Below are 72,089 nucleotides of genomic sequence, written 5' to 3'. Positions count from 1 at the left end.
CCATGGGGTTATATAACTCACTGGAGTCATTTTCAGGTTCTGCATGTAAATTGTATAAAACTCCCAACAATATAATCCTCAGGATATGGGGATGATTGGCAGGCTGCAAAGCTTTTTCTTTAGACTCAAACAGTTCTTTGATACAAACAATATTTTTCATTTCAAAGGTAATTGTTGGTAGCCAATAGGCACTGATAGTCCCATGTGGGTAGCACAATAAGAACATTGCCTTTCAAAAAAAAAAAAAAACAGCATTGCTTTTCATGTGATAGAGACCATTTGTGCAATTGAAAACCCATTCAGAAAGCCTACTGATAGACAGGCCCTTTAAAATTCCAAGATGTAAATGTATTGAAGTGCACTATCAGACAGGCTTCTGCACAAAAGCTCCTTAGAAAATAATTTAATATATGTATATATATACATATATATATTTGGCTAACATTGTATTTACTTTTCAGCAATAATTCCTTTCCTGTTATTTTCCAATACAGTTATAAGAAAACCTCAGCTGTGTCTGGACCAAAACAAAGACAAGCCATAGCCCCAAATCTCAGTTCTTATCATTGTCTCAATTACTGTTCCCACTGTCCCATTTTTGTTTCTTTCCAGAAATTTGTAAATAATCTACCAGACACTGAGATGATAAATGAATGCATAGCCTATCTCTGGGGCAAAAAAAATCCAGGAAAAGTAGATTTTTTTAAAAGTAAATATTGCAAATCATCTCTTTTTATCTTCCAGAGTAAATTTATTTTACATCAAACAGCATTTTTTTCCCTTTTCACTGTTTCTTCTAATGCTTCTCTGGGAGACAGCAGGCCAGGAAGAGAAATCTTTAGACTGTGAAGTGTTTGTATATATCGACAGAGCCAAGAAAACATGTAATAATAGAGTATAACAAAACGAACTTAAAAATATAAAGCCAAGAATAAATACATTCTGCATTACTGTTCATCAATAGATTAACTATAATCCTATTAAGAAATCAAAAGTACAGTTCTAAAAGAATTCCCCACTCAAAGCTGAGTGACCAGTTGTCTGAAAGAAAATCAATTCCTGCATTGCATCAAGAACAATCTTTTATGAGTCTCTACAGAACTATTGGCAGCTATACAATTAAAATCATAAAAGCTCCATGATAATCTCAAGTCATTATTTAATCAATTCATACAAAATGGAAATGAAAAGCTTATTTAACTGGTCTTTGTACTTAGGAAGAATTAGGTCATTATGAAAAGCTGGCGTGGATTCGAGAGACTCAATTCACTCTCTGGGTGTGAGTCACCATGTTACACTCTAGTAATACTTTAATGTCTGTTTCCTTTTTAATTTCAGAAAAAAATTAGAGTACTAAATCAACAGTTATCCCAGAAAGAAAGAAAGATACATTTTCCTAAAAGAATCTCCAGCTATTGTAAAACATATATCCATGCATTAAAATTACAAATCTTTATTTCATATTAGTGCTTTATATATCTATATACCTATGTGTTAGAGAACTCCGAACTTCTCTTTTACTTTCTTTACATACATTTATTTTTTAATCAATTTCACTCCCTGCTTCTTTTTCTTTCTTTCTTTTTTAAAATCTGTCTTGGGGCTTGAACTCTGCTCCTGGGCACTGTCCCTCACCTCTTCAGCTCAAGGCAAGCACTCTACCACTTGAACCATAGCACCATTTTCAGTTTTCTGGTGGTTAAATGAAAATAAGAGTCTCACTTCCTTTCCTGCCTGGGCTGGCTTTGAACTGTGATCCTCAGATCTCAGCCTCCTGAGTAGTTAGGATTACAGGCGTGAGCCACCAGTGCCCTGAATACTCCCTGCTTCTTAATACACAGATTTATCAAAAAAAATTTTTTTTGTTTAACATCTGACTGTCTCAAGGCACTTTCAGTTTTTCTGGATGGATTTTAGCTAACCTAAGGTCCTAGCTCTATGTATTGTGTCGAAAATATGATCATCAAATAGTCTTCCAGAAACTAGCTGAACTCCAGCATGTTTTTAATGACAACACTGCCTTACATAAGTATTCTACTTTGCACCCACCTCACACAATGTGATTTATATAATGCTCTGTTGATTAGTAAGAAATGCTGTTTTGAGGGTGGTGGTAGATCTGCTCTGACCTTAGTCCTTCTGAGCTGGAGAATGAGTAGAGTCTGAAACCCAGAGATGGAAAATGAGCGAGATTTTGGCCATCTAAGCTAAACAACATGACTCGGCAGTGGAATCCTCTTCTGTGGATAGAAAGCTATCTCCTGTAGCAGGGATATGGATTCTAAGCCCCTGGTGATTAGGAATCTAAAATGTGTGAGGCAAAAATAGATGTTAGTGGACAGTGGGAACTGTGTGAAGCCCTCCTTGTACTGATTCTTTCCAATTGGAGAACATAATGCTAACAGAGGCCATTTTTCTCTTAAGAAAAAATGGAATTGGTACATGTTCATGTAAAATGTCCTACATATTTTTGTCAAATTGTGATTTTTTGTTGCTGAAACATGTAGGGGATCAGCACAAGGGGACAAAATCATAAAATCCGGACCATTCACCATTTATCTGTTTAAAGTATCTTCTCAGCAGTTTTATTATATAACACCAGATTAGGCTGAAAATCAGAATATTTAGACCAAGAATGCTATATCAAGACAAAACTAGTCATTTTCAAGATGGCCATACAAATGAAGAAAAGAGCTGGGTGAATTGTTACAGAAAAGAAACCTAAATAAACCTGATGCTCACCTCATGGTCAAGAGACGAACAACAACAATAAAAAAGACTCAGAAACACATCATTCCTTTCAATGACAAAATGACTTACAGCCTACTTCTAGACTCCATTCCTTAAAGTTTGCACCAAAGCAGGCCTACAAGGTTGAATATTCTGGATAGGGACAGGCACTCATAAATTTCAGAAACTCCTGTGAATTTTATATAGATACATCAAACTTTCTGAAGCTCCCCCTTTACCTAGTCCCTCCTAGGCCATTCTGCTACTTTTGAGTGTTACTGGATGTACTGAGATGGTTAGACACCAACCTTGTTATTCTAACTCTCCTTCTTGTTCTATGAAATTTCTAATAGGTGATGTATTTTCCTGTCTCATTATATTACCCTCCCCAACATACACAAATACACCCACCCATACAACCTTGTCTGTGTGTCTCCATTCTTCCTACAAGATAAGTTGTTTCAGATCTGTGGATGCAGGGCCATTTTCCTTTGATCTATTATCCTTACCTCTCCTCTTTTTATTCCTGTCACAACTGGAGGTATTTCTGTGTCCTGCCTGTCAGGGAATTCATTATATTGTATCTCATTGTTGCATGGGTTATATTCATTCTTGTTTCTTCATTAAAAAAAGACTATGTTTTCAGAGCAATTTCAAGTTCACAGCAAAATGGAGAGAAAGATACAGATATCCATATATTTCCATACCCAAACATGCATAGCCCTCAACACACTCATTACAAAGGATGGAACTATATTGACAAAAGTATTATTACCTGAAGCCATAGTTTACATTAGGATTACTCTTGCTTGAACAAATGTATAATGACATATATCTACCATTATGGCAATTTACAGAATATATTACTACCCCCAAATTACTCTGTACTTGTCTATCATTCCTTCTTCTCCTAATCTAAGATAATCACTGATTTTTATTAGTTCCATAGATAGTTCCTAGGAATAGTATAAAACATAGTCTTTTCAAATTGGCTCTTTTCACTTAGCAATAAACCCTTAAGTTTTTACTATGATTTTAGATGCTTCATTAAATTTTCAGTACTAAATAATAGTCTATTTTCAGATGTGCTATGCTCTATTATCCACTTGTGAACTTATGGATAACTCACTTGCTTCCAAGTTTAGCCAATCATAAAATAATGCTACTATAAACACACTATCAGATTATTTTGGTGTAGATATATAGCTACAACCTCTCTGAGTAAATACAAACAAGTATGATTTCTTAGATTGTTTCTTACAACTGTTTAGATTTTGTTTCCCTCTCTTTGTTATGTATGAATTGTATAAAGTAATACATTTTATTTTGATAACCACAAATGTATGTTGTGCTTTGATCATAATCACCTCCGTTATTGCTATATCATATCTCCCTTTTTTTCTTCTTTATTGCCAGTTTTTACTCTCATGTCTTTCTGATTTTTTCAGAAAGAGAAAATGTGAGAGAAAATATGTAGTCTCTCTATTGCCTAAGAGGGCAATTTTGGTCCCATCCAATGTCCTACAAATCACGATTTCATTGTCCTTTATGGCAGAATAAAGGCCTATGTGTGTTATGTATACTATAATAATTTTTTATCCATGTATCCATTAATCTTTAGGTTGGTTCCATTACTTGACTATTATTAATAAAGCCATTATAAACACCATTATGCAGGTGTCTATGGTAAGCTGACTTTGATTCTTTTGGCTATATGTCCATGAGTAGTATATCTGGGTCACGTGGTAATTCTACTTTTAAGTTTTTTTTGTTTTTTTTTTGTTTTTTTTAAAATTTAATTTAATTTAATTTGTGAACATACTGTACAGAGGGGTTACAATTACATGGGCAGGATAATGCATACATTTCTTACCAAGCATTGCAGCCTCCTCCTTTGGTTTACCCTTCACATCCCTTCCCAGCCTCCCCCCTCCCCCCAATCCCAATCCTTCTCCTTCCCCCTCCTTCTCCCCCCCCCCCTGCACCGAAGTTGTAAAGCTCGTTTTGGACATGACAACTTGTACTTCTCATTGTTGCAACAGGTCCACCTGTATACTTAAACAACTGGTTCTACTTTTAAGTTTTATAGGAAGCTCCATACTGATTTCCATAGTGCCAATTTATTTTCCCCTCAAGAATGTTTAAGAATTCCTTTATCCTTCATCCTCATCAGCATTTGCTTGTTTTCCTGATAACTATTCTGATTTGAGTGAGTTAGATCCTCAGTGAACATTTGATTTGCACTCTTTTGGCTAAAGATGCATGTTTGTTTCATGTATTTATTCCCAAATTTTACTTCTTTATTTGAATTATTCAATTTATTTGCCCACTTATTGATTAAATTATTTGCTTTTTTTAAACTAATTTTTTGTTTTTTTCATGTTTGGAAATTAACCCCTTGTTCCATGAACAGCTAGCAAAGATCTTTTCTGTGGGCTGTCTCTTTACTCTGGTAATTTTTTTAATTTTTAATTTTACAGAAATTTTCCAATTTGGTGCAATCCCAATAAGTTAATTCTTACCATTTACTGAGCAGTTGTATACTGTTGAGAAAATCATTGTCTATGATGTTTACAGACTTACATATTTATAGCCTGAAACTCAAGATCTCCCTGCCTCTGCCTCCTCAGTATCTGGGATTGCAATTATGTGAAACCATGGCTGGCATAAAAAGCCTAGCAATACAAAATTCTGTAAGTATTGTGGAGGAGAATAGAATCAATGACTTTGGGTTATTGATCTCAGTCCTAGCTCTATCAATAACAAGCTATGTAAACTCAAGAGTGTCATTTAATTCCTCAGATTCTCAGTTCTCTCCTCTAATAATGGGATTTGTTTGCTGTAGTTTTTTTTTAAATATTATCAGTGCTTGTTTACTAAATTCAGTACTGTTTTAGACATATAAGGAGAAAATTTAGTATTATTTTCTCTGTTATTACAATTCATCCATCATTCTAGGTAATTTATTTAGTTTCATACAATTAAGATTAAGATACAGTTGTTTGATACAATTGAGTAAATGTATTTTCTTTAACTTTTTTTCTCATCTGGTTTGAAGGATTATCACTTTCTTCATTCTCTCAACTTTATTTCTCCTTTAATTTCTTCTTGCTTTTCTCTTCTTCACAGCAGGTGTGAGAATGGAAAATAAACTCAAGCAATCTTGGTTGTTTAGCAGAGTGACTTTTCTATGATGACTTTCTCCCAGTAGTGTAGATTTTCCTTTAGGAACCACATTATCATTTTTTTTAATTTCCAAGTTGAATTTGTATTTACACCTTCTTAAAAATTTTGTGTGTTAAATGGCTTTTTGTCAAGCTGCTACTAGATTTTTTCTCTGTGTGTGAAACTGACTTATTCCATAGTTTCCATAAAGGGTGAATGCATTTTTAATTTTTAATCCTTTTTTTAAAAAAATCTAAACTTTATAAACAAAGTAATAAAACTAAGACTTACAACTTAGTTCATAGAGAAGTAATTCATAATAGTTAATGATGGAAGTAGAAATCCTTTTTTATTACATCAAATAACTCTGTTCTGTACTCTTTGTGAAATCTTAGCTATTAAAGGAATCAAATATCCAAGAGAAACAAATTCAGAAGGCCTTAAAGTAGAAGTTCAACACACCATCCAATTCTCTAGTTTCTAATATAGTGACACAGATAAAATTAGGATTTGACAGAACTCAAATAAAACATTCCTGTTACAAAATCAGGCAATTATGAAAAATTGACTTATGGGGATAGAAACTTTGATAAACTGTTAAGTTATTGTGTCCGTTGAAGAAACTAAGTGTACATTTAAATTATGCTTACAATTTCAGTCTTTTTCCACAGAATTGGAATTCACAAATGAAAGATCTGGGAAAGAAGTTGAAGAGGATTTTTTTGAGTGATGAAGTGGTCAGTTTCTTATAGTAGCTCCATAACTCTTAGTTCTTTTTAAGTTTTCCTACTGGAAAGCATTATTTTCCACTGTAAAAATGTCCTGAGTTCTTGCCAATAAAAACATCTATATTTTATAGACTATTGAATCAAGACTGATAGATGGTAAAAAGTAACTTTCAGAAGGATGCATTGAGGCTAGTCCCTAAGAGACATATTGTCATCTCGTGCAAAATAGCACAAAAGTTAAAATGAACTCTTAAAAATGCTAGTCTTTCATTAGCCAGTTTCTGTCACCCTAAACTTTAGTCAATTCCTAAATTAGATGGGCTTGGAGTTGGGATGTTGCTATTGAGCTACATTTCTCAGCATAGGGAGTTAATTCTTTGTATTTCATATATTAAGAAGACAGATTGTAACATTTAAATGTTTTCCTTGGGATTTTTCCCCCATCCAGGAATTAAAAATATAACTTGTGTTAAAATAATACTACCACTAGAGGGAATTCTGACCATCCCCTGACTCTTATTCATGAAATATTAAGAATTTTGGTGTTTTTCTAAAACACAGTGATGGATGAATTTTGGCAAAGTGAAATTTGAATATAAAATATTATAAATAATAAACAGATATATTTCATTCACTCATCTCAATATTTCACATCAAGTATGACTGTTGTATATCTTTCAAGTGACTGAGTTTATTTTTAGCTGAGAAAAAAAATAAAAATGATCATTTTAGAAAGGCTTTCTGGAAAAGTTTGCAATCATTTCTTTCTTGTTTTTACATCCATATGTAACCCTCTCTTCAAGAGCCACAAAAACATTTTACACATTTCATGAACTCCACCAAATGGAAAAGAATTTAAAGAGATGTCTGTTAATGCATTTGTAAGCTCTCTCTTCTATGAATTTCCTGCTCATTTTATTTCTAGTTTTTTTAAATTTATTTTATTGTAAAGATGTTGTACAAAGGGGTTACAGTTACATGAATAAGGTAAAGAGTACCTTCCTTTGTTTTTGTCCTCCTATTCCTTCCCTTCCCCACCTCCCCTACTCCCCCCTCACCCCGAAGTTATAAGTTCATTTCTAACATAATGTCTGGTAGGTCTCATTGTTGTAATGGGTCATCCTGTGTCCTTGTTTCAGCATTTTGTTATTCCTGCTTCCCTCCCCAAGTTAGATAAATGTATATACAAGATGCAGGGTACCAAAATCAAATAGTGGCAACAAGGGGTATATCATAGGGGAAGAACATACAAAAGAAACAAAACAACAAAGCAAAACTTTTTGTGTCTTATGACCATATGCCATAACCTCATCATTTTCATGTCTCTCTGTTCTTGCCTATTTTGATTTCAAAATTATTACTTACCTCATGAGTTAGCAGTTTTCCTTTTTCTACTAGGATTCATATTTTATACTTGTTGGTGTTTTGAAGATTGGATAAAATAAACCTTAGGAACAGCCAGTGCTCTAAGTTGTGTTTTGTGGGCAGTAAGGAAAAACAGCATGGAAACAGTAAGGAAGGCCAATAATTTTGGTTACAAATTAAATTTCTTTAAGTGTTACTAGTTTATCAGAATTTATTGTTTTTAATTTGGTAAATTTATATTTTTCAAAGAATTTCTGCATTTTATCTTGGCATTCATTTTTAAAACTTTTCTTTACAGTGTTTTATAACATTAAAGATTGCTGCAAAACTAATTATGCCATATTAATTCCTATATTTTTCATTTTTCTTAGTCATTCTTGTTGAAGATGTGACTATTAACTCATTAAAGAGCTAAGTTTAGTTCGAAGATGTTTATTGTTTGCAGCATATGTATTCATTTTGTCTTAGTTTTGAGTATTTTCTTCCTAACAACAATTAAGTTTGTTTCTGATTGTTCTCTAGCTTGATTTGAAAGGTCAATTTATTTGCTATCAAATACTCCTGTTTTTAAATTTATTCTAGATAAATCTTTCATAAAATATTCCACATTTTAGGGGCTGGGAAGGTGGCTCAGTGGTAGAGCGCTTGCCTTGCATGCCTGAGGCCCTGGGTTCCATTCCTCTGCACCACATAAGCAAAATGAAAAAAAGCCAGAGGTGGCGCTATAGCTCAAGTGGTAAAGTGCTAGTCTTGAGCTGAAGAGCTGAGGGACAACGCCCAGGCCCAGAGTTCAGACTCCACGACTGGACCCCCCCAAAAAAATATTCCACATTTTAATTACTTATTGTAGTCAAAATTGTTCAATTCTAAATCTTTTATATCTCTAGAAGTAATTTATTTGCAGCTTTCCAAACTCCAAACTTTCTAATACAATTTATAATTCATCAACTTATCATTGAATTATTTAATTTTAGAGTGCCAGACAGTGTAGAATGTATCAATTCAAGGAAATGTTTTCTATGCTCTTCAAATTGAAAGCATTCTCTTTGTTTTTCTCTTCTTTATTCAAAACTTTTATATCCTAATTATTTTTATTTTATATCATTTATTTTTTGAGGTTGCTGACAGTTGAATTAAAATATGACCCTTCGTGGTTTTTCGTATGCAGTACATAGTAAGTAAACAGCAATTGTTTTATTTGCCCAGTTTTATTACTCTAGGTTTGAGCACTAATTTCTTATAGAACTCTGGCTTTGATCTGGACTTGTGGATTCAGTGTTGCACACCATTTTAATTTTTATTCATTTATTTGTCTATATAAGAACTTGTGAATTTCCTTATGACATTTGGAATATCTTCCTGCTGTGATTTTGGAATTGTGTATGAAGAAATAGTGTTAGATCTGCTATATTTTGGTGGTATATGGTATTTTTTGGTTAATACTTTGAAAATTATAATTCCAAGAGATAAAGTAATATGTAACATACTTAAGCAATTAACTAAGAAATCTCTATTAATCATGAGACACTTTGAAAGGAAATAAGAAAAATCTCACTGTCATTTCAAGCTCTACACCTGGAGTAAGCCAACCTTGGAATACTATCACTTAAATCACTTGTCAAATAATATTTGTAGAAGATATGTAAAATGAATACAGTTTTTTGAATGCTGCAGTTTCTAAATACTAATTTAATATCTTTTATTTATTTATTTCAAAATAGTGGAGGTCTACACAGAATATTAATACATTTTATAAGGGATAAAATACCTTGTAGAAAAGTTTGAAAACCCTGGTTAAATGAAGAAAAATAGACCTATTACAGCTAGAAGATTCATCTTCCAGAGAGGCTGTTCATCCAAAATTTTAGCATTGACTCTTTAATATAAAGTCAGAAGGACTGAACTTACACATCTTCTTTGGTTTCCAAGCATTTTTTCAGTAAAAATAATATATCTTTAGTGACTGAAATCATATATGAAATGTCATATGTAAAACATTTTAAAATGTCTATATGTTTAATGTTTTCAAGCCTTTAGATTGGAGAATGGAGAAATCAAGCTAAATAACATATACATTAGTTTATATGCTTATAATTTTGTTATGATAAGAACAGTTAAACAGCTACTATTTTAGCAATTTTTAAAATGACAATATATGATTAACTATATTATATACTATATAATATATATACTATATACTATATAATATAATATATATTATATTTTATAACTATACTATATTATATAATAGATCTCTTGACTTCTTTTTTTCTAAAAGAAATGTTATATCCTTTCATCAATTTCTCCACCCCTGTAAGAACCCTTTTTGAGCAAGGGCTTACCTCCTAAGAGCTATTAAGAAATGATAAGAAATGAGATGGTACAGTGTTGAGACAGAAAAAATATAGAACAATATAAAAGAACGTAATAGAGTAGAAGAGGAGAAAATAACAAAGAAATTGTTGACACTGCTGCCTATTCACTCTTCAGAATTATAAACTCACACAAAAATAGTAATGGTTACTCAAGAATTATGGAGGTAGCACATAAAAATACAGTGTTTGTAACTATTCAATTATAGTTTGAAATTATTTAATAAAAATTAGAATTAGATTTATCTTTGTCAGAAAGAAAATAAAGGACATAACTTAGTAAAAGTATTTTTATTAGTAGTATTTAATTTTTAAAAAAATCCAAAGACAGGGAAAGTGCCATATAGTTTGGATCATAAGAAATAATAATTATTAATAAAAGATTATGATGACTATAGGAAAAAATAAAATAATCTTTAAACAAAACAAAACTCATCAAGTTAAAGACAGGTTTACAAATAATACATGTTTATTTCATTTTAAGGAAACATGAAATGTGATGAGGCTAAGTTAAATTGCCATGTTATTACAATTTCTATAGTCTCAGATGATGTGTATACCACATTTTCTTTTTGTCTTTCAGTTTTACTTCATTTTTAATACACAAAGTACTAGAAATCCATAACGTTCAATATGTATTATATTTATTTTGTCACTGTCACATTAGTGTGTAAAATGACAAAACTTCCCTTTGTGTGTGCTTTCATTCTGGTCAGGAAGTAAAGGAATTATAATATACAATAAGTAAATAACTATAATGAGTAAATAAATTTAATATTATGTTAAAAGGCAATATGTGATGCAAAAACAGAATGAGTTATGGGGAACAAGAATAGTACATTGCTATTTTAAATAACATAATTTGGGATCAACTAATAGTTTTTTTAAGAATCATAATATTGTATGAAACAGATGTTTAAAATTGAATGTTTTTTTTAAAGTTACACAGTGCTTTCTAAAAGAGAATGTATAGATATACCTACAAGTGGTTGTCGTCCAGTTTAATGTTGGTGGAACAAGTATGGTGGTGTGAAAATCCAAAGAACAATATCTGTCTGTCTGTCTATCTATTCTATCTATCTATATCTATCTAAACAACAACAGAATAAAATCCTGCCCAGGATTTCAGCTCACTACTTAACTTATTACCAACCTTTTTAAACCACTAATAGGAATAAAAGGAAAAGGAAGCTTGGATAGAAGCTTCCACATATTATGGGTTATGGAAAGAGAGAAATCAGCACAGCTTCATAGGCTGATGTTAATGGGCCCTGAAGTGTTAGCTTCTGCTTTTATGGATGGCTACTCTAGCCAGTTAATTGGGCTAGATGAAGCCAGGAACTCTGTTTCTGAAAAGGGAGCATATGTCATTTGCCTATTTTTATCCAAAATGATGATTAACATGGACTACAAAAGCATTTTCAAATAGCACTGGTCAGCAGTCTCAACAATTACAGGACTTGAGGAATAATTTTTTAAATGAAAATGTTCCATAACCAAAAATATGTGTATGAGTGGTTCTATTTTTAATCATAGAATCAGCCACATATTATAAAGACCTCTAATGGAGTTTGGTTTCTCTGTTGTATCTATGACTAATCCTGTATCTTATTAGTAAGCTCTGTTTGTTGTACTATTTGAAATAATGTTTTTATACTTTGGCATCTTATAAATTTTTTGTTGATATAATTTTCTGTATTCCTAATAATGTATTCTCTTGAAGTTTAAAATCAGTTTTAAGAAATCTTTGATGAATATCTTCTTTGTTTGCTATAGAGTTAGATACAGGAAATGAATGATTTTGTAACTTGGGCTGAGACTGAAGTCTTAATTATTTTTATTTTGGAGATACTTTACCTCTGGTAATCCTCAAACACAAGAACCAAAGCAAGGTCATATTTAAAATGTTGCATTGCTATAAGAGACCCAAATGGTAATTACTTGATTTTTATGTTTTCTGTTATAATCTCTAAAAATTATTTAAACAATGTATACAGCATGTATCATTATATCTGATGACTTTAAAATACAAAAAATACTCCAATTAATTTCCATAATATTTACTTCTTGCTTTTTTGCAGTATTTCTTCTAAGGCATCTGGATAATATTTAAAGCAATCTCTGTTGTTGCATAAAACTATTCATTTAATTCTTAGTTATTTAACATCCTTTCTCCTCCTAACCCCTTTCCCTTGCCTACACACAATGTGGCTATAATTTGTCTTCTCTAAATGCAATTCTCAAGACTTCCTGTTTTGAGATTTGTATTCCAACAGTGCATTATCTCTTGCAACTAAATAATTGTTCTTTCTTATTGCTCTAACAGGAGTTACCATTCATTCTATTCATGGCCCTCTTGTCTTCTGGTCTGGTAAGCATTTTCTGCTTTCCAAGACTTGCCAACAAAGTCTTTGCCTACCCTTTGGGGTTGATAAATATGTTTTTCATAATATATATTCTCATATGTTCTCATAATATATGTTCATAAATATGTTCTCATAATATTCCATGAAAAGATACCCTTTTGAGATTTTCGTATTGTGTTATGTTTAGGTGGTTTCTCCTTCTTCCTTGAAGAGAAAGATTACATCTTTCTTCAATGTTACCAGCACGTAACATAGTACTAGTGGGAAATACATTGTTTACTGGGTTCATGAGTACCATCTGTTATAATTATACATTCAAATATTTTGGGGTTGGGTATGAAAACTCCACTGATATAAGGATTAAAGTTATTATAATACAAGAAAGAATGTTTAAAGGACTGGAGAGAGACACATTTGAGACTTTGGTACAAGAAAATCGCTTTGTTTTCTGAATCTATGAGGCAATGGGACGTTCCATTTAAATGCATTTGTCAATATTACCAGGTGCCTCAAGACATGTTCAATAGGATTAAAGAGTCAGCTATTTTTTGATATTCTTTATGCCAAGAAACCTGGTCTTCATGGTTCCCAGCTATATTCCAACATTTAAGATGTGCTTGATAGAAATTTCTTTTATGCATTTTCATGGTATGATTTGCTACACAATCTGTCTGGCTTATGAATTAGCTGTGAAAATGGAGGATGGGCCATAGATAAGTTAAATTTTGACAATGGTAGTAAAAAATACCAAACACAGATACTGAAATTTTAGTATTTGTAGTGCGTTGACCTTGGGGATATATAAGATTTCAAACTCTCAGAAAGTTCTTGAAGGCAGAGAATTGATTTTTTAATTACTTTTTTTATTGTGAAAATACCATACAGAGGGGTTACAATTACATGAGCAAGGTAATGAGTACATTTCTTATCAAGCATTGTTGCCTCCTCCTTTCTTTCCCCTTACCATCACTGCCCTCCCAATCCACCCCCGCCAAAGTTGTAAAGTTCGTTTTTCAACATAGCATCTTGTACATCTCATTGTTGCAATGGGTCCACCTGTATCCCTATTTAAACAATTTGTTTTGCCCTTCCCCTCCACAAATTATACCAACATCAAATACAGTGAAAACTGGGGCTGGGGGGGGGACAGAGGAGGCGAGGGGGGCGGTGGGGGGGACAGGAGGGGCAGATGGGAAGGGATGGTTAGGGGAAACAAAGGAGGAGGCTACAATGCTTGATAAGAAATGTACTCATTACCTTGCTCATGTAATGGTAACCCCTCTACGGTATTTTCACAATTAAAAAAAAAAGAAAGAAAGAAAGAAAAAGAAAACAGGGGTTATACTGTGGGGGAGGGACATACAAAGCAACAAAAAAAAATCACCTTATAAATATGTTAGAAACAGTAGCAAGAAAGAAAAACCACTTGAGTCCTTATCTTGGGGGTCATTTTTTATTAAGTATTTTATTGTGAAAATACCGTACAAAGGGGTTACAGTTACATGAGCAAGGTAATGAGTACATTTCTTATCTAGCATTGTTGCCTGCTTGCCTCCTCCTTTGTTTTTCCCCTATCATCCCTTCCCTCCCACCTTCTCAGCTACAACACCCCACCCCTCTCCCCCGCCTAAATTGTAAAGTTCGTTTTTCGACATAGCATCTTGTACATCTCATTGTTGCAATGGGTCCACCTATATCCCTATTTAAACAATTTGGTTTTTTTCCCTTTCCCTTCCCAAATTATATCAACATCAAATACAGTGAAAGCAGGGGGTATACCGTGGGGGTGGGACATACAAAGCAACAAAGAAATCACATGGTACCTTATAAACACCTTACAAACAACAGCAAGGAAGAAGAAAACCACTTGTATCCCTATCTTGGGGTTCATTTCACATAACATCATCTTACCTGAGCTTTTTTGCTTGTCCCAGACATATATTAGTTATTGCAAATAAGGGAAACCATGGGACCGATGTTTCTTTGGGTCTGGCTTACTTAACTTTTTCTTTAATTGTGCTACATTTATTTTTCACTTCAGTTAGGAGGGACTGGATTTGTTTTTTAACATTACAGGTGTTTTTAATTAACATTAACCTTTATCATTGCTTCAAAATGTTCTATTTGATATACTTATCCAAAATTTTGTGCCTCAGAAAATAACTTATTAATTACTATCTTAGTGTGCTCTATATTTACTTTGTGACTCAAAAAGTCCCAGCTTTTCTAGTTAATTTATTTATAGACATGGGATGTTTTTCTGCTGATTGTGTTTTGTTCACATATAAAAATAGGTTGACCCAAACTAGATACAGAAAGCCAAGAGAGTCAATTTAAAAAAAAATTAAATTCCCTTGATTTTCTTCTAAACCTTTGATTGAAAGTAATCTTGTTAATTCAGAATCCCAATGACTGGAACATAAATCCAACTTTTATCAACACTAAATAGATACTTCTCTGTGGGGGAAAGGGGACTAGTGCATAGCAGAGGCAGGAATGGAAAACAGACCCCCAAATCATGGATCCAATTCTTGTTCGATTTTTCTATGTCTCTCCTTAATAGTGTCTGAAATTTGCCTCATCAAATGGATGAGGTGAATAAGTGCTACACTTTGCATTTTTCTCATCTCATCAATGACAGGACCATCTTTTTACTAGGTCAACCCCTATAATCTTTTTTGACTCCTGTCTTCTCTCAAACTCAACACCAAATCAATCCAATCTTATAACTTTGCCTTTGAATTAGGTGATAATCTAGGCCACCATTCCCATTCACTTCAGAACCATCTCTCACCTTGTCCTTACAGTAGCTTGCTAATTTAATTGGTTTCACCGCTTCACCCTTTTCCTCTCCTATCTGTTCTTCACACAGAAACTCAATAATATTTTTAAATGAAAGTCAAACCATGTCAAATGTCTATGCAGAAGCATCCAATAGCTTCCCATTTTATCCAGTGTAAAATAAAAGGCTCTACCACAGCAAACCAGCCACGACATGATTGATCTATGATTGTATCACTTTGGTCTTTCTATTCTTAAACATAAAATGTCCAATCTTTCTGGACATTTACACAGTCCTATTCTCTAATTTCACCAACTAAAATAACAATCCATTCTCTATCACCCCTTACCTCTATAAATCTTTTGTTTCTTTCTTTTACTGACATGCAAAATATTGACTTGTTAAATAAAAATTTTATCTTCTTTTCCAAGAGCACAAATTCTATGTATCAATGATTTTATTTTACTCAGTGCTCCATTTTCATGTCTAGGTCAGTGTCTGGCACATGCACATGTCTACCCCATAAACATTTGTTGATCAAATGAATGATCTTGTGATGACTAACAACAATGTAATGTATTATAATGCAAATGTAATTAAAATATCCTAATACAAAAGAGAAAAGAACTTTACCCAAAGCCACACAGCTAAGTAAGGGAGGAAATCTCACCTAACTGAATCATTGGCTTCTTAAACTTCTTTACAAACTCCTTGGTAAGTTACCCAACCCATGAATCTTCTCTCTCCTATTTATGACCAGAAGCAAGATAGATTAGGTAAAATGTGGATGGATGAGAGTGAGAGAGAGAGAGAGAGAGAGAGAGAGAGAGAGAGAGAGAGAGAGAGAGAGAGGGCGGGGGGGGGGGGGATAAAAGTGTTATGCGGGATCCAGCCCAGCTCCTATGCTGCTGGAAAGATGGCTGCCACAGACATACAGTATTCAGAACCTAGTCTTTAGAGAGGCTCAGGCTCAGAGAAATACATTCTATTTTTGTGGTTCCCGAATGTGTGCCCAGTTCAGCAGGGAGGGCATTGGACTGGAATAATTCCATGCTGGGAAGCACAAGCCTGCTCTGTAAAATATTTATTTTATCAAATTCATTTCAACTCCAATTCTTTCCAGAAAAAAAGAGAGGCATCTCAGTGCTGTTATTGGCTTATAAGAAAAAAACGTAAAGTACTTTTCTTTCTGCTCACAGTTAATTTAGCACCATTGTGTCCTTGCCCTAAGTTCATGGAAATGTGGCTTCACTAGGGAAGAATCCATGTAAAGATTGTACATTCTACTTTAATGTCGGAAAGGCGGATGAGTTGACATCATATAATGGGGAGTGTGTCGCCCTTTTACTAAGAGATGTAATAGCAGAAACAGTCTTGACTGTGGAAACTGCCACAATAACCGCTCTGCTCATTTTTTATTGATGATGGATAAAAATTCTCATAATACTGTAGCCCAGTTACTTGCTGGAATATAGCTGCAGGCAACCCTTAGGGCAGGCTTTATTTATGCATTCCTACTTCCACTATTTGTAATGATAATGATTAATAATAATTAAGTAATAATAATAATAGTAATAAATCTCAATACCTTATGAATTACATCAGGAACAAGAAATTGTTACTGGCCATACTCTGTTGAATCTTCTTTTAAAACTGTTATTCATTATTACCCTCACCATTGTGCTGGTTGCTAATAGACCTGTGCTAGCAATTTGGAACAGAAACTGAAATCTGCCCAGTGTGGGTTTTTGCTGGTTTTGCAACTATTATTGTAGGCTTTTTAAAAATTATTAATTTATAAAATGCCCTGAGCCTTACAGAGTAAAGGCAACTGAGCAAGCTAGGGAAATGAAGTTACAAAAATCGCTATTAGTCACATGAAGCACAGTGAGCCAGAACGGCTCAGTACACTCATTTCAGGAGTCTAGGTGCCATTGGGATATATTTTTTTTAAAAACTTAGAAAGTACTGTCAAAATTAGTAAGTTTGTCAAAAGATTTACAGCATCCAAGGTGGATTCAAAAGAATTGTTTTAAAAGCATAATGTTTAAAATCATTCCTTTGACATCTGGATGAATTCAGATGTATTCATGAGAAAAGCAAATTGCAGTCAGAATCCAAAGGACAACTCTAAGTTAGTAACTATGGTTTCCTTGGGTTACATCATCACCTCCCCCAAGTCTTAGAAACCTGCCACTGGATTTGTTCCAGGAAGACTGGTAAGGTATGCAGCACACTTTTAATGGCGTGACTCTATCAGACGCAATATGAGAAAATCCTATCTAATCTCAGTATCAAGATTTGTGGCACTGTTGCTAAACTAAGGATCCTGGAGACTGCTACTGACCGTTACCTAATTCAGACTGGCTGTGATAGAACAGAATTCAAAATTAACTCTAATTCTCATAGCAGGGTGTAGGTTTTTATCATGTCTTTTGCTTATCATGTCTAAATCAACTTCATGTTTGTAATTTATTATGTTTGGTAGCTGCATTTCTTAAGTCTATACTGGGGAGAATGTAGAGGGTAGGGAAAAGAAATCAAAATGTATAAACTCAGATGCAAATATAATCTCTTATAGCAAAATTAGATTATAAAATCTAATTTTATTTTTATAAATTGTGCTTAAAGGATTTGTAGGCCTAAGGCAAAAGAGCTTCGATGAACAGACACCAGTTTTCATTGGTATGGTGTTCACAGATAGTTCCATATTAATTCACATTGAATGTTATCTCCTAGTTCAATACTATGAGATCTTTGTCAGGCTTTTCATCTGTTTACATTTATTTATTTATAAAAGGGTGATAATGGTACATACTTTAAAGAACTGCTGTGAGAACCACAAAGAATCTCTATAAAGAACAATCTTCAATCTCTTTTATTTCTGAGTACTGATTTGTAAAATGGGTATAAAACAGCATGTAGGACACAAGTACATGTAGATAGCAAGGACTGAAAAATTAGGCCTATGTTACATATGTAGGAAAAATTTCAGACTAAATTCAGTTATTTTTATTTAACGAAGTCTTTAATTGCAGCAAATTAATTTACTTGGTGTGAAGCTTAGAAATATGAGTTCCTTTAAGCCAAGAACTATATTAGCCTTTATAAATGGGCTTAAAATGGCAATTTAAAGAATGTACTGGTCTTCCTTTGCTTGCATGAGATTCTCTGTTCATATTGGTTATAAACACAGTAAGATTAGCTACTATGCTACTATAGTACAGTAGTTCTCACCCAGGGGTGATTTTTATACCCCTGTGGGGTATTTAGCATTTCCTGGAGTCACGTTGGCTTATACAACTAAGGAGGCAGGTGCTACTGGACTCCAGTGGATGAGAGTGGAGGCTGCTATGTGTCTTGCAATGAACAGAACAGACCACACATGAAGAATGATCTGACCCCAAATGAAAAACTAATACCAAGGTTCTGAAATCCTGAAGTTATTGCTGTTTTCAGACCCCCATCCCCTGGTACTGAGGATGAAACTCAGGGTTTCACACTTTTGCTCTTGAGCTGGTGTTCTACCACTTGAGCCATGCCTTCAACATTCATGTTTTCAGATTTTCTTTTCAGAATTTGGTTTCTAGTTTGGTCAGAGATTTGACAAAACAGGAAAGGAAATAAGAGAATGTGACAGACTGAAGTTTACAGAGTCCTTTGAAACTATCATTACCCATTTATCTCTAAATTTAAAATAATTCCATTGTTAAAAACGCACTTAGGAGCCAGGTGCTGGTGGCGTATCCTTGCAATCCTAGCTACTTGGGAGGCTGGGCAGGTAAGTCCATGAGACTTGTCTCCAATTAACTAGCAAAAAGGTGGGAGTGGAGCTGTACCCCAAGTGGTAGAGCAGTAACCTTGAGCAGAAAAGGTCAGGGATAGTGCCCAGGCCATGAGTTCAAGCCCAGAAGATTGGTACAAAAAACAAACAAAGAAACATATGAAGGAGAAGATAGAGAGAGTTTGATTAATAAAATATCATAGCCAGATAGAAGGAATGAGCTCTAGTATTTTGTTACTAAGCTGGGTAGATATAGTATAATACATATATATATGTGCATAAATGTATATAATATTATGTTATATACTACAATTAATGTATTAAATAACACATAATATGTGTATATAATATATAGTATATATACTATGTTGTATAGACAGTATATATAGTATAAATATATAGATAGATAGGTAGCTATGTCATATGTGTATATAGTATAAATGGTTTACATATACATATATATTTGTAATATATGATATATGTTCAACACAATTTATGTATATATTATATCTAGATTTAAATATGATATGTCACATTTAATATTATAATTTAATATTATAAAATAAAAATTAAATTATAAAATTTAATATCATATATGATATTCTATATTTAAATATATATAATATAATATAGTTGTGTAAATCAAAATCTCCAAGGAAGAGGATTTAAAAAAATTTCATCACAAATACAAACATATGATAAATGTTTAAGACAAAGGATCATCTAGCTATTTTGAGTTAATCATTACATAACGTATTCATATGTATGTATAACTTTTGTCCTCTAACAGTTCAGCTGAAGGTATGCAGATAAACATGGCTCTCAGATGCCATCTATTCTGTCCCATAAACCGAGAGAGAGAATAGCATGGCCCTATTGAACAAAGTCCAAATGCAGAAACCAAAACCATAGCATAGCATTACAAATACGTTAATGTATTAATCTTTGCTAGAGGACTCAAAAATTTGTTTTCATAGAGCTTCAAATTTGAAATCTTTCCACAAATTCCAAGATGTATTTCCATTTTATTTCTGCTATCGTTCCATTCTCCAGATTACGAGATGCTAATTCACACAATAGACAAAATACCCTTGGCCTAGATGCAAAGACCAAAAGAATGAGTTTGAATCTGAACCAGGCCCTGGGGACCAAGAAAACAATGATTTCCCTGGAAATGTCAGCTTAGAGGTGATGGATCCTTGACCAAGATGAGGCTACCTCTTTCTTGCCCATCACCACACTCTTCTTCAGCTAAAGAGGCCACCGAGTTAAAGAGGTGGAATAAATAGAACTTGCTAGGCAACTGCTTTCTGAACAAGACTAACTTTCAGAGAGAATGGGAGAGGGAATACTAATTATTAGATGAGCAATTAGAATGATCTGCTTCCAATGCTATATAGGACTGAAAGATAGGTAAGAAAGATTTAAAATTGTGGACTGGGAGAATATGTACCAACTTTATGAGTGTGTGTCCCTAGGGGGAAAGAGAGAAGAATACAAATGAGAAAAAAATACAAAGATTTTCCATTAATATCTATTATATTTATATATTCTTAGGAAAAGAAAAGAAGTCAATATGACTAAAAAAGTTTTAAGCCAGAACATTAGGTATATGAATCTTACATGTTATAAAAATACATTCCCATATTTTTTTTTAAATTAAAGGAAGAATCTTTGAAGGTATTTTGTTAACTTTCAAATACTGGAGTCAGTGGTAAGTATTCTTTTAGCAGGAGGGAAAGAAGAGACATGAAAGTATCTGCCTAAATAATGAGAGAAGGGAGGACTGAGATGAAGCCCTGGGGAGCTACATTCCCACTGGCCACTAAGCTGGACAGTTCTTGGAAGTTCCCACTCCCATATCCAAACTGCATACAGTGTTTCCCAGGTGCATAGTCTAAAACAATTAAACTAGGATTTAAGCAGAACCATGGGGAAAATAATTTTAAGTATTCATGATTCATCTCGTTCTCACTGAAAGTCAGCATAAAAGCTTCCACGTATAATGTTTTCAAATAGCTGACTGTCCTAACATTTTCTTTCAGAAGGGATAGGTCATACAGGATACTCATACAAGAGGTGCTTTTATGTAATACATTTCATCCCTCTCTCCACTCCTCTACCCGCCCCTCCAAAAGAGAAGAATAATGAATTATTTTTGGATGTAATTCAGACATTCCAAGGTTACCATTAAGGTTTTACAGAAAGAGTGATACTAGTGTGAGAAAAGATATCCAGGGAAATTTGAGGGACAGAAATTAAGGAAAGAGAAGATAGTCTCAGAGTTCACCACCATGACCAGCCATTTGTTGAACACTGAAGAACATTATGCCAATGCAAAGTCAGACCAAATTCTGCATAGAATCGGTTCTAATATATGCAAGTAAGAAGGCCGTGGAATAAGAGAAAGGAAAATTTGCTGTTTTATTTTCACTTGTGATAGCTGTACTTGGGACCTCTTAGTGTTCATCTGTAGAGAAGCTGAACTAGACAGGGAAAGGAAAGCAGAAATCTGGTTGTGGAAAATCTGAAAATCTGTAGTAGAAGTTCACATAATATCCTGTCTCCGTTTCTTTGCTTCATACTCATGTTTGTCTTAGAAGATGTGATCAAAGTTTTGATATAGAAAGAAGAAAAAATGAGGTTGATATTGTCTAGCTCCATTAAATATAGAAAAGGAGCCAATGTTGTTACTTCACGAATCCCAGCACCCCAGGAATAGGACCAACAATTTTCTTTGAAAAAAATGTATACAATATAAACCTCTCTTTGGGAAGAAGTTTTCGTATTACTTTTCTCATTTTTGGTATTTGAATATTCCAGAGGATGAATGCTGTTGGGAACAAGCCAGTCCAAGGCCCCAGGAAATAAAATGATAATGCGATCCCACTCTGATTATACTGACAGATGTAGTTGTCATTTTTATGAAGGTGGCTTTGGACCTCATTCCAAGGACAGTACGATAACTTTTCTGGTCAAAACTAAGTTCAGAAAATTTTTGACCAATGGGAAAAGCAAATTTATTTATATTTGTTTTGGCTCACTGCTGTTCACTGATGGAACACGATCATTTCATAAAGCTAAAGCTTTGCACTTAAGACCCTTGGGTCCAAAGACATGATTTATACAAGTCTCTGAACCTCTCTGAAAGTTCATTTTCTCATAAAGGAAATTGCTACCAGAGTGGTTACAAGGGCTTACATAAAGCAATGAAACTGTTTTGTAAGGTATAAAATATCAGGTATATATAAGATTATTTCAAGGATAGTGTAGCCATCAGGTATTATTATTAGAAAAATAAAGATGCATAATTGATGTTATATATTTTTGTTTGTGCAGGTATGTGGTCTTGAATTTGTGATTCACTGGTGTGTAACTGGGGCTACCCTTCTTTCAAATTTAATTTCTCTGGTTTGGGAAAGATAAAGAGAATCTACATGTCTGTAAATTCAAATACTCTAGGAACTCAACCTAACCTATGAATCAAAAGCAGAGCCTATCCTGAGGAAAATTGTTATGCATCTTCTGCAAAGAAGCCAGCAGTATGACACGAAAGGAAACAACATTTGAGGGATATGAGGTACAATTAGAAATTATAATAGTGCTTGCTTTGGCTTCCTCAAGAAGCTGGAAAACTGAAATCTGTATTCTTTGGAAAATCTGATTGAAAGTAGGATTTTTAAAATTAAGTTTTAGAAAAGTCATAAAAAGGAATGAATTCTCTGATAGCTGATCAAATATTTCTTGAACATGACTCCTTTCGAGGTGATGAATGTGGCTGTCACCCCCCAGAGATGCCATGTATGGTATAATAAATGGACCAGGGTCTGGATGTTTCATCTTCTGGAAGGTAGAGATTCCGGGGTGAGAGTAGGCTGGTTGGTGCTGATTTTACATTTATGCAGGTAGGTGAACAAATTTAAGGCACAAGTTACTGTCAAGCCATAGATCACTGCTGCTAAGGCTGCAAAAAAGACCCATGTGTGCAGCTGAGAGCTAGAGATGTCTGTGAGTTCTATCACGTTTGATTCAATAGTCCTTCAAGGAGAAGCAAGGCAGATCCAGAAATATCAGCCATTGCCTCTTCTGCTGTTGACTCTGAAGCCAAAATAAACAAGACTGAACAAATTCTTTTTTATCATATCCAATTCAGCAGTGTGCAGCTTAATGGGCTGCTTCCCAAAAGAAGTGAAAGGGTGGACATCTGCTCTTACAAATGACTGACATGTTCACCAAACTAGCATGTTCTTGAAGGCGTTTATGCCATGTATCAACTTAAGATAATTTTAAACTTTTTGAGAAGTAGAGTGGATAAGAGATTATAATCTTCAAGCAAGATTGTTGTAGCTCTGAGATTGCTTGAATATGATGTCGCTGGTATTTTTTCCTTTCATTCTGCAAAAATAAATCTCACTGCTCCCTTAAATGTAACACACCAGCATCTTCTGCCCTGGATGCCTACCAGAAATGCACTTTAGATTATTCCGAAGGTCTGTACAATGCTTTCAAGTCTTCCATGGGGCTTTCACACAAATGGTGCCTTGCCACTTTGAGCATAGAAATATGGCTGAGTTCAGACAGATGCCTCTCCAGAAGCACTGCATCCTTTGAAAAGGAGACAGCAGATTATAGCCAAAAATCATTATAGGTCTACAATGAGCTCTTGCAAAGTTTGGGGGTCCTACAGTGACCATCCCACAGAGATCAAGTCCCATCAACCTACAAAAATGTGTTTTCAAAAAATAAACAACTTTCATCCCTTTTACACCAGCCCTCTAAGATCTCTTTTCCTTTTTTGCATCTCTTCTCATGTTTCAAAGTACTTGTTGGGAACAAGGAGAGGGACTTTAGGTTTGACATAAAGCCCACAGAGAACCAAAATGAGCCCTTCATAGGCCTAAAGACAGGTGGTCAGAAGTGAAGTTTATGGAGGGTTATAGTGGCATTTTTAAAAGGCCATTGATGTAAATTTCCTCAAAAGTAAGGGCAATGTCTTATTCATTTGTGTATCCCTGCCATAGCTGGGGGGTCTGGAATATGATCACTATTAAAAGATAGTTGTTGATTCCATTGATCATTCAGAGAGCAAAAAAAATTATTCTGCATGTACCATCAGAGTCTCCACAGGGCATAGAAGCATGAATAAAATGAGGTTACAACTGGGGACAGGATTTGGCTAGGCTTTAGATTCACAAAAGCCTAAAACATTTTTCATTTTCCCCCCAGTGAGGTGATATATACTTGAATAGAGTTAATACTGAAAAGATGAGAGTTGATGTTGTTCAACACTCACATTTAAATTAATACTCAGAATCTGCAATTCTTTCAACTATATGTTATATTTAAAAACATAGACCACTATATTATCTTGTTTCTATCTAGAAACAAAGTAATCCATACATCTACCTATTTGTCATTTAATATATACTTCCTTCCCATTTGTCTCTTTTCTTTCTGGTTTTAATAAAAGAGATTATAAGTAATGTAGATGCAGTGATGTGGGCCTGTAATTTCAGTAACAAAATGCCCTATCCAAATAAATAACTCCATAAGTAATGTAGCAATTAATTATTGATGACTACTTCTCACATTGTAACAAGATAGTAGGGATTTCATATGATTTTGTAAATCTTCTTTCTTGTAATTTTATTAATGATAAAGTCGTGGCAGTGAACAACCCAAGGCATATAACTAGAGAAAGTAACAAAAGTATATTCATTACATACAATGAGGTACAGGATTCAGCAATGTGTGGGTGAGAAGCTTTCATCACAGTGACTCCTTCATTTGAAGTGAAATGACTAGAAGGGGAGAAAAAAGAGAAGTTTTGAGAGGCTAAAAGTTTTGGATCCAACTGTGGATATGTTGAGTTGGAGATGACAGAAGAATTTTTACATAAAATGTGGGAGCGGAGTTAGGAAGAAAGCTGTCAAAACAGCAAATAGTTCCTTAGGGAGAGTACCATTACCAGGGAAGAGCTTAGTCCCAGTGGACCAGACATGACTTACACAGTCAGAGTGAAGAAGTAAACAATCCCATGGAGATAACAGGAGTTGATAATGAGAAAAATCTGAGAACCCATAGGTGATAGTTTCCCATCACCAGAAAGTGAGGGGGCCAAAAAGAAAAGGCAGAGCATCAAGAAAGATGATGGCTGAGAGACCGGTGGATTTTGTGCTTAGGTCTTTTCCAATGTTCATATGCAGGATTAGATATACATTATACTCTTCAGCAACAAGTATCATTAGAAAATTCTCAAGCAATAACACATCAATATAGCAAAATATCTATAAATATGAAGTCTGACTCTAGGATTTTCTGGTATTGGGGATTTTTTTTTTACAGTCCTGGAGCTTGAACTGAGGGCCAATATATATATATATATATATATATATATGAAGTCTGACTCTAGTTTTTTGTTGTTGTTGATTTTTTAATGGTCCTGGGGCCTAGGCTCTGTCCTTTAGCTTCTCTGTGCTAACGGCTAGCACTCTACTACTTGAACCTCAGTGCCACATCCAGCTTTTCCTGAGTAGTTCATTGGAAATAAGAATCTCACAGACTTTCCTGCAGGGCTAGCTTGGAACTGCAATACTCAGATCTCAGCCTCCTGAGTAGTTTGGATTACAGGTGTGAGCCACTGGTACCTGGCTGACTCTAGTTTTATAAAAGAATCATTGGAATAAATAGGCACATAAAACAATGAACTCAATAGAAGATACTGGGTGCCAGAAGCTAGACATACACAGAGATAGTCAAGAGATATATCTTTCTTTGGTGATTACATTTTATTACAGTAAAATAGGCAATAGATAAACATATAATATAAAAGTAATCTTGGATAGTGAAAATTCTTAGAAGGAGAGATTAAGACTGGTGTGGTGGGGATAGTTGGGAAAGGGAAATTCTCAGGATCTTTAACGCAAACGAGTATCAAAAGGAGAAGAATCTCAACCCCAGTGTTGGGGCTGCAGCAAGGACACCCCAAGAAAAGTAATTGTAAGCACAAAGTCACAGAAATAGAAAAACGCTGGGTAAATTCTAGGCACACACCAACTTTTATTGTGTCTGGCATTCTGTAGTTATTTTAGCAGAATGTAAGCTATGCCCCCTGTCCTCTCACAGTCTGATGGCAGAGACATATATAAATATACCATCACACTACAGTATGGTAAGCACTTGGACAGAAGCAAGTATAGAGTGCAATGTAAACAAGTACAGAGAGACGATGTAAATAGAAACTGCGTAAATACCAGATGAACTGAATACTTTATCTGGACAGGAGAAGAGGGAACTTCTGGTCACCTTTGGACGGTTGTTTCTCCTACACATTGTAGTTCAGGTCCAATTCTCTAACTACAGTTACATTGTCTTTCTTAGGGTCCCCCTCATCATAATTGCTTCAAAGGAAACTCTAGAAGCCAGGAACCCAGGAACCCAGGTCTGGGGGACATCTCTATTCTCAATATTGAAGGATGTGGACATTCACTCTCTTGGGCACCCACCAGAGGTGAAACAAATTTGGCTGCTGAGATCATTCTTTCTTCTCTGGACATGGATGATCAATGGGGAAACTGAGCTACCATGTGAGAGTTGGGGGCAGGGATTGTGAGTACACAAGGAGTCACTACTGAAGTGCCCACAATAGTGGTTGGGTGTTGCTGAAAAAACACATGGTATTATGAAGGATAATGGCACATTTCAGGAACACAAGTACTTTCTGATGATGACTACTGTGTTGTGTGTGTGTGAGAGAGAGAGGGTGGGGAGAGAGAGTGCATGCACACACACATTAGGGAACATTTGCAGTGAAGGGAAATGTAATTGAAAAGTGAGTTAGGTTAAGTCTATTATACAAAGTATATTTTGAACTATTTTCTTAGAACTTTACCTTTGATCTTGTTGACAATGTGGAATCATGAGAGGCTTTTAAATAAATAGAAGAGATATATGATAGGATGTGTGTTTTTGAACAGCCAGCTGTAAATGGAGTATAGGAAAACATTCTGGAGGATTAAAACTGACTGTTTGGATGACCAATGAGAAAGCAATAGCGATCCCTAAAGAAAGCAGGATTGCAATACTAAATTAAGACGATAACACTTGGAATAAGAATGGAAGGATAATGACTAAAAAGAACAAGTAGAGAATTTAGTGATCAGTTAGGAAGGCATCAAAGCAGCAAAGGTCATAGACATATCTGGTTTGGGTATGAATTGCTGGAATGAAGAATACATACAGCCAGGTGCTGGTGACTCATGCCTGTAATCCTAGCTACTCAGGATGCTGAGATCTAAGGGTCACAGTATGAAGCCAGCCGTGGAGGGAAAGTCTGTGAGACTCTTATATCCAACTAAGTAAACAAAACACACACACAAACACACACACACACAGACACACACACACACACAATCCAGAAGTGGAGCTGTGGCTCAAATGGTAGATAGCTAACATGCACACACACACACATCAACAAAATATTAGAGTCTCCTAATAAAATCACAAGTTATATTGGAATCAATTGAAATCAAGAAAACTGATGTAATAATTATTGCTCTGACCCAGCTGTTAGCTATCATTCAAGTCAAGTTCCCTTGAATAATAGAGAACATGTTTTGCCAGAAAGTACAAACAACCCCCAAGATCTCTGAACCACAACTGGATGAATTCTCTAGTTAACTATTTGGCAGAAGCTAAATTCAGGCATCCACAGAGAAAATGTATTTTGTCTTGTAGATACACTTTCCTTGGCAAAACTTTTTAGTTTGTATACAAAGATTGTATATTTGACATATGGTTGGTTTAGGAATTATTGTTTTGCACAATAATTAGATCAGATTTGCATAAGACCCATCAATCAATTATATAGTTAGTAAACATTTGACCAAAATCAAAAAGGCTTATACCCAAATTAGACGTGCAGTGATTGGATTTAGAAATGGTTGTACAGATTCTTTCTGAAGTTTTTGTTGCTGGTGTTTATTTTGTATTTTGTTTTGTCTCCATGATTCCATTCAGTTTTCAATTTCTCCTGGGGAAATTAGTTGAACTACGTAACTTAAAGTTGAAATCCTTTACAGTTTTTGTGGTTGGCTCTATAAATATCAAGCAGTGAGAAAGAATCAGAATTGTAATGGTAAAGTAACTCTGCATGGTATTCACCAAGAAAGATGGAGTTAATCCTTTTAGTCAGCTTGCTTTTTATGTATTTAATTATCTATACATAATTTCATATTTCAAGTATGTGACACTTCATAAAACAGAATTTGACATAATTTAAGCACTATATATATATATATATATATATATATATATATATACTTAATATTCCCCAAAATAAGCCATAGTTGCAGAAGCAAAGTTTCTATTTTCTTTGGTAGAATATGTGTGTGTGTGTACATGTGTAGTTTTACTTTATTTCGAAATGACAAATCATTTGTACATAGTAGCAGGATCATGCGAAACACAATTTTGTGAGATTTCCTTTAGTTTCTAAATGATTGTGAAATTATAAAATTAATACATGATTGTTTAAATCCCAAAGTATAAAAAGTATAAAAATTAAAAATAAACAGAAAAGCCCATAATTGTTAGAAACATATATTTATTTGATGTTTATTCTCCTGTTATAAAGCTATAGATAATATTTACCAAAAGAGCAACATACTGATTTTCTTTTCATTCTTATCTGTATCTAACAAAATATCTAAGCATTTCTTTCTATAAATAATTCTAGACCTATTTCATTATTTTGGAGTCTGCAAATACTATGAAGTACAGAAGTTCCATGGAGACTAAGTTGTTACTATAAAAATACTGAATAACCTCACTCATATATTTTTGCATACATTTATGTGTAGTACATTTCCTTAGAAGTTGAGTTTCTAGATCAAAATAAGATATTTCTGACTTTGACTGGTATGTCAATTTCTATTCTTACTGGTCATAAATAAGAATGCCCATGTGTTTTTTAGTGCACTGTTTTCAGTTATTTTTCCCTTTCAGTTTATTTCCTTTTGTCACTGTTTTACTTCTGTACCCTTTGTCTTGTATATGTTTATCTTATTTGAGGACAGGAAAGGGAAGCACAGAAACAGTGGGACAAAGGGGTAACTAATTCAGCAGTGATATTCACTAGACACTGTTGAAAATGAAAATGAACTGTACAACTTGGGGGGAGGAGGAGGAAGGCCAGGAGGGAAAAAACAGGAAGAAAATGAGGGAGGAAGTGACACTATTCAGAAACAAACCTACTCATTGCCTGGCTTACATAACTATCACCCTTTTGTACATCACCTTTAAAAGATAAAATAACATAAAATAAACACAACTTTCCTTTAATGCAGCATTATTAAGAAGCTTTGGGATCTACTCTTCCAATAAGTGAAATATAGTTCCCTTGTAGTTCCTTCTGCATCTGGAAAATGGTATTTCTTTGTGGTTTGGTTTTATTTTTTAACTTGGTTTTGTGTTTGTCTTCTGGAAGGAACCATATACTTATATCATTTTCTTGATTTTCCATTTTCTTTTTTTTCTTATTAGTAAGAATTGTTTGCTCATTAAGAAAATCAATGCTTTGCTAGGGGAACGTTTTGCAAAACCTTACATATTTTGTTGTTCTATTTATATATTTATCAAATTTGTTAAACTTTTGGATTCATGTGCAGTATTTTCAGGAACTAAAATTTTCAATGAGCTGTGAGCTATGAATCTGTCTTGCTTTATATCTTGTTCAGAAAGCATTCTTACCATTACAACTGTAAAAAGCAGAAATTTCTGTTTGTTTCTTTTATTTTTAATGTTTGTTTGATCCATCTGGAAATGTTTTGGACATAAGGATTGAAGTAGGGATCTAATTTAAAATTTTCCTAGAGCTAAATTATTCATATTACTCCTGCCCTATGGTTGATCATAAACCAGAATCCCTATGCAGTTGAGTCTATTTATTGACTTTATTCTCCTCAATATTTTTCCTTGACTACTCATGTGCCAAAACCAGATTCTCTTGGTAATTGTAGACATATAATCTACTTAAATATATTGAAAGCTTTCTCTCATTTTTCTTCCTCCTTTGGATACTTTCCAGGTATTCTGTCATACTTTATCATAAAATATTTAGAATCAACTTATGTGGTGACTAAAAATTGAAATCTTGTCAATAACATAGAAATTATGGTAAATTTATAGATCAATTTAGGAGGAATTGATACTTCACAAAATATCAGTGTTTTACCCACCAAAAGGGTATTTCTATTTTTAAATAAATATACTATTTATTTATGGCCTTCAAAACTCATTTTAAAATTTTCTTTCCATATATCTTGTATAATTCTTAAGTTTATTCCTATGTATTTTTATGGTTCAACCCCATATTGTAAATGAAGTCTCTCCTTCAAATATATATTGTTACATTTGTATATAGGAAAATGGTTTTGTCTGATTTCAGGTAAATTATTAAATTGATACTTAAATTTCAATATGCTTGTCTTAGATGTCCTTTCACAAATAAATGATGTTTGACTCTACCTTTCCAATTCTCGTACTTCTCACAGGTTTCCCTTTTCTCCAGAAAACAGGGATTTATTTAGGATACTTTTGCCATTCAGAAATGTTCAACATTTATATAGAAAAATCTGCTGGCCTATTATTATGAGGCTTCCAGGTTCTGTGTCTTGCTTCAGATGATCTTTCCATTCCCCAAATACTAAAGACATATTCTATATTTTCTTCCAATATTTATAGTTTTCATTTTACATTGAGATCTTTAATCCATCTGGAATTTGTTTCTATATATTGCATGAGATAAAAATCTAACTTTATTTTTTCCAGATGGATTGCAACATTTCCCAACATCATTTATAAAATTGGTCATCCTTTCTTCACTGGTTTGAAATGCCACTTTAATCATATTCTAAATGGATCAGTTTTGTTATTTTTAAGCAAGAGCTTCAAAACCAAAAAGGAATTAAATTACAGTAGAGAACAAAGACATGAAAAGTGGGCAAAAAATAGACATTGAGAAAAATCTGTGTACACCTATTTAATGAATATAATAAAATACAAAGGTCAATCATAGAAAAACAGTACAAATGTTTCAGAGAATACATTCTTAAACAGTATCTAGTAAAAAAAGAATCAGAGAATGGACATTTATCAAATATAAGGCTGCAGCACTTAATTATTCAAACATTATTTAGATGTACCAATCCTACAGAAAGCTAAAATTATTTGAAGTCTCAAAGCTGTAAACATTTTCCAGCTGCCTAGATTAATCCCTAATCAGATATAGAGAAGATCAAAATGTTCCTGAAGTAAAAGCAAAGTCTAGAATTACAGAAAATTAGTTGTCTCTTTTTTTTTCAACCTTGTAACTTAATTGTTAGGTCTTAACATCTGTGGATGTAGAGGTTTGATCTTTGCTATTGTTTGTCTTTTAGCAGAGGAACTGATAAACAGTTGTTGTTGATATTAAATGTTGAATATGGTAAGAACCAATGCTCAGCTCTAAAGCCTGGTAGAAATTCTAAGGCATGCACCTACAATTTGTACCTTCCTAAAACATTGAAAAGTTCTGTTGAATAATAACAATAGCCAATCCTCCTATTTCCTGGATGTGTTTTTATGTTGGACTTAAGGAACTACAGTAGAATCTATGGTATAAATTTCTAAGACATTTCACCAGAAGCTTAGAATGAACCAATGCAATTTTTCAAATGATATCACTTACAGTTTAAGTAGAATTAATAGTATAATCAAAGATTCTTACTAATCTTACCATGTCATCAATAGGGGCAAATAAAAAACACAAGATGGTCACAAGGCATGTTTCCACACAATATTGTTCAACCATATTTTCTCACAAGTGGAATGTTTTGTTAAGAAATCATGTGATCATACAAATGTAAGAACAATAGCAATGACAACAACTAAATCCCTTTTTTCAGTAGTTGAGAATTGGTATGTGTTATGTGAAAGTTAGAGGTAGAAGGGATAATGTGCATCCATTATAGGAATGATGTGAGCCACTTATTACAAATGCAATGTAAACAAGTCCAAGGATGTTTGCATCTGGCAGATAAATGGTATCTAGTCATTTTATAGCAAACACGTGTATGTCTTAAAACATTACAATGTTTAGCAGTCCATAATACAAATGTATAGTTCAATAATATAAAAGAAAAAATTAGAAAAAGAAAATATTGAAAGCTAATAAAACATGTTTAAAATGCATGCAATTAACTGAATATATTTTTAACTTTTCATCAGGATATGTCTTGAACAAGGGTGCATTTCAAATAAACTTAACAAATGCATACATATATGTGTGTATATATGTATATATATGTGTGTGTATATATGTGTATATATACACACACACATATGTGTGTGTGTGTGTGTGTGTGTGTGTATATATATATATATATATATATATATTGTTCCTACTATAATACTATAAATGCAGACAGCCAGATTAAGGGAATGGGAAAACTAACTGGAGGTAGGGTTAAATGCTGCCCTTAGCAATTTTTCCAGGAAAACCTGAAGTCAGACCATGTGTCTATATTTGCCACGGTTAATTGCCACGATGATCCTGGGTACTCTTTGACTTCCTAGCTCTCTAAACAAAGCCAGATTTTGGACAGGCTTTTTCTTTCCCAGGCTTTTGGAGGAGTGCTAATTACAAAATACTTTATTTAAATACCAGAAACTCATTCATGAAACCAAGCCAAGTCTCTGATTTAAAAGCACTTAAAAATATCCTTCCAACAGCCGTACTACTTTATACTTTATTTTTAGAGACTCAATGTTTGTTTTGCTGGAAGAAAAAAAAATTAAAACATGAAAAGTGTGCCATGAGCAAATCTTCGATAATAAGCATCACATACATGTTGTTGAAGGAAATATTCAACATAAAACAGCCAATATAAAAACAACCACTGCTCAGGCATCTTTATAAATAGCAGTTACTATTCTGTCTTCCATTGCTAAGCATTGTAAATAGCACACCTTTAAAAGTTGTCAAGCTCTTTATCTCATATAATTAAAATTTCCTGAACTTAACTTGCATAAATATTATTATGGAAAACTGAAAATACATATTCCATTCACTTTATGCATAATTTTGCAATCATCATATTATTAAAATGGGAAACACAAGGAAGAAAAGACATACAATTTATTGAAAAAGATACATTATTCAGTATAAAGAAATTGGTCTGTAAAACTTTCAAATATCTTGAATGGATACCATGTCACACAGAGATTTATAGATAAAATTATCCCAAATAGTTATCAATAAGTCTCAGCCAATTAGGAGCATATCCTACACTAAATGTCCTTTTAGGACATGAGTATAAAAGAGGTTTTGTAGCCGGGCTTAGGATGCTCACGCCTGTAATCCTAGCTACTCAGGAGGGTGAGATCTGAGGATTGCGTTCAAAGCCAACCCAGGCAGAAAAGTCCGTGAGACTCTTAGCTCCAATAAACCACCAATAAACCGGAAGTGGTGCTGTGGCTCAAGCTGTAGAGCGCTCACCTTGAGCTGAAGAGTGCAGGGACAGTGACCAAGCCCAGAGTTCAAGCCCTATGACCGACAAAACAAAAAAAGAAGAAGAAGAAAAAAAGAGACTTTGTGGGGAGGAAGGGTTTGAGGGAAAGGTAAAGGAGATGATTCTGAGGGGTGAAGAGAATCAAAGTGTGTGTGTGTGTGTGTGTGTGTGTGTGTGTGTGTGTGTGTGTGTGTGTGTGTGTGTGTTGTGTACAGCATAATGAAACTCACCAAACACTATTTTTAAAATGTAGAAGAAGGAGGGACTAAGAAATATAATAGAAAGGATGAACTTGTTCTAAGTATACTGCATGCACCTATGGAGTTATCACAGCAAAGTCTTCTATTACAATTAATGAATCTAATAAAAGAGTTTGTTTTATAGAAAAATAAAGAAAAAGAAGAAAAAAGAAAGAAAGAGAGAGAGAGAAAGAAAGGAAGAAAGAAAGGAAGAAAGAAAGGTCCCACTGAATTCCTGAGCACTCTGATATAAGAGCAATGATGCATTGAACACAAAATAACAATTCTGGAGCTCTTTGCCCCTTGTAATTACTGCTATGCAACCAACCATATGTTTATAATCTACATTTAAAAGCAAAACTCACTTTAAAGTGTTCTGAAAGACCTCCTCCATTCAGAAAATAGGGAGCATGAAGATAGAGATTGGCTATGTTAACAACAATGGGAACTGAGGCCTTAATTCAGCAGCAGAGCAAATGCTTTGATTCTAGCTCTGCTGTGACACGTGGTACAGCTCGTCATAAGCGCCCTGGATGGGGCTCTGCCATCTCCATCTCCACCCCCATACCACCCTGGAGTTCCCGAGTGCCAAGCATGGCTCCAGCAGAGTTAGGGGAAGTTGGACCAACTGCTGCCATGTTTTTGCTGGCAGACCCCAGAAACCATGGTAACACTTAAACATCCTGAAGTCCTTTATTTGCTGCTTCTGGGCTTCTCACATCGGTTCATGTCATTGCACTTGGCAAGGCAGAAGGCTTTCAAAGTGGGATTCAGCAAAAACCCGACGACCCAGCAAGTCACACTGAGGCTCAATCTGTGACCGTGCTTACATTTTACCAGTATTTCCTAATTTGCAACCAGGAGATATATACCCGAAATGCCGTGCTGTGAATTTTGTAGTACCCAAGCCAAAAAGCAATGAAATTTCTGTAACAACATATGTGTGCCATGACAGAATTCCACACCAGCCCAGAAAAATGATTTTCCTGGGTAGGCCTGTGCAGGGATGGAATCGGTTTCTCTGTGATCGGAAGCTGGGCAGAGATTTCCGCTGCTTTCTAGCTGACAGGTGAGGTAATTTTCATGGCACTTCTCACTCATGTGCTCTGCATTCATTGAATGTACATGTTTGATGTCCAAGAGACATTCCAGGAAAGATCGACAGTGGACCAAACGTTCAAAGCTTCTATATTCGCAGGCAACCAGCACAACAGTATGTCCCGAATCTTTCCAGGGCATAGCAAGGTAACCTTATCCATAGTTTTTCAAATGGTTCAATTCCAACAAATCACTTAGTCGTTGAACAAGTATATCTGATGCCATCCCATTAAGCTGATGTCATAGCCACTAATCAAAGTTCCTTCCATTCAATTCCTTGATTTGGGGTTTAAGATCACTTTTGCCATTGCTTTGAAAAATGGTTATAGGCTAAGATTGGTGGAGAGAGGAGAAGGGCAGGGCAGGGAAGGACAGGAAAGGAAAGGAAATGGGAAAGAGAGAGAGACAGGGGTACCCAAAGAAGGAGCAGAAGGCCAAACCTATTTGAAGGCTGGCTGGAATAAGTACTTAGGGTGAGGAATGGGAGTCCTCAGATGTCCCTGGTGAGGTCTGCAAAGGAAGAGACAGGCCTTCCCTTGCCTCGCCCTCCCAGCCCCTGCGCTCACCCTCTGAAGATTGAGCCTGTCTGCTTCGCTCTGTTTTGGGGCCCTGGGAATGATCTTGCAAGGAAGCGCGGGCTGCCAGCGCCAGCGCCACCAGTCGGTAGATATGCAACACCACCACAAGGGAATTCTTCACGGCAAAGAACACAAGCATATGATTTATCACTTGGAAATAGATCATCAGTATGAGACGTACAACCAGAAAGGGGCCATCTTGTATAAAGACGCTGATGCCAATGTTCCACAAATCCGCACTGTACAGGCAAAAAAACAGAATGGGGAATCTCCTAGCATTCGCAGATGAAGGGCATGCTGCATGCTGTACTGCAAATGCAAGAAACAAGGCATAACATTACCTCTCTGAAATGCAGAAATCCAAGTTGGATGAAACTGGATATATCATTACCAACGAATGTTCTACTTATAAATGATGGGAAATTATTTGGAGATAGAATAGATTTTAAAAGAAGAACAATAAAAAACAAGAAGCCCCCTCTAACTCTGCAAACCAAATTAAATGATTTCCATCAACTTAAAACAAATCATTAATATTAATTCTAGTTCTCATACTGTGGAAGGCCTAATTAAGCAGACTAGATAGAACAAAGCAGAGAACTGTCTGATTCAGTCGTCCCGATGGAAGGCCACGGAGATGTGAACTGAGGACTTCAAGTCGGAGAGCCTGGCTGCCTTTTTTCTTGTAGTGAGATATTGGTCAATTTAGTTAATCTGGGGCCTCCATTTGTTCCTTTTGAAAACTGGGATACCCATATTTGTCTACTCATTCATTCCTTTTGTTTCCAGTAAAACACCCCCCTGCCTTCTATCATGCTCTTTCAGTTATAATGAGTGACTTGCTTGATTGATACATGTGGTAATGGACCAAAGTCATGACTCAGATCATTCCAGATGTGCTCTTCCAGATTTGCCTATTTGCTTATTTTCCAGTTTTATCTATCTACTAGTTGACCCACTCATACATTTAAATAAACTGTGTTGAGAAAAGTTAACTGTTTATATTCATATTCAACTTTACTTCTTGCTAAACACACTTTCTAAAGATAGGGAAGGAGCTCAAATTAATGACATGTGATTTCATTTTGACTTAATTTCTTATGCTTTTGTTTCATGATTTACAAGAAAGACTAGTTATAATTAATGATTTTCCGGTTGAATAAGAGGAAATTCAATCAACAGATGAACTTTTTTGTTTTAATTTCTAAAATGTAAATTCAAATTCAGGGTCAGGGGCAGAAAATAATCCTTTTAGAATAATGGAGCCTTCCACTTGGAGTTTTCAAACAAAGAATGCTTTCGTCTACTGGAGCCTGCAAATATTATGAAGCTACTTTGATATGGGTGAACATAATGTACTGTTTGTTGGAAAATACAATAGTCATTTAGTCAGAAGTAACATTTGGTCTTTGTTTTTCAAACAGCTGCATAACATTATCACCTCTGAAAGTTTACAAAATTCTTTCTTAAATAAAAAATTTCTAAGCAAGGCTATAAACCACAAGATATGAGAAAAAAATGAGGCAATGACAAAGGAAACACTAGCATAAAATCAGTAACTTTCCAAAGAAGTCAGGGTCAAGTAAGCCTCCCCAAGAGCCCACCAAGCATATTGCTCAATGTGAGTGATGGCACCTACTATTCTCTCAGTAGGGCAGCAGATGAGCTAATATTTTACTGGATGACTAATGGAGAGTTACCAAATCAAGATTTGGAGAATTCCCAAGCCAAAATTCCAGGATAATACAAACTTATTGTTAAGTGCTCTGGTTAATACAGTTCAATTGAACTTCTTGTGATGATAAAAAAATATTTTACATATCTATCTAGCCAATGTGGTTGCCATATGTGACAAGTCAACACTTGGAATGTGGCTAGTATGACTGAGGAACTGACCCTTTAGTCTCAATGAAATTTCAAGAGACACATGTGGGTACCATTTTGGAAAATGCAGCTGTAGATCATCTTTCTTAAGAAATGCCCAGCAAACAGTTTACTTCTCTTTGTAAAATTCTAAAGATTTATATCTTCATTAAATTAAGACCAAACGGCCACCACTGAGGAAAAATTTAGCTTTCCATAGATAGTCTTGAAATTGCTATGACACATGGATCTGACAAAGGAGTGAAAAATGATCCTTTGTAAATGTCAATTGATAACATTTGGCTGCAAGAACCTTGACAAGTATTTTATAAACTATATCTTGCTGAATCAGCAAAAGAACCGTTAACCCAAGATGCTATGATTATCATTCTTTTCATGGAGGAAAAACTGAGACATAGATATCTTATCTACTTTTCAGGAAGTCTTATAGAACATAAGTTATTGCCATTGTTTTAAGTGAATATAAAACAACATGATTAGGCCAACTCTCACAGAAAAGACCACAAGATTCTACCTCCAAAATAACCAGGCAAAAGCATGGTTCGAGGTGTGGTTCAAATGACTGAGCTCTCCTAGCAAGTACAAGTACTTATGTTCAAACCTCACAACCAACAAAAAATACATAAAGGGGAAAGGAAAACCAAACTGTGATTATCCATTCAAGTGTTTGAAGCTCATACACATCTAGAGTTTCCATCAACTCCTAAAGCCAAACTGGAACATTAGGATATCAGAATGGCCACCTTCTCGACTTCTTCTTAGCTTTGATGTTATTTCTAATCAAGGATTGTAATTTATATTTCTTTGTGACAATATCAAATATATTTACCTGCCAGGTCAAGGGGAAATTGCAACATACTCCAAGTCCATATAAGGAGGATAGCACAGACCAATCCAGGATTATTCCTAGAATGTAACAAATTTTTCAGTTAGTAATAAAAAATATTATCATATGCACAACAGGAAAATCTCACTCATGGCAAGGTATCTTATTAACAACCCTCTTGTGAACTGACAAAATATATTGGTGACAATAAATTTGTGAAGGAACAAGTGGATGAAATGATGGATGAGAAAGAGGTAAAACAAATATCTGAGGCTTAAGAACACACAATAAGCATGAACTATGACAAAGCAGCTTAATCTCATATTGTCATCTTTAATTTTTCATAGAAACCGTATGAGAGAAAAATGCTAAGATGGGAAAGTTGGATGTCAACACTGATATTCAGAGGCCTGATTTCAAGAATTTCATAGTTCTCCCAAAATTCCAAAAGTATGATTGAAAAGATATTGCCTAGAGACAAGATGATGCACAAATTTTAAAAGCTCAGAATGATAAAGACCATCCATAGGTAGGGAAATGTGGAGAGAGAAATTCCATTAAAAAGATACACACCATGAACATAGCTGGTAGGCCAGGAATATGCATGTTTGAGTTACCATTTAATTTTTCTGTGCCTAGACTGGTGCCTGGAAAACAGTTGACATTCAACATATATTTGCAGGCAGATAGAATGAACATAGAAAAGATAGGCCTATGCCTGGGAAACTTCATAAATATCATAGATTTGGGAGACTGAAGTCTTTGGAAGACTAAAGTCAGAAAGAATTAAGGTGACTGAAAGGCAAAGGATAGCAAAGAAGTTCCAAAGTCACATTTATTTCTATCAGAAACACAAAGGAAGTTACCAACTTGTTATAACAACAGATTTTGTTTCCATCTGTCAAGAGGGACTTTTGATTGGAGAGGGCTAGAACATTATCAGAGAAGAGTAATTGAAAGCAAACTAAATGGAATGATTGAAAGGGATATCTATAGATGCTTCAAGTGTTGGGATCTTGAAAAATTAAATCTCAGAACTCTGAGAGAATTTGTAAATGAGATTTCTAAGCCGTCACTATCTATCTTGGGAGTTAATGGTAGAGACAGGCTGATGACAGAAAAACTGAAGTCTCAGCTTTCAAAAAGAAGCAGAAATATATCTTAAAGTACAAGAAGTATGTTACTATTAATGCTTAGTTAGATTACATAAGTGGTTCTCAAAGGATTTCTGAGAGCCCTTATAGATGAAGACAGTAATTACTAAGAATGAGTACAGGTTCTCTAAGAACAATTGTACTCAAATAAGTTTATTTTTCCTTGTGTTTTAGAGACAGAATTACCAAGAAGGTGATACAATATAAATGGATAATAGACATTTGGATTTAAAATCACTCCCTGTAAAGCATGTCCCATGGTGTCCTTATTAGTAAAATTTTAAACAATATTTTATACGTGAGTATAGTTTGGTGGAATTTTTTTTTGTAACCTGAAGCTGGAACTCAGGATATTGCACTCTTCCTTGGCTTATTCACTCAAGGCTGGCACTCTACCAATTGAGCCATACCTCTACTTCCTGTGTTTTGCTAGTTAATTGGACATAAGTTAATGGAGTTATATGCTAGAACTGGCATCAAACCTTGATGACCAGATTTCAACCTTCTGAATAGCTTGGATTATAAACATGAACCACTGAAGCCACTTTTCTTAGATGGATTTCAAACTGTAAATGACTTCCCAAAGGGGGCCCTATAATGAATTGCTATAGGTTCCATCTCTGATTCCAATCTACTTCACATTTCATCTGTGACTTCATCTCCAGTACTGATGGAAGGCTGTGCCCATGCATACATATAAGATGGAACTTGGATAGAAAATCAGCACCCTGGAAGACACAATCAGAATTCCAAAAGATGTGAATGAATTACCAAGTTAGGATGGGACAGGACAGCAGACATGGTATTTCCCAGAAGCAGCTATGGAAAAAGGTCAACAGTTCTGGCTCCAAGTGATCAGAAATCAATTGTCAATTACCTCTCTCTATAGTGCAATAGGATCCAGTGCTCTAATCCCACAGTGATCACTTATCAGCTACATCAGTATGACCAAGTAGTTTAGCATCAATCAGCATACTTCAGATTATTCATCTGCATTGTGAAGATGACAATAGCAATAGCTATTGGATCTTAGAAGAGAATTTAAGTATATTTTACTACATTTAACATGTTAAGATCTTCTTTGAAATAGCACTTTACACAAGCTAAATATGGGAGAGCCATACTTTGAAAATAAACTTTTCAAAATGTATTTAATTCTGAGACCTCCTCACATTTTTGCTAATAAAATGATATTGATAGAATGACAGCATCTGACTCTCAGTGTTAATATTAGGCCTAAACAAACCATACATCTAAAGTCTTTACACACATAGCAAGTGATAAACATTACTCAAAAATATGATTCATTAGCATATTAACTGTTATTACCATTATTATTTCAACATGTTCCTTTGGTGCCATAATTTCATTCTCTTAGGAAATAGATTATAGATTATCCTAGCTCTAATATGCTCAAATCTAGCTATACAACATATAATATATAAATATATAATGAATGTATTTTTATATGATACACACAAAAACAAACATACATACAAAAGATGAAAGAATGTGGATATTGGGAAAAATATTGATAAAAGTTTCAAAAATAACTTTGAGCAGTCTGAAAAATTGTAAGCTGGCAAATATGGATTATAAGATTAAACAGTGAAATCACTCTGCTCAAATTGTAATCAGTGAAGATTTATGAAAAGAAACCTGGGACGGATTTATTGACCACTAGCCCATATGTGTAAAATCCAGCTTCAACAAGTCAACCAAGAAGCATGGCAAACAATGGACTTAAACCCAAGTCGTTTAAGGATTCAGGTGGACCTGTTGCAACAATGAGAAGTACAAAATGTCATGTCAAAACCAGCTTTACAATGTCGGTGTGGGGGGGGAGGGGGGTATAATTGGGTGGGGGGAGGGGGGTAAAATTGGGTGGGGGGAGGGGGGAGGCGGGGAAGGGAAGTGAAGGGTAAACAAAGGAGGAGGCTGCAATGCTTGGTAAGAAATGTATGAATTATCCTGCCCATGTAATTGTAGCCCCCCTGTATAGTATGTTCTCAAATAAAATAAAACACAATTAAAAAAAAAAAAAAAGAAGTGCGATTATGCCCTTTGATAGATCACTTTTCTTCTTGGAAAACCAAGAGGATAAATGACTAGCATGTGGTAAATCATTATATTCAAACTGACAAGTAAAAAGAAATCAAAATAAAAGCTCTATTTTGCCAATTTGCTCAACTATTTCCTTTGGGAAGTATAAGAAGAAATATTCACTGAATATAATTAAGCTACTTTTAAAACAAATCATTTCATAAATATAATAAGAAAATAAAATATAACAAGAGAGAGAAAAAGGAAAAAAGAGTGTTGTTATCCTACCCTGAAGGAAATACATAATCAAGCAAAATAATGAAAAAGAAAACACAATGTAAACACAGGGAGTTTCCTTTGTGTAGCCAGACAAATACAATGATTATCAGAAACCCTACGGAAGTCTTTTTTTTTTTCCAAATAAATGATCTCTGCTCAGGAAAAAAAAAAGTTCAGAGTAGCAATAACAGACCTTTTGCACATGATGAAACATACACATTATTAATAGAAGCCTTGGAAGAAGAGAAGACAAAGCAGATAAAAAATATTTAGAGAAATAGTGGATAAAGTTTCTGACATAAAAAGCATAATTTACAGATCCAAGCCCAATAAAGCCCTTAGAAAGGCTAAAAGCAAAGAAATCCACCCCAGTCACAGTACAAATTAGTCTATATTGAGAAAAAGAAATCTCCAAAACAGAAAGAACAACTTGATTCATTATATACAGGGGTACAATGGAACAACAAATAATGACTAACATCTGATAAGAAACATGAAGGACAGAAGGCAATGGAATGGTTTGTATGTGCATGTTTGTATGCGTGAATACTATAAGAAAACTAAAACCTGCCAAGCCTTCAAACCAAGAATTATATATCCAACAAAACTATTCTTCAGAAATGACAGCTAAATAAACATATTTCCAGATAAAGAAAGACAGGTTTCTTGGTAGCATATTTGTCTGATGAAAAGAACTATTTGAAGTTTTTAGAAAGAGAAGGAATCATATAAGCCAGTAAAGTTAATCACCATGAAAAAATGAAGAACAATAAAATGGTAAACATGAGTAAACAAAAAACATGTAAATATGTTACAAAGCCATATAAATATTTTCTTCTCTTAAACGCTAAAAATCAAAAGTTGTAATGAACAATAATTATCAAACCATACTATGAGGTTAATACCATAAAAATAGTTTATAATCCATGTGTAAACATTGTAGCATAAAGGATGGGTGAAATGGAGCTAGGAGCCACAAATCAAATGAGGCATGGAGCTACACTCAAATAGAGTAACATTGTTATGCCTTCCTGAAATCAAGTTAGTATTAACCAATGACAAAGTGAGAACAAGTAAATATGCATTCTTCTTAAGCATGAGTAGAGTAGGTCATATTATAACGCGGGTCTATCAACTTAAAAATATTGAAATAGGGCATGGGAATGTGGCATAGTGGTAGATTGCTTGCTTAGCATGCAAGAAGCCATGGGTTCAATTCCTCAGTGCCATATAAACAGAAAAACCCAGCCAGAAGTGGTGCTGTGTCTCAAGTGGTAGAGTGTTGGCCTTGAGAAAAAAAAAATCTCAAGGACAGTGCCCAGGCCCTGAGTTCAAGCCCTAGGACTGGCAAAAAAAAATTAAATTATATTCTCAACCTATAATAGAATTCTTTGGAAAACAAATATATTTTTTTTCAATACCTTCTTTACCATGCTACAATTACCTCCTTCCTAGGTATTTAGCATGTATGTATTTAATCCTAGGTAGGTTTTATTTATATTTCCATATCCCTAACACTATAGACATCTAGTATGTTATGTGCCCTTGCATGATCTCTTCACCTTTTTCCTATAATTGCACTGTATCTAAAATTTCTTACAAGTGTTTAGAAACATGCAATGTAAGACACTAGACAATTCTAAGACATTAAAACTACAAAAATGTTTCACTTTTGTAAAACATTTTGAAAATAATAGTCCCCATCAGATCACATTCTTTTTAAAATAATATGTCAACTGAATAAGCTAAAAGAAAAATTGGTATGAACAAAGCAAGAAGTGATTTTTGTAAAGATAGCCCATGGTTATAAATATAATTTGTACCATAATTGAGATATTAAGTTTACTCAATAAGTTAGTCTGTTTTGCTCAGCTTTATGTTTTGTTATTTGAGAGGCGCAACATAAAGTAAACTGCAGCATTAAAAGCCAGCCTCATTCCAATTTATTTTTATAGCATGGTGCCAAACAACCCAAGCTTAAAGTACATTCAGGCACTGAGACTTAAATCCCTAATGGGAAGAAAGTAGTTCCATAAACAGATGTGATCATGGATTCTGAGTTTATTTGCTTGTGGCAAAAATAAAAGTACCAACTCAATAAGTTTTAATTTATAGGCATCTACACCAGAAAGCCTTTGGGCGCTTTGAACAAAACTGACTAAAAATAAAATTTAGAACAATAAAACTTCATCTGCCCCACACACCATTCACACAAGGGAATGCAAATTCTCCAACTAGAGGAAGGAATGATTTCTCCATGTCTTTTGGAATCATTGCTAAGCTATGCTCTAGAATTTTGTTGTTTTTGTTTTTTTCAGATTTTACAATTGACCATGCTCCTTACACATGGGAATATGAAAAGTGTACTAGATAGAGGTACCACTCTAAAAGTTTTGTCAATAACCAAGATCCTTCCTACTATGGTCATGCCAATAGTCAGAACTTATCTGTTCTGGCCTACAGGGGATATTATATATTCCTTTGTCTAGTAGAAACCTCAAAATCTTATATATATATATATATATATATATATATATATATATATATATATTCATTATATGTACACACATATAGAGAGAAATATGAACATACATACATTTATAGGCTGTGTTGGATTCTAGTGTGTATCTAAAGGACAGCAAATTCTAATATCCTAATGTTGAACATATGATATACTAAAAATCCCCATTCTTGCCAAGTATGAAAAGCAAACAAAGAAATGCATGACTCTGACCTTGAAAAGATCTTTTCTTTGCAGGGCTTACCTCACATTATTTTCTTTCAGAGTCTCAGTGGTAAATTCCAAGATGTCAGCTGCTGTTCCCACAAACATAAGGAGCAGTTCGGAGAGTTGGTCTCGAGTGATGGTACCTCCAATGGGTAAAAGCCATCTTCCAATGATCAACATTAGCAGGAAAGTCTGATGGAGGCCCAAGGTCCAGACTGTCTCACATACTCTAGATAAGTTATTTACAAAGAGTCTAGCCTGTTCAACAGAAATGTCACACACCGAGACGTGATTAGGAGCTACACGCTAATGCGGAGAGATTTTCTTTATTGTGGTTTTCAGTCAAGAGTGTGATTTGTAAATGTTTTTAGGATTTTTTCTTTAGCAACTAATGACAGTAACATTCCTTTCAGCTAAGCACCAAAATAAAAACCCAAACATCTAATCTGGTCACTAAAATGGGATTTAATTTAGCAAGGAAGCAATTTAATCCTTTCCGTTGCACCATGATGGCAAATGATACTTAAAAAGGCAATTGTATAATTTTTGGAAATTGTTACTTTATAATACTCTATAACAAAGTATAATATATACCAGGATTTTACATCATTTAATAACAAAATAACAAAAAGAATCTTATAGTTTCTTGTACAGGTTTTTGAGCCTGCATTTATTAACCTGGCAAGATTACTTTAACCAGGCTACAAACTTCCTTTTGCTTATTGTTGCCTTAAAACTCTACTATATCCTACCAGAAAAATTAATATTTATTTGCCTAAAGAAAGAGAATAATTATAAAGTCGTTATTGTTATTCTGAATTGTTAACATATTCAGCTATACATAAGTCAATGAGCAAATTTTATTCTGCCCCTATTCTTAGACTTTGAGAAAAATTCTACATCCCAGTAATATGTGTTGAATGGCATTTCTTTCCAATTTACCATCTACATATGTTTCAAGGAATACTATTGTCCCTCTAAGCTACAACTTTTAAAAAACTACAAGGTCTTAGATCAGAAGAAATTATGACAATGATTCCAACTCATTTATGCAAATGACTTAACAATGCTTATATAAAATCATTTACCCTTCTTGATCACTTGATAATATCAAATACACAAGTACATGAATGGATAAAAGAAAACCAGGATGTTAATCTGATGCGCATACTTTTTATATTTTTGATGAAAGTTCATATAGATCTTATTTAATTCACAAATAAAGCACCTTAGCAGGATATTCTATTTTCAGATGAAAAAATGAGGGACACAGAGACTAAGTAATTCCTTCAAAGTGGCATAGATAAGCTGTGCTTAGAATTGAATTGGTATGGGGGCGGGGAGATGGGAAGGGATGGGAAGGGGAAACAAAGGAGGAGGCAACAATGTTTGATAAGAAATGTACTCATTACCTTGCCCATGTAATTGTAACCCCTCTGTATGGTATTTTCACAATAAAAAAAAGAATTGAATTGGTACCTAAAGTTCCTCTATTTCAGAGAATCAATAGCATAACTTCTTGAAAACATGTTTCATTGAGAGGACTCTGCCTTCAGTTTTTCCCTTTACCCCATTGCCAAATATCAGACATGTGAACAAAAAGGAAGATATTCTCATTTGGCTAAAAATCTTTTCTATGTCATGTAGAAATGCTTCAAAGTTTAATAAAGTAGATGTCCTAGACTGTTCAATAAGAAAAGAAAAAGTAACCAAAGGACTAGAAAGGAATGAAAAATAAGACAAACTTTGTTCACAGAAAATCCTAAAGAATTGACAAAAAATACTTGCTAAACTAATAATCAAAGTTATAGAATAAAGTTAAAGAATAAAGAATAAAGAGGTTACTTTTTCTTTATTTATATATGAGTGAAGAAGTCGAATTTTATATTAGAAACACAGTAACATTTGTATTAGCAATATTGGGTATAACTTTAACAAACATGTTGGAACAAAAACACATATACATATTTGTGTATGCTTATACATCCTATATGAAGAAAATTACAAATGCTGAAGAACTAAATCAACAAATAACTAGGGAAATAGTTTCTGTTTAGAAATAGGAAGATTCAAATTTGCCCTGATTTCGGTTATTCCTAGCTTGTTCTATAGATTTAATATAACCTTAATCAAAATCTCAACAGAGTATCTGGTATAAATTGAAAAGTGGTCTCTAATATTTGTATGTAGCAAGCTGGCTCTACCTGACTGCAAGACTACAGTTATCACTGCAGCATGGTCTATATGAAAGAGTAGACAAATAGATTGATGGAACAGAACAGAAAGCATAGAAATAACCTCCCATAAAACTGCAAGTGATTTCCCACTGATTAGCAAAGTGAGAAAAAAATCTAGACACAGAGCTTACACTCTTCATAAAAATCAACCCAAAGTAGAACATAGATACAAAGATAAAGCTTTGGAAGATGAGAGAGAACCAACATGGCTTTGTATAGGGCAAAAACTTTCTATACACTATATCCAAGAAACTATCCGAGAAACACATGAATCATAATTTGGACTTCATTAAAACCAAATGTTTCTGTTCTGCAAAAGACTGTGAAAGAGAATAAAAGCTAAGTCACAGACTTGGGGAAAAAATTGCAAATGACACATTTGATAAAGGATGGATGTCAAAAACATATAAGGAACTAAAAAATATCAACAGTAAGAAAATAATGTGACTTTTAAAAAGTTTTTATGTTTGGGGAGTAAAAAACATATTAGGAACCAAAAAACTCAACAGTAAGAAAATAGCATGGCTTTTAAAAAGGGTCTATGTTTGGGAAGTATTGCTCAGTGGAAAAACATGTGTTTAGAATGTGCAAGTCCCTAGGTTTAACTTTCAATATACACATTCTACAACAAAGATCTGAACAGATGGCCCTGTCAGATAGGTATCTAGATGATAAGTATCATATAAGAAAATGTTTCATGCTATATGTCATCAAGAAGCATGTAAATTCAAACAACATTGTTTTGTAGGTAGAATACACTTGTATGTATATAAATATTTACACAGATAATTAGAACAGATAAATAAATGAATTTTATAATTAAAATATTGAAATGTTGTAAATTTCATTTTATGAATCTCCAAACAAATATATGAATTAAATGTTGCTTACATATATTTAAGATCCATGTAATATATTTACATATACCTATCTGGCAAGCAAAAAGTGTTTAACAATGATCATATTTTTGAATTCCTGAGCCAAACAACTAATTTGTAAATTTCCTTATGGGAGAATAATCTGATAAATGGATAATGTGTTATCCTAAGTAGTTCTACCACCTGCTAGATGATATGGTGAATGGTGGGAAACCCCTCACCGTTTCAATGATATCATCCACTCCATGGATGTGTTCACTTGGTTTCCGGGTTTGATTGAAGTCTTCTTTCCTGCTCATGTTCTGTGACATTCCTTCAGACTGAACATTGCAGTGCTAAGAATTGTGGAGGGAGCAATGTAAAAAAAAAAGCATCACAAAGAAATAGAGTTAAAAATGGGTTGCATGTTTCCAAGAGATTATGGGCAGATATATAAAGCTGATATAGGATGCATTAGCATTTCCAAAGATTAGAATATGAGACAGAAAACTTCTTTATATTCAATGTGATAAGTGCTAACTATACATCTCTAATTTTTCCACAGGCCTGTGAGGATGTATATGTTCTGAGCTATCTCAGGGCAGGGCTGTAGTTCTTAAGAATGGTAACCAAAGTTCTTTTTCTGAGCCCTGTAAAAAGTATAATACAAACTAACAATGACAACAGCACAACATGTATATTCCTGGTCAAAGCATTTATTTTATGAGTGCTTCTTAAAATAGCATTCTGCTTAAGTGAATAACCCAATTACTTTCAATCTTGCCTGTCATGTATTATAACAAGCAAAAAAATTAGCATGTTCGTGCTCTGTATATTTGAATGTCAGTCTAGAAGTCAATTTAGGTTTATGGAAAATTCTACAATTGACCTAAAAGAAATGACATGTTTTTCCTTCTTCTTTCTTTACTTTTTCATGTGAATTTCTGCAAAGGACCCGTGTCCTTTGTAGAGAGAGTAAGGGCATGAGAAAATATATTAGAGAAGAGACAGCACCAGAAAATGTTGCAGCCAATGCATATTTTAAACGCTGGCTTTTTTTTAAGGTTGGAGATTTTTTTCTAACATCTGCAGTGCTAATATATTTGTGAAACACACACACATATATACCACCCCCACGATCACCATTATGCTTTTATGATCACACATTTGTCTATAGAGAAAGTATTAAAAAGAAAAAATGTTAAAGCTATAAAAAGTTTTTTTCTTTTCTCTTCCTTATGCTGGATATTTCACTAATTATTCTATGTGTTACTTTGAAAAGTAGAAAAGAAAATCTTCCAAGAAGATATATTTTTCTACTCATCACACAAGTAACCAGTATTACAAGAATATTTTTAAAGAACCACAGACATAATCTCTAAAGCAAAAAGCACAGCCAGAGTTCATACTGTGGGGTTAGGTATAGAGTGTGTGCCCATGTTGTGCTCACCTAGCGTTACAGGGATTTATATTGGATATAAAACAATTAAATATTTAACATGAATCCTCATTACATACTAGTTTTGTGACTAAGAACGGGATGGTTAAAATTTGGCCACTTCTTCATGAGTATGAAAACGTATCACATACTGAAAATGGTAACCTTGTTATGGATTTGGAAATGTTATCACTAAAAATTCCATTAATACCTTGGTATTTAAGAATTTATTAAATGGGGATAAGCTAAAGCTATATTATTCTGAACATTGCACTGATCATTCTACGTTTTCCTTAAAAAGAAAAAGTAGAAAGTAAAATCTGCCAAGAAGATATTTTATGTCATTCTTTTGTGCAATATGAGCTAATATAGAAGTAAACAGCATTGTAGTCCATATTGTGCTATTAATACTTATCTGAGCCTTTCCTATTCTTGTCATGCTGTTATAGATTGACGATACTTTTTTAAGTAGCAGCTATGTTAAGACTAAAATGAGCAAGTGATTTGATTCATTAAGCTTAGCATGATTATTTTGTTTCATAGTTACATTGTTTATATTTACCATTGTATGGGTGATTTTGTGAAGATGAGTTTGGTATCAACAGGTGGCCTTCTTCTCTGAGCTATGTCTTTAAAACTTTGAATAGCTTAAAATGTACTCTTTGAATTGAAATAGACCATGACCCTCATTGAGACCAAAACAGTTCCATTACTTCAACTGTGATATTTCATAAACAGATCTTACTAATAGGGCTGGGCATGTAACTGTGTGGTACAGCACTTGGCTAGTATGCAGAAAGCCTTGGTTTCAATCCCTAGCACCACTCAAAAACAATAAACAAGCAAGCCACCTTGTAATCCAGTCTACACACACCACTAATGCTAAAGGTCACAATAGCATGTAGACTCAACAGATTCAAGAACACACGTAGCATTATTGATCATCTAGAAGAAATATCTTCATGAAATAGGTTAGGCTGTTTTCATAATGCCAAGTTATAGGTTAGTATATTTGGGATGTAGAGTAAATGGAAAATATGTAAAAGATTAACTCTTCCATCTTGGAAAACTCAGATCATTTTGATGCAAAACCTCTAAAATATATTGCAAAAGTTAATATGGCTTAGTGCACTAAATGTCCATTAGATTCTAATCCCCAGAATTGCTACTGATTGGCTATGTGGCCTTAAGAAAATTACTTAACCTTTTTGAGCCTCAAGGTCTTCTTCTACAAAATAGAACTTTATGTACCAGTAGTCCTACCTTACGAAGTCATAGGGTCTATAAATGGAAAATATATTTGATAATGCCTTCAAATATGGGGTACTAAAGTGATTATTACAGCTGAAATTTCCTAAATGAGTGAATGGAGAGAATTTCTGTATGTCCCTTTATTCTGCCATTTCTCATTTTATTAAATATAACCTCAATACATTTTTGTCTTACTTTATCTACTTCTATCTCTGTTCACTCTGCCATTTTAATCTCTGGGCATTCATTTTAATTTTCAGTGTCAAATCCATTACTAGTAAAGGTTCAATTTCTTCTCTAGTAAGAAAATTAGAGAGGTACTGCCTGGGGCTCCAAAATCTTTTTTAAACTTTTTTTTTTGGTTAAAAGAGCTTTTTTCATTGAGTGCTATTTGTTGTAATGGAGTTTGACCTGTATATCAATTAACTGTAAGATACATTTATAGTATAAAAGCATTTGGGGAAAGGAATTGTTTTTGTGGAAGAGAGTCATGTCAGGGAATTGGATGTGCAGAGGAAAATTGTTGATTTAAATCTCCAGAGCTTATTTCCATATAGTTCCATAACTCCTCGTGGTACTTTTTAAAAAGCTGTAAAAACTTGAATAAACCAATCTGCAGTGATAAAATTATACTCACTGTAAACACACACAGCCTACGACTATGAGATTTTGTGGTAAAAGTGTTTTCTTCATGGATACATGGTTGGTACTTGCTTGGGGGTTGTTTAATAAAAAGCCCATAGTGCTAAATTCCCATCTGTTTCTAAATTTGGGAGTAAGCATTTCCTGATAAAGTTTGGCTGTTTATACCACAAATTTAGTTATGCTATAAAATGGCCAAATACAGTAAAGAGATCTATTTATGGTCAGATTCTCACAACTCTTGTTGAAAGCATTTAATAAAGAAAGAAACAAAGATTATGTAGTAAGTAAAGATCTCTTCTGTACCATCATTGTGTACCTTGAACCATGGAGTCCTGGTGTAATCTGATGAACTCTTTACTTAAATGGTCTCCCAGAGTTGTATAGGAGCATCACCAGCAAACAGTGGTTTATCCCAGCCTAAAGCATGCTAACTTGAAATGTCCATGTGGGAAACAGCTCAATAATAATAATAATAATAAAGTTCTTTGTAGGGCTGGGAAGGTGGCTCAGGGGTAGAGCGCTTGCCTTGCATGCCTGAGGCCCTGGGTTTGATTCCTCAGCACCACATAAGCAAAAAGAAAAAAAACCGGAAGTGGCGCTGTGGCTTAAGTGGTAGAGTGCTAGCCTTGAGCTGAATTGCTGAGGGACAGCGCCCAGACCCAGAGTTCAGGCCCCACGACCGGACCCCCCCCTCCCAAAAAAAAGTTCTTTGTAGAAATGAGGACCTTAGCTGAGACAGTTTCTTCCCAGGTCAGGAAGGTCGGATATATTTATGCTTACCTTTCCTCCCATGTGTTCTAAAATGCTTCTCCTTTAACTTTAATTTCATTTCTCTATAATATCATTCTTAATTCATAAGTACAGCAAGGAGACCCCAAAAGAGAATCTTCAATCATCTGCATAGTCCATATTTAAAAACACCCCATACAAAGCTGTATTTACACTGCAACATACAGATTAAGAATTTTTTTTTCTTTTTCGTTGGTCATGGGGCTTGAACTCTGGGCCTAGGCGCTGTCCCTGAGCTCTTCAGCTCAAGACGAGCACTCTATCACTTGAGCCACAGCGCCACTTCGGTTTTCTGGTGGTTAATTAGAGATAAGAGTCTCACAGACTTTCCTGCTCTGGCTGGCTTTGAACTGTGATCCTCAGATCTCAGCCTGCTGAGTAGCTAGGATTATAGGCGTAAGCCACCCTCGCCCTGCTTAAGATTTTTTATTTATTTTTTGCTTATGGAGCTCCACCATTTTACAGAATGTCAGATGACTGAGAACTGGTCATACTTGACATGTCCCAGGAACACATTGAATTTACAAAGGTTAAAACCAAACCTCCTCACTCCCTCTATATTCTAGCACTGTTGTAGGAAAGGGAAATAACCTTAGAACAAGATAATTAACACAGAGTATTAATTAACTATGTACGCTTAAGTCTGAATGAATTGATGCTTTCATTGCTTCTTAAATTTTTGACAGATTGTGGAATCACATTCTTTTCCTGATAACCTCTTATTTATTCAGTTCTTGATATTAGATGAGTGCATTTCTAAAATCAGTTAAGTCATACTGTTAAAGTCACTTATTGCTGAATATTCTATTTCCCTGCTTTCCAAGAAGTACCTGGTTCTCATGATGCATTTCCAGGAGCCATAAAGATGGAACAATGCTAATCAGATACAGAAATATGGCTGGAGAAAACCTGTGAAAAGGAAAACAGACAGAGTTATTTTTACAAAAAAAAGTATATATATATATATATATATATATATATATAGAGAGAGAGAGAGAGAGAGAGAGAGAGAGAGAGAGAGAGAGAGAGAGAGAGAGAGAGAGAGAAGAGAAAAGGGAATTGAAGGGAAAGGTAGGGAAGAGAGGAGAGGAGAAGAGATGAAAAGAAGAAAGAGAAAGGAGAGGAAGGGAGAAAAAATGCTGATTACATTAAAGTCTACCCTTTTTATCTCAAGTGTTTATTTCCATGAGAGTAGAAGAAAGCATTATGTGATTTCTGCCATATGGATTGTAGAGAAACATAGTAACTGTAAAAGGCACTAGCAGCTGTCATTCTCACTGAATTTCTAATCCAATTAATCGATGTTAATTTTAATATGATTTAATGGGACATTGCCAATTAGTTTCAGGCACAGCACTGGGTATATTATGTTTAAGATGTTTTACAAAAAGTAAATACAGCAATAGTAAATTTCAGACTTATTTTTTCAACATTTTAATGGCAGGAATATTGGCTATATTTCTAAACATAAACCTAAAATTCTGAGAACTCCAATAATAATCCTCTAGAACACAAAAAAAATTTCAGGGCAAAGAGAAGGAATGAGAAATAAAAATAAAAATTTAATTGAGATTTAGCCTCCTCAATTGAAAGAAAATAAATATAACATGCTTTCCAAATCTATTTCTTTAAATTGCATTTTGTTTTAGATTGGACTTGACAGAATATTTCAGTCAACATTGTAAGTCAATGACTTTATTAAGACTTTCATTATACACTTGCATTTTTTAGATGAACTGTTACCCAAACAATATTATTAGAAATGAGAGAACAGTAAGTAAATATAAATGAAAAGGAAAATTTTAAGATGGATTTTTAAGGCTATTAACCATTTCCTGAACCCCTTTCTGGACCCTTTCTTTCTTGAATTTTTGAGGAGAGAAGGGGAGAAAGGGCAAGAGACAGGAAAGTCTGTTTTTTAAAAAAAATCAATATTTAATATAGGTACTCCCATATCTTTGATTTCCTGCCAAAACTAATTTTGAAACGAAAGGTTATGGGTCGAGATCTTATTAAAATCTGGCTTGGAAGATGGTTAGATTTCAAGGAAATATCAAAAGCCTATGCTGAGCAAGCTCTTTAAAAAAGAAAAAAAGAAGAACAATTAACTTGGACGTTACAAATCAAAGGATACAGGAGGAGGGAAGGGTAGATTTCCCCAGGAAATGTTTAAATTTTTGTTTGGATTTATGACGTTGGCTGGACCAAAACATCCCTGACTCCTTCTGGATTAACTTTGAGATTAATTCTCTTCACAACACCCTTACAATAATAATCTGGGGAAAATATTGCACTGAACATATAATAGCTCTTGAAAGAGTTAAAAATAAAACAATGATCCTTAGACCCTTCTATGTGTAATAGATACGTACTTATATATATGTATATACATATTTAGAAAATGATACTTTCTCATTTCAAGATATTTCCTCTAATTAGAAAATTGGTTATGCAAATCCACACACATACACACACACACCCTTGGAGATTTAAGATTTTATGTGTTGACTAATATAGCAACATTATTATCTTGTAATCTTATATTTAAAGCATCCACATTTTCTTAAATCTGCTTTGTTTTCTTCTACATCTTATCAAGCTGAACAGTAAGTACTCTAACTTGTGTGTATTTAAAACAAAGCAAATAAAAATAAAAGTTGGGTTGTAGTTCTGTGGTACTGTACTTAGTAGGAGACTTGGATTTAAGACCCAAAACTACAAAAGTAAACCAACAAAAAAAAATCAGTTTAAAACATTACCCTTTACTTCAATTCTTTGAAGTATTTAACATTAAAAAATGAAAATGGCTAGAAAGAAGAAATAAGAATCAAATTGAGGGCCCAGGAAGTAATTATACTCAACTGAGTCACGGTCTCATTTGACTGGCCTGGGTCTCTATTCTGAACATGGTGCATTAGACCCTTCCAGTTTGGCTAATCTGTAAAGAGAGGCTCTAAAATGGCTTTTAAAAAAACTTCTCCCTAAATAATGTTCTTCTCATGCTTGTGTAACCATGAGCATGTTAACATCCTACTTGTATTCTTAGGGAATAGCAGGACTTAATCTTAACTACATTGCTTGTGACCTAACACATGCTGTCTGATTTCCTAGTACGCTGCTTAGCTTTCCTTATGCATGTTCCTTGAGGGCAGATTCTGGTGTTCTCTATCTTTAGATTCCTTCTCTACCCATTTCATCTTCTCTTCTCACCCATGATATTGCTAAGTCTACAATTAATGTTCATTGAACAAATACTTGAATGTTGAGATGCCAACATTTTTTCATTACAATAAAGCTAAGCAAATAGAAAGAATAGAGGCTTTGCTCAGATATAAATCATGAGTAGGTGAATAAAAGCTTTTCTAGTGCTTGCCGTCCTTGGCCCTTGAATGTCCACCGCCCGAGGGAAGGATTGGCAGAGGCTTACAGCTTCCTGAGTTCCAGAGAGAAATTATTCCAGGTTTTACAAGCCAGAGACTTATGACTCCAGCACTACGATTAATACTATTTATTAGTTTATTTTTATTATCTTCAAGTAGTTATTACAAAGAGTCGCCATTTAACAAGGCAGTTTATGAATAAAATGCATCTTGATCAGAATCACTCTGTTCAATATTGTCACTCACCCTTCCTGACCTAACTTCTCCCTCTCTTTCTTATTTTTGTAGCATATACATCGAATTTCTAAACTGAATTCTTCCCCATCCCTCAACCCTGGCTCTTCATTTGTCTACCCATCTCCTTTTGGCCTTACCCTACCTCTTGTAAGGACCAGTTTCCTGCTGCTTATTTTGTTGAGTCAACTTTGCCTTTCAAAGGAATTACACTATTTGATTTCTCCCTTAAATCTACCATATTTCAATTAATACATGTGTAGCCATTTGCATATCACCAAAGGTGTTTACTTGTAGGCCAATTCAAGCTTCTATGTATGAGTGATACAACTTCAACCTTTGTCTTTCTGGACTTGACTTCACTGAATCTAACTTTTTCCCAGTCTTTCCCTTTCCTTACAAATGATAAATACTACTCTTTCTTTCTTTTTTTTTTTTTTCCGGTCGTGGGGCTTGAACTCTGGGCTGGGTGCTGTCCCTGTGCTCGTCAGCTCAAGGTGAGTGCTCTACTGCTTGAGCCACAGAACCACTTCCAGTTTTCTAGTGATTTATTGGAGATAAGAATCTCACATAGTTTCCTGCTGGGGCTGGCTTTGAACCATGATCCTCAGATCTCAGCCTCCTGAGTAGCTAGGATTCAGGAGTGAGCCACTGGCACCCAGCTTATTCTTTCTAATAGAGGATTAAGTCCATTATGGCCAGGAACCAGTGGTTCACGCCTATAATCCTAGCTATTCAGGAGGTTGAGAGCTGAAGATCACGGTTCAATGCCAGTCCAGGCAGGAGCATCCATGAGACTCTTATCTCTAATTAACCACCAGAAAACCGAAGTGGTGCTGTGGCTCAAGTGGTAGAGTGCTAGGTAGTCTTGAGCTGAAGAGCTGAAGGACAGAGTTCAGAGTTCAGAGTTCAGGCCCAGAATTCAGGCCCCACAAACAAACAAACAAACAAACAAGTCCATTATGTATATGTACCACATTTTCTCCATCTATTCATCCATCGAGCGGCATATGGGCTGATTCCATATCTTGGCTATGGTAAAATGTGCTACAATGAAGATGGTTGTGCTGGTAGCTTTATTGTAACCTGGTTTGTGATTTTTAGGATAAATGTCCAGAAGATGAATTGTTGGGTTATAGGGAAGTTCTAGGTTTAGTTTTTTAAGGAACCTCTATACTACTTTTCAGAGGGACTGAACAAACTTACATACCTACCAACAGTGTAATAAGGTTCCCTTTTGGCCACATCTTCAACAGCATCTGTTATTGTTAGTTTTCTTGATGATGGCCATTCTAATGGGTGAGGTGGAATTTAGTGTTGCTTTGATTTGCATTTCCTTTATGGACAAAGATGACAAGCATTTCTTCATTTGTTTATTGGGCATTTTACTTCTTCTGAGACATCTCTCTTTAGAATATTAGTCCATTTATTAATTTGGTTGTTATTTCTTTGAGGGTTTAATTTTTTAATCTACTAGCTAGATAGCTAGATAGCCAGATTCTGGATATTAAGTCCTTGTCTGATGTATAGTTGACAAATCTCTTAGCAGGGAAAGTAGTGCTGGAGGTATAACAATACCAAATTTCAAACTCTACTACAGAGCTATAGTAATGAAAACAGCTTGGTATTGGCACAAAAACAAGACAAATGGAACAGAATAGAAGACCCTGAAATAAACCCATAGATCTACAGCCATCTAATATTTGATAAGAGTGCCAAAAACATAGGCTGGAAAAAAGAAAACCTCTTAAACAAATGGTGATGGGAAAACTTTAATATTGAAACGATAAAACTATTATAGGAACGAGTAGAAGATACAATAGGGCTCCTTAGCACAGGTAGAAATTTTCTGAGTAAAGATCCTTAAGCACAAAAAAGCAAAGAAAGACTTGATCAATGGGACTGCATCAAACTTAAAAGTTTCTGCACAGCAAAGGACATAGCCAATTGATACTATGTTAATTGTTGCCCCACCAATTTAAAATAGTACAACACAAGGATTTGTTAAAAAGTTTACCCACTGTTCCTTACAGAATTTCTTGCCTCCACACAAATATTTAGTTTTTTGAGTCCTAGTTGATTTGTAAGGGCTTTGCATTCAGGGCCTTGTCAGGAACTCTGTCACTTGAGCCATACCTCTAGACCTTCTGTCTTATTTTGTTTTTTAGATAAGATGTCAATTTTTGCTGGGGTCAGCTTGAGACCATAATACTACTAGCTATCCCTCCCAGACAGCTGGCATAACTGATGTGAACCATTATGCCTGGCTTTCTTGTGGGATGGAGTCACACTATTCTTTTTTTTTTTTTGCCAGTGCTGGTAACTGCAATTCTCTCCAATCTGTTCTTCCTCTGAGTAGATGGAATTGCAGGTATGACTGTCCCCATTGTAGATTCTTCATTTTGTGTGATTAATGCAATTTGGTTTTGGAGCCAGGGGGTGTGTTTTATAAAAATAAATAACTAAAAAAAAATAAAGCTTGTTCCCATATTTGTCTGTGTAATGAATTAAGCTGCATGCCTTTTCTTAGGAGTTACCATAAAATTTCACTCTTTATTTGCTGATGGCACAGGAAGAAGTAGACACCAAAAACTTTGAAGACTTATACCATAATGGGATCTGATCCACTCAAAAATAAGTGATATCAAGTTTTTAGATACTGGTATGTTGAAATACAAGATATAGCACTGTTTTTTCATTGTCAGCTAATATTTATTTCTTTTGCTAATATTTGCTTTTTATATATTTTTGTTGTAAAGATACTGTACAGAGGGGTTACAGTTACATGAGTAGGGTAATGAGTCCATTTCCTCTTGAGCATTGTTACCCTCTCCTTTGTTTATTCCCAGCCATCCCTTCCATCCCCACCTCCCCACTTCCTCCCTTCACTCCCTCCTGGAAGTTTTAAGTTAAGCTTTTAACGTAGTGTGTTGTATATCTCATTGTTACAATGGGTCAGACTGTATCCTTTTTTCAGCATTTTATCATACTTATTTTTTAAAGAGCCTAATACATATATCATTAAATGAGTAATACATCAAAGCAGAAAATTCTGAAAATCTAACAATATTCTATTAACAATGAGATAACTGCTTTGAGAAACTCAAACTTATTACAATCACAGTATCTCCTATCCCCTGTCAGCATGCTGGACTTTGCTAGTGCTAATATTTTAAACTGCAAATTACTTTGCTCAGCTACTTATTCTAAATGAAAACCTTCCTTTATAAAACTTTCCACAATAATTTTATTTTTTGACTTCACAACCTTTAGCCTTCCTGCCAATAATATCTCAATGGCTATTTTATTTGTTTATGTACTTATCTGCTGACTAACAAATTCATTTGTTTGGGATATTAATCAAATATGTGTACATGTTTTGCTATGTGCTCAACACAGAGCTCTTTAAGAACTGTACTTATTGATTTTTTCCATATCATTTCACTCAAAAGTAAAATACTATTTATCATATAAGGCTGTCATTTCAATAAATTGTAATGCTTTTCACGAAATGATTATGTCATGACATTTAGCAAGTTAATGCTGCAATGCATTTTATTTACTTTAACTCACTATTAGTCTAGAATTAGGATTCCATTTTCCCCTTTAAAAAATGACAATTACTACTCTTTTCTTATTGAAAATAATAGACATTCATTTTTACAACATAGAACATTATAAATAAGCATATAGAGAAAAATATTAACCATTGTATCACATACTGCATTGTTAAAGTTTTCTCTTTCTGGCTTCCAATAATGCATATAGATCTGAAAATGGATAGTTAAGTGAAGCAAAAATAATGTTTAAACATTACTGTGATGTGAATAGATTTCATCTGTATTTCATTTCTCAGTATTTCTACATTATTCTGTAAGGATCCTAGACTCGAGTTTCAAAATATCTCATGTTAAATCACTTTAAGTACCTTCAATAAAATTTCTGGAAATTCAAATTTCACAGAAATCAAGAAACCAATTCAAAGTACCCTTTTCTGAGCCACGAGGCTTTGAGGATTTAAGGATTTCCTTTTTCCCTGTGCTCCAGCTAGATCCTCTAAGTTCCTATCAAGGCTGCTCAGTACAGGGTTTGATATTAGTGTGCAGGCAGAAGTGGTAGCCAACACCATAGCCTCCCTGTTTCACCTACTGTTCTGTAAAACTTACAGTGAACTCAATGCCTTTGCACGATTCACCACCTCTGAGTGCTTAGGAAGTCACAGGCTCAACTCCAACTACTACCCATATAGTTTCTTAATTGGCATGGCCTTCACCAACCACCTCTGTTTCCAGAGCTTAGTTTTCACCTGCTCACTGGCAAGGGAGGCCATCCCTAAATTGCCAAAAAGTCATGAAAATGGGCACAGAAGTAGAAAATAGAATGTATAGACTGAATACTTTCTAGTAGTTTCTAAGATCACATGATTAGTTTGCTTTCTAGTGATCTAATAGACAAATAGTATCAGAAGAGAGAAGGGAGCAATTTTACCTGGTTTGAAAACACCCATCACAATAGAGTCAGTCTCCCTAGTCTTGAGGAATACTAACATTTGGGGACATACTTTTGGAAGTGAATATTAGGGTCCTTGAATTTTTAATGATTGTTGATTCTAATTTTTCATTGTTGCAACTAATTGTTAAAATAAAGTCCTATTCCTAAATTAGTATATAAACAAAGCAAAATTACTTGTATACACACCTCACTTAAGATTTTCTGAGAACAGGTCTGAAGTAAGCACAGCTTTGTTACAATCCAATAGGTCACGTTTGAACTTCATTAAACTCTGGGGTAGGGTTCACATGGTAGAGTGCGTACCTAGCAAACTCAAGGCCCTGGGTTCAATGCTCAGTACCTCAGCAAAATAAATAAATAAATAAATAAATAAATAAATAAATAAATAAATAAATAAATAAATAAACATCACTACCAAACTAGTTACAGGCACAAAGGATGAATCTATTTTAAGATCTATGTACTTTTGTTCATAAAATATTTCTGAGGCAAAGAAAATCATGACATCTTCCTAAATGAATTGGTTCCTAGGAATGCCCTAGGTACCATCTTGATACTTCTTCAAGCACGATATCATGTCCTTTCTCTGCTGAACTGCCTATCATCAGCTATTTCCAAGTCCAGTATATTGTTTCTATCCAACAGCCTACCTTGCTGTTTTATTCTTGGCTCTGTAGCTTTTTTGCACACTTGAACTTCTATAAAATTTGCTTCTCAGACTATTGTTAGGTGCTGTACTCATAGTTTCTTTTATGTTCCACTCCTCCAAAAACACTATTGCAACATCTAGTATAATGATGCTTCTTTAATGAATGTATGTTTGTTTGCTGAATAAATGAATTTAAGTCACTGCCGATTATAAGAATTTTAATGCTTCCTGAGATTATATAATACATCATTAATGTCATGTGTGTAATGTAATTTATTTCATTCGATATAAAGACAATGGTATTTGTTTTTATTCTATAGAAGAAGGTGTTTCTTCCCTGTATGACCTATAATAAAAACAAATAAAGACAGCCTAGAATTTTCCACTTTTTTTTACCCTTTACAACCCATTTTCGTTTTTATACAGACATCTGCTTGAGCAGGAATGTCTTGGAGCCATATGTTTAGTATGAACTTTTCCACATTGTATTGTAAGAAAACTCATCCTAGTCCTCTATTAGTAGGCCACCTAGGATTTACTTATGCAAGTTGAGTGAAAAATAGAGAAATTTGACCCTTTGTCTACAAGAGAAAACCCACCCTAAAAGCTATGTAGTTCAATTGTCTACAGGTAAAAAAGCCCAATTTGGCTATTGAAGGCAAAGCCCAATAACAAGGGTGATAAATTTGCAGAAAAAGGGCTCCACACAGGAGTACCAAGGCTTCATTCCTAGAAAGGGGAATCCTCCAAGCTCCTAAATCTTGGTTTCTCCATCTGCATGTAGGAGCAATACTACTATCAGGAGGGCTATTCTGTAGATTGCATGGGCTGAGAATTAGCGCAAAAGTTTGGCTCAATAAATGTTAGAGCCTACCAGATGTTTGAAATTGTGTTAGGATGTATTATTATTAGTTGTGATGCTAGGTAAGGATTTTACCTCGCTGAACATCAGTGCCTTCATCCTAAAGTAGTGATAAGATTAATGTATAGGGTCAAGAGGAGGGTCCTAATGAATATGGAATGAGCTCAATAATTGATGACTGTTACCAACTCCATTAACATTATCACCATCATCCTTATCCCCCTCATTGCCATCACTATGATTAGTGCAAAAAGCACAAGCAGTGCTTTGGGAAGCTGTTGCAGATGAACTAAAATATTGCATGAGAGTAGAAGCACTATCATGGGAAGAAGGAAACAAAGGGTTTTACACAGAAGATACAGGGACTGGCAAGAACATTGATGTTAAAGTTCATTTTATTAAGGAATTTTTGTATTCTAGTAAATATGCCACTTTAAGTCAGTTATACATTATCCTCTGTACTGAGGTCAAATGAACAAATCAAAAATAAAATATAACACCTTTAAATAATTTTATATGGTGGGTTTATAATCAGAAAAAAGTGACAAAATCAATCCACACCTGGCATTTAATACATAGCAGCTATCTTGATGTCTTTACTATTCTTTCAATGTGACTTTCAGAAGCAGTACATTACATGGTACATACATTAACAAAATTTTAACAGGAAGAATCATTGATTTTCTTTGACAAAATGACTTTTACACCTAAGACTCAACTCTCCTGATACCAGTACTTCATAGGAACTAACAGGATAGTGTAAGGCAGACACATGGGGTGAATAAACTTTGATGTAAATTGTGAATTGGAAAAGAAGCTAAACAATTCACATTTGTCCTGATACTGCATACATAATAATGTGACTGCCATGGGGAGAAATGCATGAAATTTAAAAGTAGAGATATATTTATACTGACTTTAGCTACCACAGTAATTCCTAATTTGTTTTCCTCTCAGTGCAGAAAGAAATTCTATGAAATGATAATCACCTTGATTTTCAATTCTAAAGGTCTCCACTAAATATATGCTTGGAGACATATATGCTTGAATCATTAATTAATGATTCGATTTCTTGGAGATACTACCTAAATACTAACATATTATTACATTGGACTCATTTAAGGACATGAGTTTTCTTCCTCAACTATGACTTGAATTACTCAAAACACCTTTCCTAGTAATATGCAATCTGTGTTTCCAGAGGAATACAAATTTAAGCCACATTTTCACACTGAGCTCAAGGCTCCGAATACAAAGGCACATGACTACAAACATACCAGAAGATACTGTTATAGGACTCCTGATATACATTACGGCCAGCACTAGGAAGCCTAATATATAGCAGAAAGTGTTACTGGAATTACTAAAAAGCTAAGTAGAGAGTTCATGACAACCAATGTGAGCAGGGAGAGATACACCTGATCTATCTTCTGAGAGAAGGTCCAATGCCCAAGTTGACCTTATGGAAGTCACGGGATCTCCTTCCAAACTCCTCCATTTTATCTTCTATGGGGCCCAAAAAGATCAGTGGAGGACAATAGAGGAAGAATGTGCTCATTTCTCAAGTTTCTCTCTGGTATTTTAATGAACACTTTTAATAGATTCTGTAGAATTCCATCAGTACTCCTGCAGTGCTCAAAACATGGTGCCAAAAATTTAACTTTTTTATGCATTTATCTTGCATATCTACAGGTGTTACTTCACCATTGAGCTGTCCAATGTTAGTTGAATAATCAAAACAGGTTTCTTTGAGTTTTCATAAAATAGGCTTGAATTTAGTGCTAAATCCCGTTACTTCCTAATTTGTCTTTTCTCTTTTCAGTTACGAGCCATCCAGGCATCTTCTTTTTTTACTTTTTATTGTGAAAATACCATACAGAGGGGTTACAATTACATGGGCAAGGTAATGAGTACATTTCTTATCAAGCATTGTTGCCTCCTTTGTTTCCCCTTCCCATCCCTTCCCATCCTCCCACCCCTGTCTTCCCCATCTACCCCACCCCACCCCGCCCCTGCACCAAAGTAGTAAAGTTCGTTTTCCAACATAGCGACTTGTACATCTCATTGTTGCAATGGGTCCACCTGTATCCCTAGTTAAACAATTTGTTTTTTCCCTTCCCCTCCACAAATTATACCAACATCAAATACAGTGAAAGCAGAGTTATACCATGGGGGAGGGACATACAAAGCAACAAAGAAATAACTTATAAATATGTTAGAAACAATAGCAAGAAAGAAAAAAAGCATTTGAGTCCTTATCTTGGGGTTCATTTTGCCTAACATCAACTTATCTGACCATTTCTGCTTGTCTCAGACGTATACTAATTATTGCAAATAAGGGAAAACATGGGACCTATGTTTCTTTGGGTCTGGCTTACTTCACTTAATATAATTTTTTCCAAGTTTTTCCATTTCCTAACAAATGGGACAATGTCATTCTTTATGATGGAGGCATAGAATTCCATTGTATATATATATACCACATTTTCTTGATCTATTCATCTACTGAGGGGCATCTGGATTGGCTCCATATCTTATCTATGGTAAATAATGCTGCAATAAACATAATTTCCCTATGACTCAGCAATCCCATTTTTGGGCATTTACCCAAATGATCACAAACAAGACCATACTAAAGCTACCAGCACATGCAGGCATCTTCTAGCACACACAGGTTTAAAATGAGATTACGGTAAATATTTAAAAGTGAGGAAGAATTATTTTCATGTAGAATTTGAGGGCACAGGAGAAGAGACAGTGGAATGCAGTAAAGAAAGCCAACATTTATTAGTCATAGAAGAGTCTCGAGGCACAAGAACAAAGTCTGTCGCTCTAGCTTTGTTCTTCTCCATGAAGCATTCATCCCATGCATGGCTTTCTTGTATTTCTAAGACCTCAGCTCAAATGTCACTTCCCTAGCCAACCTGTTCCAGTGGAACACTCCTACTCCATTCCCTCACTACAACTCATTCCACTTAAGTATTCATACTTTTGATCACAATTTATTAACTGGCTTAATATTATCTGTTAGCTCACTGGCGTATTGTCATTTACATCTTTCATTATTTTCTGAATCCATTGGTCAAAACTTTTTTTTGAGGAAAGAAATTTACCTTTTTTTATTTACTTCCATTTCCCCCATTTCTACAACACATGAAACAATAGGTATTTCATATACTGTAGTAGAAAGGAGAGTGATATAGAAATCTGTTCATGGTTTCCAGAACTAGCTGATTAAAGATGTCCTCCCTGTAACCATCTCTCTAGCAGGCTTATATCACTAGTTTTACCTACTGTGACTTCAATGATGTACATTCCTTCTCCTTCACCCAGAACCCCACATCCTTATCTCTCCAGGTGCTTAGGAGTGCAATAAACAAGCATGAGAACTTGGAGTCTAGCCTACTATTTTTCTCCAAATTACTGACAATGTGATCCTGGGTGAAAAGATGTAAAAGTTCTATGCCTCATTTTTTCATCTTTGTTATTGTTATTTTTAATGTACTATGTGATTTCCTTTTTCTTCTGTGGTTTTTGTTTCCCTTATGGTTTATCCCCTGTTGTCACTATATTTAATGTGGGTATCCTGGATATTGTATATATATATATATATATTTATCTGAATTAGGGAAGGAAAGGTGAGACAAAGGACAAAGGGGAAACCAATGCAACAGTGATACTCACAAGACAATATGTTGGAAATAATCTGTACAACTTGGGAGGTAGGGGAGAGAAAGTGGGAAAAATCGAGGGATGGGGTAACAAGTTCAATAAGAAATGTACTCACTACCTTACTTACGTAACTGTAACCCCTGTTTACATCACCTTGGAAATAAAATTAAAAATTAAAATACAAATTAGAACGAAACAAGGGCTGTAGTGGTGGTTAAGTAATCAGTGGCAGAGTACCTGATAAGCAAATGTGAAGCCCTGAATTCAAACCCCAATTACATCAGGAAAAAAAATGGATTCAGGTATTAATGACTTGTACTTATTATACTAGCTACTCAGGATGCTGAGATTTCAGCATTGAGGTTCAAAGTTACCCAGGCAGAAAATTCCATGAGACTCTCATCTACAATCAGGCAAAAGAAAAAGAGGAAGGCAGGAAGGCAGAAAAGTAGGAAGGAAAGAGGAAAGAAGGCTGGAAGGAAAGAGGAAGAAAGGAAGAAAGGCAGGAAGGGAGGAAGGCAGGCAGGCGGGAGGAAGGCAGGCAGGCAGTAGGAAGGTAGGAAGGCAGGCAGGCAGGCAGGGAGGCAGGAAGGCAGGCTGGAAGGAAGGAAGGAAGGAAGGCAGGAAGGAGAGAAAAGAAAAAAGAAAGAAAAGAGGAAATAAGGAAAAGAAAGAAAAAGAACGAAAGAAAGAAAGAGAAAGCTTGAAGGCATGGCTCAAGTAGTACAACACCAACAATGAACATACAAAGCCAAGCTGGAGTCTTTAGTTTAATCCCTAGTACCAACAAAAAAGTTTGTGTGGAGACAAAAAACAGAATGATTGCAGGTTGGGATAATCTGTGTGTGATGCTTACTTGAGCACAGTTAATACTAAATATTCCTAATGATCCTTATTTCCACCTTTCAAAGCACTCAATAAAAATGCTATTTTTAAACTTCATATTTGTTTGCTATCTGTTTCTTCTCTCTAGTCACAAAGTGTCTAGCATTGTATCGTGTTTATTATGCAAGTCAGCCAACAGTTGTTTGATTAGATTTAACAAAGGAAAATGGAGAGGTGGGGGGAGGAAGGGAGGGAGGGAGAAAGGGAAGCACATAGATAAGTTATTATCTATTAGCTTAAAAATGTTATTCCTTGTATTCAGAAAATTCCCATGAAAAAATTCAGCATTTAAATATCTGTATTTTTGTCAGTCATTTCAACTTGAAATTCAATTTAATCTCAGTATTCCCTGCTTTCAAGTGAATAGGCTTCAGATTTGTCACATACTTGGTCAGCTTTCTATCCCCTGAGGAATATTTTATCACTGTTGGCTTGTAATTGACTTTACCTAAATAGTAATCCACCAATCCATTGGATACTTGTCCAGTCAACTGAAAATAAAATCATGATAAAATAAAGCCATGTGATACTAATTTCCATCCTGTAAAAATGTAAGTGAATATGCAGGTGAAAAAATGCTAACTGGAAAAAATAGCCAACTCTCCTCACATACATTTATTAAATTTAACAAGGGTTCTGTCTTTGGCTCTCTTTCTCAATCCTATAGATTCTAGCATATTAAATTCTCCAACTGGCAAGTTAATAGTGTTGATGTAATGTTGCTTTTCCCTGGATAGCTGAGCTCAGCAATTCTAGCTCCATTTTCCTTTTCCAAAGAATAGCTAAAGAAACATTTCTTGGACATGTGTTACATGTGTGCTACATTTCTGAAAATTTAGATCACATTTTCCTCTATATGGATACGTGTTTGGTACCTTAATTTCTATAGATTTGAATTTGAGGAGTCCAGGTGTAAATTTTAGCCAAAAGAAAATTTTCAAAGTAGCCTAAAATAACCCAAAGGAAATTAATAGATTTAATATTCAAGCAAAGGGTTTTTTTCATTCTATATGTATGTACATTTTCATCTGTCTTAAATTATCTAATTTTCAATTTGAGAGAGCAGCTAACGCTGCCTCCTCTTCCTCTTCTTTCTCTTCCTCCTCCTCTTCTTCCTCCACTTTTGCTGCTGCTTCTGCTTCTTTTGCTTCTTCTTCTTTGACTTGCAGATGCAGTTTCCAATTTACACAAAGGTAAATTTCTCTCTTATGTCCATTTTTAAATGGCCTATAACATCTGTAACTTCGTTGCTTTTACCTTCCTGATAATATATCATGAATGTATCTCCAGTGGTTAGAATCTAGCTTATTATTTTCAATACCAGTAACATATTCCGTACTGTGAATACTTCATGATTATCCAGCTATTACTTTGATGGATAGATATACATGTAAATATTTTTCTATGTAGAAATAGCATAGATATTACTAATAATATTTACTCTATTAGATTCCATTAACCTACATTTTGTAAAGAAAAGTTGTTCTTATCATTCAAAAGCCAAAAAATATTTCTCCAAAAATTTCAACCTAGAAATGAAATGTGCCTTGAATCAAATCCCCTTTCATTGCTATCATGTTATTTCAAGAATAATTACATATGCTTTCATATACTTTGAACAACCCATTCTCAGATTGTTCTTTTTGTATGACAAAATAGTGTGGGGGTTTTAGTCACTGCAAAAATGGCCTTATTTGCAAACCATATCAACTTTTTTCCTTTGATGATTTTCAAATATTAGTTAAGATGTTGAGCCAACATTTTCCTTTAGTTTCTGTTATAATGCATACTATATAACATCATGGGTCCGATTTTCTCATAAAATATTTTCCTCACTTTTCCACCCTGAACCAACGTTTTTTGGCTAATCTCTCCAGAGAAGATATTTGACTTGCACATACATAAAATGTATTTGGTTGATATAAGAATATGAAGAAAACAAAGGAAAATCTTAAGATCTAGAGAAAATTCATTTTTATTCATGGACTGTCAACATATATACTATCTCAAAGGGTTCTTCAACAACCCACCAAATAAATATTTATACATCCAAGACCAAGGCTCAGAGACACTGAAGTACCCTGTGTAAGGTTTCACAGTAAGTAAGTAGTAGTGCTTGTATTTTACCTCATTATCAATCTGACTTTGAGACCCCCTCCTAATTCTAGACATTAGTATATTGCCATTTCTCTGTTATCTGATTCATTGACCATCACCCATGTGTGTTCCAACCACTTTTTCTTTCTTGGTTTGCAGTTCCATGTCTGCCTGATTCAATAGTCAGCAATGACACAGACATGCAGCTAAAGTTCCTCTGGCTACTGTATTTCCACGCAACTGGGATGGATCTGATCAAGTCTTGGGAGAGAGAGAGAAAGGTTACTTCAGGTCCTGCTGAGCTGGCTCCTGTTCTGAGGTCAATGTTTATCCCAGAAAACTGGTGGTTGGTGACAGGACTACTTTACATGGAACATTTTCCAGCTTAAGATTTTTTTATTCTCCAGTTCTGGAAGAGATGGCTACCCTCATATACTACAGCTATTCAGTTCAGACTGAATCAATGGCACATGTCATGTTGTATGAACAACACTATTCTCCCCTTTCATGTTTGTAGCCAGGAGGCTTACTTGGGAAGCCAATACAGTTTTCCTCTGCTTCATAGTTAGTAAACTGTGCATAAACAGAGAGGACTGGAGTAACAATCCAAAATTTCATTCTTGATAATTCTAGAAAGGTTAACAGTACAAAACTCAAGCAAGGAGAGTCTATCATCTTCAAAGGCATTTTCTCTATGGTTGTCATGAAATTAACAATGGCTTACATCTAATTATGTAAATTTGTAGAGGGTCTTTTTTGCCCACTGAATATGATGGTCACTATAATACCAAAGTGTATGCAATTCTTAAACTGACAAATACTGTCTGTTCCTTTTTTTTGTAGCATTAGGTATTTTTAAAGTATCAATGTATGTGAAAACACAGCCTCGTTATTTTTTAAATTAATAATAATAATAATAATATGGGAAGAGGCCTGATTTGGAGAAGTGTAGGATGAAAATAATAGTCTAGGAGTGTGAGGTTGGACAGTGGGACGGAGATTCTCTGTACAGAACCCAAAAATCGTTTCCAGATTTTTTGCCTTCAAGCCCAGGAGGAAATAAAAGCAGCAGGGAGGCACTGTACTTCTCACAGGTTGAGGTTAAGACAGAATCTCTTTACCCACTGGCTCTTCTGCCAGCAACCCATGCAACCCATACCTAGCAAGATAAGCTAGCCATTAGCCAAGCTCACAAGCCACCAAACCCCGACACCTGAAGCTAGTTCCTCACCCGAGAGCCCAGGACACTTGCGGATTTTCACTCACAATGGAAAAGTGACTGAAAGAAACCACAGGCGCGCCAGGGGCTGACAGAAGGGAAGTGGCTGAAACTAGACGCGCTCTGTGCAGCCATGGGGGGCTTCTCTCCATCCAAGGGTTTGCTGCGCGCCCCTCTTGCGCCAGGACCGCGGATGTCCGGTCTGAAGGCGTCCCCACACCTGCAGGCTTGCATCTCCCAAAGGGACAAAGCGCAGGCAAATGGCAACCTCCTACCCTCCGCCCCCCGCCAGAATCCCCTATCGGGGTGGGGGGCGGCACTTTCTGCTAAGTGGACAAGCTCTTTCCTCTTTTTTTTTCTTCCTCATCTTCCAAGTTTCCAAATCTGGCGCTGGGTGACCCTCGGTGGTGATCAGCGCTGCAGGCTGCCCCGCGCTGCCTTGGCACCCAAGGGTACCACTGCGTGCCCAGGAGACGCGCGCATCTCCCGCGCCTTCCAAGCTCCCAGAAAGGACAAAGGGGAGCTCAATTCGAGGAAAGAAAGGCAGACTACGAAGTGGGGAAAGGGACTGCCTACAAATGCCACGAACAATACCCAGATACCCCCTCTCCTTCTCCCCGGGCTCCCTCGCTTCCTCCGCTTCCCGGGACGCTCACCATTTGTAGCCCCGGCCACGCTTGAACTTGAGCGTGAGCACCGTCTCCAGGAGGAGCAGGAGATTGAGGAGCGCCAGCAGCCAGTACCGCGGCTCATTCTTCACGACGGTCACTCGCCAGACGCCGACCAGGGAGTGCAGCACGAACAGCAGCCTGGTGACCAGGGCGTTGAGAAGGTCCAGGCCCCACATGCCGGTCAGTGTGCGTGCGTGTCCCGCGCCTACCCAGCACCCGCAATCTGGCCCCCAGGGCAGGAACGTGACAGCACTGGAGACCTTCTGCTGTCTGGAGTCCTGCCTCACCCTCCCCGTGCCCAATGCCAGGACAGGAGAGCGCCACTCGCCCCTCCCCCCAAACTTCCTGAGAACTCTTCAAAGAAGAGGAGGGGGATCTAAATCCAGCTGTTCTCCACTGGTAGGGGTGGGAGGGTATCAAGGAGTCCCGGGCTGTGTAGACCAGCCTCCTGGGTGTTAACGTTCCAGCTCTGCTCATTCCCCTCCCAATCCTGGGATGGGAGGCAGGTTTCCATCCCAGTCCATTATCCCCACCCCCAGCCCTCCACTGGAGGATCCATTTCCTCCTCTCCCCCCCCCCCCAACCGCCAAGACTTCCATTGGGGAGGTACCCCCCACCCCCATTCCAGGAAGATGGAGGTAAATTGAAGAGGAGGTAGGTGGACTGAATGTCAAGGGGCCAAAAGGCCGAGAAAGTACATCACCTCCCTCCTTATCCACAAAATATCCTTGAATTCACTCCCACATTTCACAGCAACATGCTCTCATGGTGATTCGAGGCTCAGACACGGGGGAGCCAAAGAATTCGCTGTCCAAGGCATTTTCGAAATGCAGTTTCTGACCAGTTTGAAGAATTGAAACTTGCCAGGACCAGGGAGCGTGAGATAGCCAGAGACACTGCTCTTTCTGAGAGTTTCCTGCCCCTCACTCAGCACAGGGATGATCCAGGTCACTTTTACTCTCTGACACAGTGTTGTGGAGAGATATTCTTTATCCCTCCCTATCTCACTCCAGCCACTATCCTCCAAGAATGGAGGGTAGGGAGGTAGGGAGGCAGGAAGGAGGCAGAAGACAAATCCAGGGCTGACATTAGGTAAGAGTCATGGACAGAGATCGGACTCTTAAGAGGATGACCCATGAGTTAAACTCTGGTCTTCAGAGGATCCAGAAAAGAGGAAAGTGAAGTCAGAGTTTTCCAGAGCACCTTCATGTTTGTATTTCCCTGTTGGGTGTCTTACCAGCTGTAGCACTATTTGTTTAACTTTTCTTTTTTCTGAAAAGAACACAGACTGTCATTGGGATATATTTATTTTTAAAAGAAACTTTGAATCACTTGTAAATGGAAAGCGAGTGTGCTTGGCTACAGATGGAAAGTAATTACAAAAGTAATTAAAATAATAAACGGAACAAGGTGATTGGAGTCTTGCTAGATTTTAATTACTGCCTCCAAAGCTCTGTGGCTCAGCTTCCCTCTTTCTTTGTTGCAAAGGAAGAATGTTAAAAGTAATAGACTATTAACAGGAAGGAATATTCTCCTGTTCACTTCATTCATGTTGAAAGAAAAAGTAATGCCAATAGTTTCCCTGGTTAGGTGTATTTAATTTTCAACCATTGCCCCACTTTCTTAAAATCAAGGTGGCAAACCTCTTGAGTTATGTGACTACCTCTATTAGGTGAAAAGCGAATCCCAACTACTTAGAAAAAGTGTGGAAGTTATTTCCAGCGCTGAGATCTGGGAGACACGGTTTATTTATGTTTCCTATGGTTGTGCCTTCTTCCCCAGCATCTTACAGGAAACTCAGCAATAATTTCCTGGGAATGTTTATCATAGTGCCTCTTGCTGTATTCTGCTGGCACCAGCAGCACTGGCTATGCAGTGAAGCAGACAAGCAGAGCACAGTGGACGTAGACTGGGGACAGCGGTGTGAGGTGGACTCAGAGCCCAACTGGCTGTCTAGAGTCACTGCTTCATTTACTTACTAGGGTTGGGGCTTCTGTATCCCAGTTTTCTCATCTGTAAAT

The 72,089-nt window shown here is 35.3% G+C and overlaps 1 protein-coding gene across 1 annotated transcript; it reads right to left on the bottom strand.

Moving 5' to 3' along the window:
• Positions 1-33,450: 33,450 nt before the first annotated feature.
• On the bottom strand, positions 33,451-70,244 carry Tmem26 (transmembrane protein 26). The gene is made up of 6 exons (XM_070021031.1): positions 70,054-70,244; positions 52,718-52,796; positions 48,007-48,120; positions 44,708-44,928; positions 38,470-38,546; positions 33,451-36,065 (listed from the first exon to the last, which is right to left on the bottom strand). The coding sequence occupies exons 1-6, from the start codon at positions 70,242-70,244 to the stop codon at positions 35,647-35,649; spliced, it is 1,101 nt and encodes a 366-aa protein (XP_069877132.1). The 3' UTR covers positions 33,451-35,646.
• Between the last annotated feature and the right edge of the window lie 1,845 nt (positions 70,245-72,089).

Source organism: Dipodomys merriami, unplaced genomic scaffold (genome assembly GCF_024711535.1).
Source record: "Dipodomys merriami isolate MVZ:Mamm:240054 unplaced genomic scaffold, mDipMer1.0.p SCAF_14, whole genome shotgun sequence".
NCBI classification, from domain to species: Eukaryota; Metazoa; Chordata; class Mammalia; order Rodentia; family Heteromyidae; genus Dipodomys; species Dipodomys merriami.
Note: the sequence above shows the minus strand (reverse complement) of the source record. Positions and strands in the feature narration are given on the sequence as shown.

Excerpts from the sequence above, each read along its gene's own strand:
- Tmem26 (XM_070021031.1), bottom strand. The coding sequence starts at position 70,244 with ATGTGGGGCCTGGACCTTCTCAACGCCCTGGTCACCAGGCTGCTGTTC. Across the intron at positions 44,929-48,006 it reads TGGATGATATCATTGAAACG|GCTAGACTCTTTGTAAATAA; the intron begins GTGAGGGGTTTC and ends TCTGTTGAACAG. Across the intron at positions 38,547-44,707 it reads CTGAAAGAAAATAATGTGAG|GAATAATCCTGGATTGGTCT; the intron begins GTAAGCCCTGCA and ends GTTACATTCTAG.